The sequence below is a fragment of the Strongylocentrotus purpuratus genome, unplaced genomic scaffold (assembly GCF_000002235.5).
Source record: "Strongylocentrotus purpuratus isolate Spur 01 unplaced genomic scaffold, Spur_5.0 spur5_scaffold_4, whole genome shotgun sequence".
NCBI lineage: Eukaryota > Metazoa > Echinodermata > Echinoidea > Camarodonta > Strongylocentrotidae > Strongylocentrotus > Strongylocentrotus purpuratus.
The window spans coordinates 30854715-30926803 of record NW_022145610.1 but is presented as its reverse complement, the minus strand read 5'-3'; the positions used below and the strand labels follow the sequence as shown (position 1 = coordinate 30926803).

The 72089-nt window shown below is 37.5% G+C and overlaps 1 protein-coding gene across 2 annotated transcripts; it reads left to right on the top strand.

The window, feature by feature from the left end:
* Positions 1-25883: 25883 nt before the first annotated feature.
* LOC115929229 lies at positions 25884-54255 on the top strand. Of its 2 annotated transcripts, none has more exons than XM_030997813.1 (2): positions 25884-26996; positions 53288-54248. In XM_030997813.1, the coding sequence occupies exons 1-2, from the start codon at positions 26211-26213 to the stop codon at positions 53546-53548; spliced, it is 1047 nt and encodes a 348-aa protein (XP_030853673.1). In that variant the 5' UTR covers positions 25884-26210; the 3' UTR covers positions 53549-54248. The 2 variants fall into 2 exon arrangements, with proteins under 2 accessions (XP_030853673.1, XP_030853671.1); XM_030997811.1 differs by lacking the exon at positions 25884-26996 and adding an exon at positions 46560-47964 and having other exon boundaries at positions 53288-54255.
* Positions 54256-72089: the final 17834 nt, after the last annotated feature.

Genomic DNA, 72089 nt, shown 5'->3' with positions numbered 1-72089 from the left:
GCATCTGTAATTCATCGCTAGGGGCAACGGAGGAGGAGGAGGTGGAGGTGGGAGAGGGAAGATGGGAGGAGCAGAGGATGAAGAGAAGGAGAGGAGGAGAGGAGGAGAGGGGGGGGGGGGTGTACTGTTGATGGATGAGATGATTATAACTGGTTTTCATGGTGATGAGAAATGAGAAGGATGAAGATAAGAGGATGATCAGGGGAGTGTAGTTTCTTTCATTATGGCTCCAAAATATGGAAAATCCTCCCATCTTTTTTCTGCACTTCCATATTTCTTGGTTTAATTCTTTAAGAAGAATGTCAGACAAACCTCTTCAATAATTGCATATATCTATTCATTTTCCTAGTTTTGTTTATTTGTGTTTGTACCAGTGTCAACAAATACTTTTACTGTTGTGAGCTCTTTTAAGATTTGGTATTGTAAAAGTGTATTTATCTCACAGTGATATTGAAGTGATTCTTTGTTTTTATTAACAGAGCTCATTTTCACTTTGCCAGAACACTTCTGGAGCTTTCGAGGGATAATTCGTCACTACTCCCTCATATTTTTTTTGCTAAATTGTAGTGAACATGAGGATGGGTTTTATGGTATACAATGGAAGAAGAGGAGGATGAAAATTGATAATATGGGCTGGTAACCATGACGATGAGAAAGGGGAAGGATGGATACAGGAGGATGAAAAAAGAGGGAAGAAAAGGAATTGTAGTAAATAGGAAGATGGGCCCTATAGAATAGGAAGAAGAGGAAGAAGAAGAAAAAATATATATTACTAGCTAGTAACCATGGTGACAAGAAAGAGGAAAAATTGATGGAGGAGGCTACAAGGAAAATATTTTGTACAGATTGCATGGGTAGGGAATTGAGGGAATTTTTAGTAAAGATGATGGTGAACTTTCTACTGGAGGAAGAGGAAGATGAAAATATGATTATGAACAAGTAACCATGGTGATGGAAAGGGGAAGGATGGATGGGAAAGGATAAAAAGAAACACTTGCTCATTATGGCAGATTAGAGAGAGAAGATAAAGAGTAATAGTATAGAGGATAAGGGGCCCCCATGGTATAGGAGTAGGATGATATGAAAAGAAATAATCATGAGCTGGTAACCATGGAGATGAGAAAGGGAAAGGATAGAGGGAAGATGAAGAAGAAACATTTGCTACATTTTCCAGATGAGAGTGGTAAGAATTTTTTTCTTTTCCAGATGATGATTATGAGTAGGTAACCATGTGCTGAGAAAGGGCAAAGGTGGATGGAGGAGGATAAAGCCCCTATCTGGGATTTGCAGCCCTCCAATTTTACCTGTAACAGCAAGATGAATTCATGGAAGTATGTGCAAACTTTCGGATCAAAAGACTCAGTGGTTTTATTGTCTCTATGAGTTAAAATTGAAGCCCTCATTTTGTACAAAAGAAGTGGAGTGAATAATACACTGCCAGCCAGTTTCAAAGTTCAAAATTGAAAAGAAATGAATGACTGTAATTTTGCGAATAAATGAATATTTTGCCACCATACTTTAGGTCAGTTTTCAGTTGTGATTTTGGCCGCTTACAAATGTCGAGATTTTCACCGTGCAGGGATCTGTATGTAGGAAGGAGGAAAACAAACCTACTGATTATTTGCAGAGTAGAGAGAGCAATGAACTGACATTTAGTACAGAGCATGTGGGTTTTATGGTGTAGAATGGTGGTCTATGGTATAAGATGAGGGGTTATGTTAGAGGAGGAGGGATTTATGTTATAGGCGAAGGTGGTTGATGAACGAGGTTATTAAAAGAGGTAACCATGGCAATGGGAAAGGAGGAAGGATAGATAGAGGAGATTAAAGTAGAAAATTGTACATTGTACATTGTGTATTTGTACATTATGAACAAATGTGCAATTCCTTCATTAATTTTCAGAAAATGTCTTCTTTAAAAATCTCTCTCTGCCTCTCTCTCTCTCTCTGCCTCTTTCTCTCTCTCATCCTCTTGCACATTCTTTCTTTCTCCCTCTCTCGACCATCTGACTTATAATGTCATTGTCTATCTATCTCATGTTCTCACTCTCTGTATCTCTCTCTCTGTCTGTCTGTCTCTCTCTCTCTCTCTCTCACTCTCTCTCTCTCTCTCTCTCTCTTTCTCGCTCTCTTTCTGTCTCTCTATCTCTCTCACTCAGTCTCACCCATTCTTTGTCTACACAAATCATATTCCATTTATGGCAGATTATCAGATAAACAGTAAAAAGTATGAAGCAAATAAAAAATGAGCAAATGCATGAAGATAGAACCTCTGTGCCTCCCGACATTTCCAGAAGATGCGATCCGGAGACGGGAAGGAGATAGATGTGGAGGTTTGAGTGAACGTAAGTGAATGTGAAATGTATGTGTGTCGGTGTGCAATTAACAATCCATCACCAGCATTGCATGCATTATCCTCTCATCCTATTCTTCATGTGGTTTTGATTTGCCATTTGGAAGTCCGAAGGTTCAGAATTAATTCAGAGACGGCTGGAGGAGGAGGAGGAAGTCTGGAGGAATGAGATGGTGAAATGATGAAGATGAGAATTGATTCAGATGTTGGTAGAGAAAAGACAGATGAGGGGTGGATGACAAAACAATGGTTTAGAATACTGTTAATAGTTGGAGGAGGTAGTAGGTGAGGAAATGAGAGGGAAGAGATGATGATTATTAAAGAAAGATGAGAACAAATTGAGATGGTGGAAAAGGATGAAGGAAGGAAGGAAGGAAGGAGGTGGATGAGTGATGAAGATGAGAATTAATTCAGATGTTGGTAGGGAAAAAAGAAGGATGAGAGGAGGATGAAAGAAACACTGGTTTAGAATACTTTAGATAGTTGCAGGAGGTAGTAGGTGAGGAATGAGAGGGAAGAGATGATGATTATTAAAGAAAGATGAGAACAAATTGAGATGGTGGAAAAGGATGAAGGAAGGAAGGAAGGAAGGAGGTGGATGAGTGATGAAGATGAGAATTAATTCAGATGTTGGTAGGGAAAAAAGAAGGATGAGAGGAGGATGAAAGAAACACTGGTTTAGAATACTTTAGATAGTTGCAGGAGGTAGTAGGTGAGGAATGAGAGGGAAGAGATGATGATTATTAAAGAAAGATGAGAACAAATTGAGATGGAGGGAAGAGGATGCAAGAAGGAAGGAAGGAGCTGGATGAGTGATGGAGGTGAGAATTGATTCAGATTTGAGATGGTTGGAGGATGATAGAGAGAGGAGGAGGTATGGACCTAGTAGGTTCATGGAGGAAGCAATTGGAAAGTAGACAAGGTGGTAATTATAAGTGACAGACGGATGATGAAGGTTACAACATCATGAACTTCAGTTGTTGGAGGAGGACAGAGGAGAGGGACAATACAAATGGAATAGATATAAATGTACAGTAAAGGTGAAGATTAATTCAAAGATTTGTCATGTTAGGGGAATGATGACATTTTCAGGGAAAAGTAAGATGTGGATGCATAATGAAGATGATATTGATTAAGAGACGTGCATTGATTAGAAGAGGAATATAATGCGACAAGGAAATCCAGATAGGTTAAGAATGAAAATGAAAATGAATTCAGAGAATTCAGATGGTTGTAGGAGGATAAACGGAAGTTACAGAAAAGAGAAAAGCGACAACGATGAAGATGAGAAATGATTCTGAGACTTGTGACAGTTAGAGGAAGAAGTATTGAAGGTGTTACAGGATTAAAATGGAGATGAATAAAATGATGGAGATTAGTAATAACCCTATTCATTTGATAGAATGACATTTTCATTTATGGTTCATTTCCAAGTTGTTTCACCGACAAGATGGGGGCAGTATTCAACACATTAATATGTAGCATTGTGGGAGGAGAGCAAAAGAAATAATTAAGGAAGGTAGGATAAGGGGAGGCAGATTGGCTATATGTCATATCAATTTCAAAACAACTGATCCATTAGATAGACAATTTGGAAGCGCTATCAAATTTTCAGTTCCATTCTGGAAGTCAAGACGAGCACCACCAGTAAAGGGTGATTATTCATACAAAATGTCATAGGTTTTCAGCAACCATCCTTACACTATACAGCGCTCTATGCATGACATTCAAAATTAGGGGTCACATGACCTTCTGCGTTGACAATCATGAGGTCTTCCGGCCCTGGAGGAGATGGTGGGCGACTTTGTTGAGGCATGATCAGGGGACTTTCAGGAGTTGTGCCGTAGGCTTCGCTTCATTGTCTGTGACACCGGTAGCTTTGTTTGGATATGGAATGGTGGGAGAACGCTAATCGAGTCACAAGATCCCAACATGATATAGATGAATTGATTGCATTAGATGAGTCTCTCTTCACCCGAGCCATGTACACCATGTAACCGTTTCCATACTGCACGTAGGTGCTTGAATTGCTCTGACTGTGTTGGTTGCCAACTGGTAGCCTTCTTGATGCCATAATACTGTTCTTTGAGAAGGTCTTCTTCTTGTTTTGGCTTTGATGAAAAACTATTTATTGTTTTTTTTTGTATGAATTAATTCTATTAGATTAGTCTCTCTTGACCTAAGCTCTTAAAACCATGTGACCAATTCAATACTATAGGTAGATGATTGAATCGCTCTGACTGCTTTGGTCTTTCTTTTTGTTCAGTCTTGGAGATGAAATAACTTCTTGTGTGAATTTATTTGTCAATTCTTCAATTTCTCACACAATTGCACATAATTAGAAAATGAATTGCACACAATATTTTCTTCATAATTACAAAGACTCACAAGAAATACAATACAGAATATAATGTAGAATAACAATAATATTTCATCCTATTGTATTCCATATAACATTTTTTTAATTACGTAATATTGCATTGTAGTATTTGCCCATTTCATAAAGTTAATCATAATGCTATTATAATTGCTCTCAGCTTAAAGTCTTCAGCTATCACCCAGTAGCATAATAAGCAATTATTGGAATAATTTTACAAGTGTGCTGATAAAAATATGTACCTAATCTACTGTCAGAACAGCAATTAGCTATGGATAGTTTCAAAGTGCTCTAGGAATTAAAGACAGAGAAATCCTCAATATTTTTTACCACTTTTCATTAGTCAAGTTACAGAAAGAGCTCACATGTGCAAGAAATATACTTGACACCTTTTCAGCACAAAAGACCAGTGTACTAACATTCAAATTTATGGAGGTTTCTGTCATGGGGACCTAGTTATGAGGTATTCCATTAACCTGTTATATTAATGAATGCACTACAATACTTGGAGTCCAGTTTGCATACATTCTCTGTTTGCTATGTCGGGCAAGCCTTCAGGTTGTCAAGAACAACCATTGTTTAAAAAGTATGCATAAAATTTGAATATATGTTGATCCAGTCTATGAGCCATTTGCTACAAAAGTGAACTTTGAATATCTATACATGTGAACCTTTTCCAGAATGTGTACCTGTACACAATGAATGTTTAATTGTTAACAGGAAACAGGGGATTCGGTAATGTAAAACTTAAATTTTCTTACAGCAATTCATTTGCATTTTGTTGTTTTTACCATAAATCTTTTGGAGCATTCCAGAGATAAATGGCTCTCCGCTCCCCTGCTTTTTTTTCTCCAGAGATACATAGTGATGACTTGTTGAAGAGCTTTTCAACATAGTTCCATAAGCCATCACTTGTAGCTTACATTAGAATCTCTCATGAAACCACTTCAATTTTGCTGATTATGAAATTCCATGCTCTGTTTTTAACCTGTAAGCATTACAAGGCTGTTTCGACCATTATGTTGACACCTTTTTACGCCTGATTGGGTATGTATACATTATGGAACATACGCCTGAATTATTTTATGTCACCAGTGGGGCCGTTCTTCGAAACCGTCATAAGTCCAAGTTCGTGGACATCACATAGAAACGTGTGTTAATTGCGTTATAACACATTTTTCAATAGGATGTCCACGAACTTCGACTTATGACGGTTTCGAGTAACGGCCCCTTGATGTTCAGTACACTTAAACCTTGATATTATAAGCTTAGCATATTCTTATTATAATTTTTTTTTTTTTTTTAATTAAAAAAAAAAAAAATCTCAAAGATAATTTTAATATTTTCTTTTCTTTTAAAGGAGTCTAGAAATTATAAATTTATTGTATACCCTTCAGTTATCTGAACATACATGATTTATATGATGTAATGAAATTACATGGTTTTATTTTGTCTGTTTTGAGACCGAAGGGAGTTAACCTATGCACTTCTACATTTACTTTTATATGGAGTTAATACCCTTCTGGCTCCAAACAGACTATTTGCTCTGTCATTTTATCAGAATGAATATTTTGAGATATATATTTCATATTTAATTTATATTTCAATCATTGTAAATACTTGTAAAAGCCGTAGACCATGTCAATATCGTTTACCTTATTAGTTATGATTGAAAATTTCTCGTGGAAGGAAGGAGTAAACATCATCGGGTCATCTATGATTCATGTGCCAATTACTACGCACGACTCGCGAGTGACAAGATTCAGTCGCAAACGCACATGCGACGTTACAGGCCACGGAGCAGTGAGCGATATTGCAGATGTCAGGGCAAAAGTCGACCAAGCGCGACTGACTTCCATCATCATCCTTACCCCGCTTAGTACGAAGAACATTTCTGATGACAGTCGTTCGCGGTATTAATGGTGGTGCGCTTGCTCGCTTGGGAGTCATTAACATTGAGGCTCTAATGCCTCGGCATGATACTGTCGCCGCTTAATAACAACCATGTGAGCATATGGGACCGAGGGGAATCTACAGAGTGAAAGAGAATGTGTTTTGAGATTCAAATGGATGTTTTTCCAAGTTCCACACAGGCATTGTTTGTATATTGTTTGTATCAAGAATGGTGTAAGACCGAGGATAAGGAAATATGAAAGAGATGAAAGCAAATAGAAAGAATGAGAGGTCCTTCGGAGGAGAAGGGTAGAAAGAAAGTTAGGTGATGGAAAGACAATGTTTTGTCTTATATGCTTAAATACAAAAAGGAGAGAGTTTTTTACATCTTGATATGTCTATGTTATCTATCTTGTATATTGAAGATAATGCATAAAGTGACTTCAAAATATTGAGATATCAAAATTCTGACATTATCACAATTATTAATTATACATTTTGTTTACATTCTACCAATACAAGAAGAAGAAAAATGACAATAATGTTTAACAAGAACTCTGCTTAGATCACCAAAATCATATTGTAATAGGAAGTTGTTTTTTTAAGACAGTTTTTATTGTATTCCTTTGAGAGCTTTGTTATGAATTTTCAGAGCTCATTGGAGCTTTCCAGACCTGAACTGCTCATTGCTCCAATGCATTTTCCGCCCACTGGGTTGTACTTAGTGTTGAGAGCCAGAAGGGGAATCCCCCATTGTTGATTGATGCAAGTCAATGCCCTTCTGGCTCTGAGCGAATGATGTATTGATTTAATAATCAATTCTGGAAATGTCAAATGCGTTTTGCTTGCCGGATGTAAAGATTCCAAGAGAAATACCAGGCATGTAAAGCCCATCTGTGATGCTACATTGTTACGTGTTGTATCTCATTATGATTTATTACACCAATCATTGTACAAGGAAGTGTTTTACAATGAAACTGTCTCCCTTTTTTTATAGTTTGAATTTGATTGCCCACTGTACAGGTTGACTTTCCACAGAGCATATTTCAGTATAAGAAGCTGTTTAGGTATAAAGACAAAAATGTGGGAGTAGGGATGAGCAAGAGAGAGGGAGACAGAGAGAGGGGGTGGTGGGGGGGGGGGGGTAAATATGAGAGAGAGGAGGGGTGTTGGAGAAATTGAGAACGAGATGGGGGTGGAGAAGGTAGAGATGGAGCAAGAGGAAGGTAGGAATAGAGACAAGGGGGTGTAAGAGAATTAGACGATGGGAAAAGGAATATAGTTCAAGAAGAAAGTAAGGAGGAAAGTGGCAGCAGACAGAAATGACCAGAGAATGGAAAGTGTGATAACGGTTGAAAAGAGACACAAATTTTGAATGAAGAAGAGTATGTATGATGGGATGAGAGAGGGGGAGAGATGGAAAGAGATGGGAAGAGAGAATGAGAGATGGGAAGAGAGAATGAGAGAGAGGGAGAGAGAATGAGAGAGGGGGGGGGGGGGGGGGGAGAGAGAATGAGAGAGGGGGAGAGATGGGAAGAGAGAATGAGAGAGAGGGAGAGAGAATGAGAGAGGGGGAGAGAGAATGAGAGAGGGGGGAGAGAGAATGAGAGAGGGGGGGAGAGAGAATGAGAGAGGGGGAGAGATGGGAAGAGAGAATGAGAGAGAGGGAGAGAGAATGAGAGAGGGGGAGAGAAAATGAGAGAGGGGGAGAGAAAATGAGAGAGGGGAAGAGAGAATGAGAGAGGGGGAGAGAGAATGAGAGATGGGAAGAGAGAATGAGAGAGAGGGAGAGAGAATGAGAGAGGGGGGAGAGAGAATGAGAGAGGGGGAGAGATGGGAAGAGAGAATGAGAGAGAGGGAGAGAGAATGAGAGAGGGGGAGAGAGAATGAGAGAGGGGGAGAGATGGGAAGAGATGGGAACAGAGAATGAGAGAGGGGGAGAGAAAATGAGAGAGGGGAAGAGAGAATGAGAGAGGGGGAGAGAGAATGAGAGAGGGGTGAGAGAATGAGAGATGGGAACAGAGAATGAGAGAGAGGGAGAGAGAATGAGAGATGGGAACAGAGAATGAGAGAGGGGAAGAGAGAATGAGAGATGGGAACAGAGAATGAGAGAGGGGAAGAGAGAATGAGAGATGGGAACAGAGAATGAGAGAGGGGAAGAGAGAATGAGAGAGGGGGAGAGAGAGAGAGAGAGAGAGAGAGAGAGAGGGGGAGAGAGAAGTTGACGACAAGGGAGAGATGGGAAAGGGAAATTGGAATGCATCCTTGTGTATACAGCTGGCAGATAATGCTGCATTTGTCCGAAAGGAAATAGTGATATCCCGGAAAATGGAGGAGGCTGTTCATCTTAAGCCCTGTTGTAAAGTCCATGGAAATGTCAGTATCAGGTACACTGCACATAAGCATATACGGTGGCTGCATATAAAGTACATTACCCTTCGTACAGCTGTACAGGTGTGATAGCCAGAAAGACTTACATCCAAAGACATGTTGTAAAGGTATAGACCAGTTTTGGAATTGCCCCCCTCTCAAAAAAATGAAATGGAAGCTCTTATTACCAATTATGTGAAAGAATATGTTTTGACTAATACGTGATGATACAAATTTTGCCGGGAAATCGCCTACTAATTAATATATTTGGTAAATTATTATATCTATCCAGACCGGATAGATATAGCGCACGTGTCGCATAATCCAATATACATCTTTTTGTGTACAGTGCTTGTAACATTACCAAGACTGGGCCAAATTTTTTATCATTCTTACCAATACTTATATGCTAGATGATCAACCTTTCCTGATCGATTCCACAACGTTTCTTTCACAATGCAATCGCATGAAGAGTAAGCAACCATTCCCAGTCTAGACTAAAACACACAAAAAAAAACATGCTCCCTTTAATTAACATGTTGACATCTACTGAAGATGCCAGTAATGGGTCATCTCAGGAAAATACAACAATGTAAAATAGGAAATCATTTGAGATATTTTCAATAGTTCAGATTCATGTTACATACATTCACTGTTGCTATGCTGGGTGAGCCTCAGGAACCTGTCAGATCATTAAATATAATCTCCTTTTTTTAAGGGAGTAGAAAAAAACACAATATGACTCAAATCTGCTAATTTTGTTTGAAAAACAACATTGGCATAACATAAGGTAAGATATCCTTAGCAATTTTTTTTAAAAACAAATAATGTTGATTTTGTTACCATTAGGTCTTTAAGCCACTGGCTTTTTGTGGGCAAAAATAGATCCTCCACACTTTTCAATGTATGTGTGCAAGGGCAAACAATTTTGTTAGCTGCCCCCAAGGAGGCCGCGCATGTGCCTGCCATTGACAATACGTAGCTGTAATCATGAGCTTCTTGTGGGCACTGCTGATTTTCTCATACGATATTTATGACAGAGATAGAAGTTGAATTGAATTACCCATTGAGGTTGTACATAATGAGGCTTGAAGATCACGCAATATTGACTGTTGTGTAATAATTTGTCCTTTTTTTTCCTTCAAAATTTAATTATAAAAAAATACTTTTGAGGGCTTTACCCTGAAAATGGATGTCTCCTAGTCTGCAAATTCTTCATGACCTTTCAAAGTAAAAGGGCATAGACTCCTGTGTACCCTGTCAAATATATTCAATGACCTTTGGGAGCTCATGCATGACTGAACATTATTTAAAGAAAGGGGAAAGAAAGAGAATAGATGTTGACAAGAGAAGAGGTCCAAGTAACTTACATTCTTGTCAACCGAGAACATCTTTTCCACATCATTTCTCTTTTTCATCCTGAAAACAAAATCTTTGTATAATTTTCAAGATTGACTTTGAGCTCGATTCAGATCTTTGCTGGGTTCATGTGAGAAGGCTGTGGACCGTGGAAAGGAGTTATATATGTAAATCGATAAGTATCTCAAGATTGCAGTTCCATGTTATTTGGTTGATATTTTCAGGCATGCGTGAATGTCCTAGAGAAAAAGCACCCCATGAACTTGGAAAAGAAAACGTCTTTGGTATATCTATCCCACAATAGAGATTGGTCATGTGGCATATAAAGAGTTAACCCTTTATCTTCGGTGGTGGACAAATGAACAAACAGTGGGCTGCCACATGCAACTTTTGTCACATGTACATTATGTACGGTAAATATACTCTCAAACAATGTGGCATTCTCAGACCTTTCAAATCATAGCGAGTAAAAACTTAAATAGGGATTAAGAGCTTTGCAGTGGTTGTAGGGGGATGTTATGCTTATCCATTGATTTGTTATGCTTTAATACCACTGTACTGGAAATTGATATTTGCAAGCTTAGCGGTGGTATTCATCTGCGGAATGTTGGATCTAGCGGTTGTTTCACGTTTGAACAAGGAGCCTCTGAATGTAAAAGAAAAGAATACTTGACAGCAATAGGTACCTAGAAAAGTAGGACGCCCCGCCAGCGAAAAAGGTCTTCTTGATTTCCATCTCCTTGTCATCCTGGAAATGGGTATTGAAGAATTGCTAATGATTTGAGTGTAATCTTCATGTTTATCTTCTGTCTATTTTGGGGGTTTTGTTTCTTGTTTTTATTTGTTTGTTACTGAGCCTGAATAAATAAGCAGTTAGCATTCACAATCAATCTTCATAATTTTATCCCTCCATTATATTGTGGAGAGAAAATCAGTATAGATTACTTGTTAGATTCACCGTTCATTCATTATTCCTTTTACGGAATGAAGAGCTTTACAGTGGATCAAATTAATGGGGTTCATCATAATGAAATCGAGTCAGCAACCTTTTTATTTCTTAATTGAAGAAATAAGTCCATTACCACTGAACTGAAGTTGATGTGTTCTAGCTAGAATTCACTCAACATTTTACAGAAGCTTTGCTAGCTTCCAACAAACATTGAGTTAGTTCCCTTTTCGCTTCCAGCAATCAATATTGCAGTGAGAAAGGTCAAAGAATTTTACATTAATTTCACGCTTGAACGTGTATCTTCAATATGAGGGAGAACAAAGGCATTGATAGCGACAGAGCCTGGATAGGTACCTCGATAACTAGGACGCTCAGGCGACCTTTGCGAGTTTTCGACTCCTCCCTCCATCCCTCAGCTAACACGGGGAACAGATCTCTCCAGCCCAAACTCTATTAAGTGCAACATGATCGTTCTAGTACAACATACGCTCATGAAATTTTGTCGGTAGAGGGAAGGACAGGATCGAGGTACTGTTTGCCCCCATCTTCACAACTCAATTATTTGGGCACACGATGGCCATCTCCGTCCTCCTCAAGGACAACAGTGCATGGACTGCGAGTCTACATTTAAATTTGCATTGCCTAGAAAAGGGACAGGTCATCATGGATTCCTTGCGAAAAGCTAATTGTTTGTGTAATTGATTTAGGTTTAAAGCAGCATTTGAGTTCTGGGAGATGAAAATGCTTCCTGCTCTCTACCCCTTCTCTTTTATCTTTTTGTTTTATTTTCTCTCTCTTTTTCTCTCTCTTTACATCTTCTTTAGAGTAAGCTTTTAATCAAATTCCTCCATATTTTACATGAGAGACTCTCATTTACTCTGAAGAAATTCTCTTGATGACTTTTTTAAAACTTTGTATACAAGAAACAAATAGTGTGATCATTTGAAAGAAGATGGAATTATTGGTTTATGATTCAGGAAGGAAAAAAATGAGAAAGAAGATCAAAAGAAGATAAGTGGAGAACAGAGCGTCTGGGTGTGATAAATGGAAGGTTAAGAACAAAGAGGTTAGGTTAGTGAGCGTTTAGAAGCAAGACAGAAATAGAAGAAATTAGTTTTCTTTGAAGGGAAACAGTACCGGTATAGGAAAGGGTAGGAAGAGTGAAAAGAAAAAGATGAAAAGCAAGAAGATGAAGATGAAAGAGAAAAATAAGAAGTAATAAAAGAATTAAAAAGCTGGAGGAGAGCGAGAAAACAAAGAAATAAGGAGAGGAAGTGCGAGATGCTCTCATTTAAGGAGTTGACATGATGCGTGGGTGTGGTTGCTATAGACTGTAAAATTGAGAACTCAATTTCAAGCTATTTCTTCTGCCTCTTGTGTTCGGAAAATGTTGAATAATTCATCCAATGTGTAAGATGAATAGGAGACAGCAGAAGGGGTCATTTACTCCAAAGAAAACTATCAAGTGTGGGGTCATTCCTCAGCAAAGTACTCTGTACTTTGGGGAAAGCTAATATCGATTTATATTTCCATTGTTTATATTAACTGTGTGCCCATATCGCAGCCAAAGGGAGTGAGAAGGGGCATTTATAATAACATAAATGTATTATGAATCCTTCCATTGCTATTTCTTCTTGGCACATGGCAATGTCTCCTGCATACACATTCCCTAGGCAGTACATCATTTCATCCTCTCCCTCTCTAACTTTAAAGTTATACATTAGGCCTATGAACCACAATAAACCCCCCCTCCCCTCATTACAGGGAAAAAAATATTTAAATAATTTTGGGGGCTACTTTCAAGCTTGTTTGCATGAAAATAACAATCTTTAATTTGTTTTGCATTGAACTCTATGCAAATTTATGACTTTGGGGGGCAAATTTGCCCTAAGCCCAGTGTATTTGTTCCCCTGCCCCCACACCATACCCCTATGATCCTACACCCTTGCTACTTATCCTCCCCCAATACTCTACTATTCTAACCCCCCCCCCCCCCATTTCTTTTTGAGGGACCGTACCATGTTGTCATCAACTGATCTCTATGATTGATATGTTGTGAATTTCACAGTTTACATGTTGGCATACCTCCTGCATGTCTCCCGGCTATTACCCCTATCCTAAGAAAACACCATTACATAGCATACATGGACTTCACTACCAATTACATTATTGATGGATGTGTAATGGTTTCCTCTTTTAAGGAAGGATGCACGGTTCCATTACACTGCCGACACTCGCTAAATTCGCGCAATGCCATCTTTGTTTTGAATTTCAGGTAATCAAAGATGTATAATTTTTGTTGAATGATGCAAGTTTATGTGGCACTGAACCAATGACTGCTTGCAGTTTTAAACAAGACAAGTAAACAGTTGTTGTAATCGTCACTGGGCAAAACTTCAAACTTAATTGTCTGCATGGCATGGCTTGCTGTATTCTCCATAAACCATAAGATCACTTTATAGCTTAAAACTTTAGTTAAATTTCTTTAACCATAATATATCTCCTCACCTAAAAAGCACAAGCTTAACTCAAGATTATGATTTCTCTTTGAAACTAACTTAAAAAACTTTTTGGATTTTGTTGCTGCAGGTCCCGTTTTGCTGATATTTATGCTGAACCTTCAGATTGTTGGCATATCCAATACCATTTCCATTTGAATTTGAAATGATTTGTACTTGTACTTCCCCAATACAAGTCATTTTATCCTTCAACGCCATCGCCGGCAGCGAACGATAAAATAATGAGTCCCTCATTGATCAAATGACTTTCATGCTTTCCTATCAATTTGTCACAATGCTCATTGAAGTTCAGAAACACAAGCATAGCTTCACTCAGTGTTGAGGGTCAATTTAACTCATTGACTTCTAAATCCTCTCTTTCCCATAGGCTTTAGTACATGAGCCACCAGGCTCTCATAGGCAATGGGTAAACATTTTCATCTTAATGGAAAATGTTAGAATAACACATAAGGATACTTTAAAGGGCAAGTCCCCTCCAAAAAAAAATTGCTTTTAATAGATGCAGAAAAACATAACAATTTTGTATTGGTTGGTCTGATTTTTCGGCTTCTATTGAAAGTAAGTTATTTTTGGCGTGGACTTGCTTTTAAAATGCTGTGAAAATTGAAATGTTGAAAGCAAACTTCTCAAATGTTTTTAAAAGAGAAATGTAATCATTTAAAAAATCATTCTCAATGACAGTATACAACTATACGTAGAAACAAAATCATCAATCCTGAAGAAATATATTCATTTCACTGACTGCTTTAATGACATTGATATCAATGGAACATTGGAGGGAATGGATAGTATTAAAGTAATTGATTGTCATTTCAATTCAACCTAGATTAATATTAGGGGAAATATATGTTTGCATTGGTGATCATCGTATGTTGGATTGACAAGTCATGTAATCTTTGTAGAGCCAGAAGGTGGTTGATTAATGACCTGTACATGGAGTTAATGCCCTTCTAGCTCTTAGCTGATGGTATAATTACATTAGACTGTAATCAAGCAAATATCTTACCTTCAAACATGATGATAATTAAGTTTTGAAGATTAATTATAGCGATGACTTGTTATTATTCCTTCATTGGGCATATGGACATGGTGTTTTCAAGTTTTCAGCACCCAATTTTTCTTTGCATGTACATGCCCAGCTTATATCTCTCTCTCTCTCTCTTTCTTTCTCCCACGCTCTCTCTCTCTTCTCTCCCATTCTCTCTTCTCTCCCATTCTTTTTCTCTTTTCTCTTTAGTTCCTTGTTTTTGAGGTCTTAATTTTTACCCATTTTTTCTCCATTTCTCTCTCTCTCTCTCTCTCTCTCTCTCTCTCTCTCTCTCTCTCTCTCTCTCATTCTCTATTCCCCCCCCTTTATCCCTCTCTCTCCCTCTCTCCCCCTCTCTCTCCCTCTCTCTCTCTCTCTCTCTCTCTCTCTCTCTCTCTCGGTATCTCTTTCACATCACTCTCATGGCTTAACATACTTTTCCATATCCTCCCGCTATATCACTCTCTCTGTGCCTTTCACTCTTTTCACTGTTGGTGGCAGCAGACATTTTTCCCTCCAAGGCACATTGCTGATCGAGAAAAATAAAAACTTCCTATTAAATAATCTGCCTGCTTTCGGTGACCCAGTTTGACTTCCAATTGGTAATATCCAGATGTCAAGTGCCTGAATAGCGCATACTGACAGAAAACAGGTTAGGTTCAAGTTGGCTGTAGGAATTAAAGCAGAGTTACTGCACTACTTGTAGCTTCTTGCGCCCTCTATATACCAAACAATGCCTAATTGGTACCCATTGGTCCCCCATGATCCCCTTTTTCTTATGTTAATTGAGAGCTGATTTGACGAGATAACCACCTGTCCGTGACCACGCAGGCAGGTCCAATCCCTCCTGGCCAAACTAGTGCAGACAGGCTTTAAGAGGTTCTTTTGTCCTTCACAAGAAGTACAAATTTGAATGTATAGCAGCTTATGTTTTAGTCAAGAGGAGTTACATGATGGAAGGCTTGTGTTGTACAGCAAGTACCCTTTAAAACTGGAATTTCTCACAATGGGCTTTTTTGTCTTAAAGATGAAGTTGAGTTCTGGTCATGCGATTGCATTGTGAAAGAAACGGTGTGGAACCGACCAGAAAAGATTGATCATCTAGCATACAAGAATTTGTGTGTATTGCAAGGTTCTGGAATCATCAAAATGATAAGAAATGTGGCCAAGTCTTGGTAAAGTTACAAACACTTGCACAGAAAGATGTATATGGGACTACACGAACACGTGGCGTAAAAAGCCGGCCCCCGATTTTTACGATGTTACATGCATATTTAGAATATGAAGGCATTTGAAGAGCCATGCTTTTCAGGGAACATGTCTTAACTGATGTTCTTCCACACTTGCATAAATAGAATGAGTAATGCTCACAAATAATTTTTCACCTCTTCCCAGAACTCAACCTTCTCTTTAAAGGTATTACAAAGTTTTGGTATGGGCTCATAAATTTGGTTCAAATTAACATATTGGAAGCATATGCGTTCCTACAATATACATTAATCTTTGTCGCGGTTGAAATCGAGTCTAAAGTTATGAAATTATAAATAATAAACTCTTTATGTTGTATAGCCTCCTCTCAAGGTCAAGATATTAATTTAGCTATGAAACAATGTCTCTTGACTAAAATCGACCGATTAGCTATTCTCGTTTGGAAATTATATATCACAACTACATATTCTGAGATTTTCATTGTCGCAGCTACCATTGTACGGCCATAGGCGCTATTTGAAATTTATCAAAATTTACCGGGAGCACCGGTAAATTTTCATATTCAATTTTTTTCGAAAACAGAAGTGTTTTAGGGGCTAATTTTTTTAGTGTTTATAATGCATCCAAAGGGGCATCCAAATACATCAAAATTGTAAAGATTCACTATCCACCCAATTTTCAAAATTTCCCAAAACTTTGTATTACCTTTAAAAGGAAATTTTAAATTAAAGGGCAATTAGGTTGCCATAAAGCAATAGTCTAAGGAGCAAAATTTGCATAGTTCACTATGTTTGTGGAGTACTTATAAACCATAAGGATTTTCTAGATTTCAAATTTAGGGGTCATGCGGACAAATCACTTCATAATCATTCTGAAACAATTTTTTTTTAGGGCTTCAATATTACACCATATCACAGACACTGATATCATGTAGGGCCATGCATCTCAGATTTTAATTGTTAAACGATGCCTTTAAAACAAACTGTTGATGATTTTTTAACAAAATGAATTTCACAGTAAATAGGATATGAATTAAATTTGATCGGCATACTTGCCTAATACATACTTGTTTACAGTCAGAAGCAGGGTCAATTTATTGAGTTTATATCCCACCAGAACTTACGGATTAGGAAACTGGAATAAATATTGTTGTTGCTCCCTTGAGGGGGAGAGGGAGGAGAGGGGGAGGAAAGGGGAAGACGGGAGGGGGAAAAGGAAGTAATATATTTTGTCCAATTTTGACCATTTTCTATTTTGACCTCTGTCATGGGGGTAGCAATTACGAAACGTCAAATTAACTTTTACTCGTTCCACCAAGAAGTCAAATTATGCAGGTCAGGATAAATCAGAACATCTTATGGATAGTAGAGATTTTTGACTGAGTCAAGAAGGCGTCAGATTTATTGTAGATCTTTTAAGATTAAGAAATGCTGACGGATATTGATATCCAATTATACGCTGATCTTCTTGTATTAAGGTGATCAATTCCTTTATGGTAATATCTTCAGAAAGTCAGTGTCCAGCACAAATCTTTCCTAATGGCTTTTTATGACATCATTAAACCCAGATGAAAAGCTGCAAACTGACATTTCTTTATCAGATATTTCTCTGTTTCTTCCACAAACCAAGTACTGAATTATATCATTCCATTTTTTTCTTCTTATGATTCTTTGTATTTATTGAATTGTTTTGTTCAATTTTTAGTGTTTTGTTACTAAATTAATATTTTTTATTTTTATTTTATTTGTTTAGTTTTTTGTTTTGTTTGTTTATTTTATTTGTTTTTCAAGTGTGTTAGACATTCTTACAATAAATAAACCATCTGAATCTTTGAAGAATGGGAAATTCATTTTTTTCTGTGTTATGTCACCATACTGGTTTTTCTATAAATAAACCATCTCAATCTTTTAAGAATGGGAAATTCTATTTTTTCTGTGTTATGCCACCATAATGGTTTTTTCTATTGTTTGTTTGAATGTGTTTTTGTTAGCCGAGTCGCCAAGAATAATGAAGCATGCCAGTATTTGGCATCACCTTTGCCTTTTAGTTGTGATGAAAATAGCCATTAAAAGAGAATATAAAAAAAACATAGATTTATAATTATTATCAAGTTCCTCTTAGTCTTACTGAAAAATGTTTAATGCCCGATTTAAAACAGGTATATATATATATATATAACAATTTTAAAAAATAGCATTTGAAATCTTGATTATTTCTTTTAAGTAGCAATAATTTTGAAACTCAGGGGCTTAGAATGGGTTATATATATTACCCTTAAAATGTTGTTTTCAAAACCTTTTAGGAGAACAACAGATATGAAAGGAACATTTGGATCATTTCCAAATTGTGATCAATTTGACGAGCAATGAGCAATTTGACCTTGCCAATTTGATATGTTCCGATTCTCCCAAACAAACACTGATTTCCGAGTGTCCCTTCTCGGCCAATTGGCTCAAGAGGTCCTTTCCTAATGATAACATTCACATATGTTTAATTTTCATTTTTCTGACGGATGGGATGTTTTTCTGCCGGGACGTGGAGGAGGGATGACAAAGGATTACAAAGGGCTTAAGAGATCCTAGTTGTGAGTGGCTGGATGTGATTAAGTTTCAACCCTAATTGCCATTTAAAATCTCAAGTGGAGTACTGGATGAATTAAGCTAATTAGTTAGAATTCCCAGATTTTAGGACTAGAACAATTGAGCATATTTCTCCTCTTATTGAATGATGGTACATCTAAAGTTCCATTGGATGTATTGTCAGTTTCTAGCAAAATGATTATCAAAGTGGGTTGAAAACATTGTCCTCCACTCATCGGTTGAACCTTTATGTCTACAGAACAAAAGCAAATGCATGTCAAATGTTGGCATCAAACTTCTTTCAAGATTAGTACTATATTTTTTACAAATTTAGTGAAGAATTAACATGTAATTTAGTGTTTATTTTTATTCTTGGCTTTTGGGGCTATTTTGTCCACATTTTGATTTGATTTTTTGTTAAATGCCACATAGTATAGTTACAATTTTTGACTGTGTAACCATTTTGAATGTCATGCTTCATATTTTAAGATTTTCTTGAAGTTAAAAAACAAACAAGAGATGTCATGTTAATCGGGCAAAGCATTAATCAATACATGTATATTCAAGTACCAGACATTTTAAATTCCAGATAGATTTTATTTGTTGTTTGGGCAAATCTACCTAACATGAGTACAAACAGAGAACCTTCTTACGATTACATATTTAGTTTCTTTATAGAACATGAGAATATAATTCCCATCTTGTGTCTCTTATGCTGCTATGTGGTGGATATAAATAAGGTTTATCCATCTGCACATCCATGTAGTGCACATAATGTTGAGTTCCCAGTGAAATTAAGGGTTGTTGGGTGAACAGGACCTATCTAAAGGACATACATTACAGATCTTACATTTGATTCTAAATTAAACATCGGCAGTCATGTGATTTAAGGGGCCAACCTTCATAACATAAACAGATTACATTTCCCAGTTTCCTCTCTATGATGATCAAACAAGGCCAGACTAGACACAATCTTGAGAGATTTTCGAGCATCAGACACGAGCAGAACGATTCTCTTTTCTATCAAGCGAGGGAGACAGGATATTCATCATCAGAGCTTGAGAAGCGGATCTCATTATCTCGTAGGAAGGAAGTCTCGCAAACGATGTGAATGTTTCCGAAAGGAGATACGTACATCTCAGACTCCCCTTCAAAGCCAAACAGCACGGGGGGCTGGGTGACTCAGGATCATTCAAAACGTAAAGCCGGGGTTTTCATTTCGAGCGTAGGGGTATTTTGAGGTTTTGTTTATGTTTCTTCACATGATTAAGCTTCATTCACACTGGTACAATTTATCGTGAAGCTGTATGATAAAGTATTTTAGGTTTTTATGTTGTTCGTGAAACATTGTATCATAAGATGGAGTTTTAGCATTGTTTGAATAAAAAAAAGTGATAAAGATTCAGCGTGTGAATATCTTATCATTATGTGTAGATATAATAATAGTAATAATATTACATTTAAAAAACACATTTTCATTAGATACAAAGCGCATAAATATAACAAACAAAAGCTGTATAATTGGGCAGGGCGTATCTTGAGCATTAGCTCACAGGTTTGGCCGGCCACTTTTATTTTGTATACTCCAGGGCCCCGTCTTACAAAGAGTTTAAATCGTTTTTAAGACGGGCCCCAGTAATGTTTTGTTGTAAGATATGCTGAAGATAAAGCTGAACGTATAGTATGAACTGACCTCCCCAAATCTAGTTTCTTTATGCGACATTCCTGTCTGTCATTCTGTGATATTATCATCTTGTGTGAATACCCCTTTCACAATACATTGATTCAATCCCCCTGTCCACACACAACTTTTTCCGTGATTAGGCGTGATTAGTTATACCGTTTCGCGATAGTTTTACGATGAAATTGTGTGTGTGGACACTCACTAACGATACGTCGTATAACGAAACATAGTCTAACGAAACGCAGGTTTGGGCATCGTTTCGAACTAGAACTCAATAAAAGAATCACGCCTAATCACGCCTAATCACAGAAGGTGTTGTGTGTAGACGTTACTAGTGTAACTAGTGTAACTAACTGGGCGGGGCTTGACGTGACCTCGTGCAAAAGGAGACCTGACCTCTCATTTCCGCTTCCATTTCATGACCGCAGTAGCAAACTGCGCACCTATACGACATTTCGCTGTAGAGTTTCAGGATTACTTTCTTCTGTGTGTGGACATCCTGGAATTTATAAGATGATTATTTATATGACGTTTCTTGTGTGTGGACACTTTGAAATTTATACGATGATTCTTTATACGACGTTTCGTTATAGAGTTTCGGGATAATTTTGTTTGTGTGTGGACACGCTGTATATGGGATATATCTTTGACATTGAGCCAGATGTTTTGAGATTTTGTATTTGTTTCTCCTTGTGATCTCGTACATCCTATGATACTGTTTTGTGGGGGTGGAAAAATTAAGCTAATTGTATTGTCGCTGGAGCTTCCCTTCTTGTGTCTCTCATGCTGCTACATGTATGTGGTATATATAAATAGAATTTATACAATTAAAGGCAAAGCAAAAAAAAAGACAGGTGGATTGTATAGTTTGATAAGAGGTGATTAAGGAAAGATAAAAATAAAGAAGTGAACAGATGTAATGAGTCTATAAGAGAGACTCATAGAGAGAGGTTGAAAGAGAAAGACAAAGACTGAGGGAGAGAGAGAGACAGAGAGAGAGAGAGGAAAAGGGGAGATGAGAGGGGAGACAAAGAAATTTTAATTTTTGATTAAATGTTTTTGTTTAAAGTGCAACAGATGATGACAGAGTGACAGAGAGAGAGAGAGAGAGGAGAGGAATGGGAGAGACAAAAAGGGAGAGAGAGGAGGTTGAGAGAACGCTCTTGCGGGAGTGAGAGAGAGAGAGAGAGAGAGAGAGAGAGGTGATAAAGGCAGAAAGATATAATGATGTAGGGGGATCATGAACAGAGAGAGAGAGAGAGAGAGAGAAGGGGATGTACAAGAGAGAAATGAAATAACAGTGGAGATATGAAAGATGTAATTCATGCACTAATTTGTATAAAAAGAGAGATAGAAGGTGGGACAGGAGGTGAAGAACAACAAAATGGAGAACAACTTTCACATCCTGAAATTAAGTAATAGGGGTGTTGTGGTCTAGTGGACAAGTTCCTTTACTGTGGATAATAATGTTCAGGGTTCAAACCCCAGCCACATAAAGTGTACGATTGAGTGATGATGGATGTTCATTTTTACCCTTGAAAGATGTAAAAAATCTTCCAAACCGACTTGATGTTTTGAAAACAGACTAGGTTATGAAAACATCCTGACAAAGGTTGTGCCCACTCTCGCACCACTTGACTCAAATATCGTCCTTAATATGAATATGAAAACATACTTACATCATTGGATCTATTACATAGCCCCTTCTTAGCATGATGTGATTATGAATAATAACATTACATTCAGGCTGGGTTCAGTATGTGGCTTGGCCTTGTGAAGAGAATATTGATTTTCTTGCTTGGAAAGCTCTTTTCAAGGTTTCTTTGCAAGATGAATTCCAATAGGAATGGTCTTATTTTTAGAGATTCTATGGACTTTGAGGATATTATTTCTGAGGAATCTGATGTTTCTGATAGTGTATGGGGTGGAAAGGTATGTACATGTATTAATTCATCAAATATAAGAAAAATTATTAAAAGGAAATATAAAATATGCTGAACAGATTTTTGAGTGATCATGGAGAGGTGAAGAATGATAATAAAACAGGAATGTGATGATGTTGTCAAATATATTATATAGCATCTTTGATCACTTTCACTGATGGACAATTCTCACGTTTTGGTACATAATTTGATTGTAATCATATTTGCTGTTCACTGACACTTGTTGATAGCAAGTAAGGCATTCACATTTTGCTGAAGATATGAGAGAGATATACAAGGCTTTTCTTGCTTTAGGCTGATTAGGCTCCTATACAGTGCCTTATAAAATTATACCTTGCTTATACATAGGACACTTTCATCAAGTGTTGAAGGTCAATTTACATGTGTGTAACATTTAAAAACAATATTTATTATAAAAGATTATATTTACGTGAAGGTAGGATTGATTGATTGATTGATTGATTTTTATTCGACAAGCTTCCAACATACAACAATATACAATAATAACAGATAAAAAAAAAGTCAGCTTGAACAGGATAACCCACGAAAGCTCGAGAGCTTATTTCCAGTGGGGTCCCTTACAGACATGTATAAAATTAATAAGTTAAAATAGTAATATTTACAGACAGATAAGAAAATTAAAAGAACTACTTATTAAAGATAATAATAATAATAACAACATTAAACTGATGATAGAAATGATATTAAGTACAAGAAGAAAAAGAAGAAGGAGAAGAAGAAAAAGAGGAGAAGGAAGAAGAGGAAAATAATGATGAATTTGTAGAATTTCTATAACGTACGAAAACATAAGTATATACAACATGAAAAAGTATGAACCGACAGAAGAATAAAAATTTCAATCATATAACATGTCATTCACTTCTCTTCTCTGACTGTCAAGTATTAGGTATTCCTTTAATTTCCTCTTAAAATGATCATAGTTTCCTATTTCTTTTACACCATTGGGAAGGGAATTCCAATGTTTTATGGCATTGTAATAAAACGAATTTCCAATACTACCTACTCTTTCAGGTAAGTTAAAGTTGAATCGTCTATTTCTTGTATTATAATCATGTACGTCAGTAACAAGATCGAAGTTGGATGACTTTATTATTTATATGAGATCTTGATTACTTGCTCTACTGTTCTTAATCGATACATAATAAAGAGATGTCCAGAGAAGTTGACATATATTATACGCAGCTTGCGTGTCTGTAAATAGATCTCTAATCTTCTTCATTATAATGAGAAATACTTTTTGCAAGAGGAAACTCAAATTTGCTTTCAAAGTATTATCATGAAATTACGATCAAAACAAATAAGCTTTGTGGTTTAACCATACATGTATACAGTAGCAGGTTCTAGGAAACTGTTACTTCTGAATCTTCAGAATGTGAGCCGTAATTGAAAGTGATAGTGGTGGTTATTTCACCTGACAGCTAAGAAAGCAACAAATGCTTGTTAGTAAGCAACCAGAAGACAGACGGCTTAAGGTCCTCTCCAAGGGACCTGGTAATGAGGATTAATCCCTTACCAAAGGGCACTAGCGCATCGACTTGGTTTTGAACCCGGGTCACCGGATAACAAGACCACTGCTCTACCGACTGAGCTAACGCACCTATTTTGATAGCGAACATATAACTGTGAAGGTCAAAGCTTCATTAATTATCAATGCATGCCAGGGGGCAAGTGGTTAATATGGATTTAACCTTTACATAATGGACATAGTAACCTGCAGTGTTGCTCTGGTAAAAGCAGTGACAAAAATATACAGCATTCGGGGTGAGATTTTGACTTTTACACATTACATAACTCAAAGAAAATGAAATTTGTCCATTTGGAAATGTGTTTTTTCACTGGTATAAGTTTACAAATCAAATTACAAAAAGAAATAATCCTAATTGTTGACAGTTACGATACAGAATAGAATTGTACTAGCTTTAGGTGGGTAGGTTACAAGAAATCAATTTTATACGAAGAGGATGCCGACTGAGCGAGAGAGTAGAAGAGGACCTAAGATGGGCAGAGGGGGTGGGTTGAGCAGAAGAGGGAGATAGGTAGAGAGAGAGAGAGAGAGAGAGAGAGTGAGTCAAAATTTTCGAGATGAATACAATGTTGTTTAGCTGCGTGTACTGACGCATTAATCTTTCATGTTCAATTACTCAAAGTTAACGTTAGATTGTAGTTGAGAAGAAACAGGAAAATAAAAAATTACAGCCATTGGAGGTTGTATGGCACGCGCTCCTTCAGCAATTGCTCTGCAGTCAAGTTCCTATAACTGAATTCATAACTTCAAACCTTCAACCCTGGCAGCACTGTTCCTAACCCTATTCATAACAACAACAAAAATATTGCAACCGTAGTCGTAGTCCTAACCATCTATACCTTTGAGGAAATAATGAATTCATGACTTCAAACCTTCAACCCAGCACTGTTCCTAACCCTACCAAATCTTAACCAGTCATAACCCTAGTCCATACCTTTAATGAAATAAAGCCAGAAGCAGTATTTTTGCCAGAAGAAAAGGTTGCATCAACAATACTATTTTTTTTCAAACCTCCAAAAGAGTTTTTAAAAACTAAAGGAAAGCTATGGTAAAGAAAGAGCGATGTTTTTAAACTAAAACTATATAAAATCAGTGTTACGATTTTTCGCCTTTGCAATGAGAAATTCAAATGGAACTGCCATGGACAATAAAGTGTTTTTTTGTTATTGTTACTCTGGGTAGATACATGTACATTAACTTTTTCAAAGATGCTCTGTTGACAGGATTTAGGATATTTTCCTCATAATGTTGGATGATATGATCGAGGCTTCATGATGAAAGCTTACTCAGTAGAAATGTCAAATAACCTTGATGTCTTTTATTAATAAAACGGTTCTCATCTTTAATTGATGACGCCTGTTTTTCCTTCCCTGTTGTCCTTTATCATTTCCTATGATTTTAGATCCTCATCTATCTCAACTTTTTGTCTGTCAAATGTAGTAACTTCCAAGGCAGGTAGTCATGTGAATCAAATATTCTGCTTCGCTAATTTTTATGTTCCAATCAGAAGTGAGAAAGTCAGATTTGATTTAAATTTTGGGAAGTTGGTGTTGGTCAATGCCACAGTTTTTTTTATCATTATGATTCCCCCGTCCCCCTTCAATCAGGTAGTAAATAACAGCATTTTTTAATTGACATCTGTGGCAAAGAAATATTTCTCTGAAAAATATTTGTTTGCAAGCAGCGTTCATCAAAGATAGAAGAAAGCATATTTTTTTATTCTAATAAAGTAAAGGTGAAATCGATATTTTAGACAGGTTTTATATTTGTGATAAAATAAGTCCCTATTTAAAAGTAAGTATAGTTAAAAAAAGATTACCCTGAATGCTAAATTATTAGAAAAAAAATCATATCTTACTTATTGTGTACTGTGTAGTCACATAAAGTAAGTATCACTTAAAAGTAAAGCCCTGAACACTTCAGTTATAAAAATATGATTTGTGGTTAATAATTCTTTTCAGAGACTTTCCTACTGTAAAACATTCTCTATTAAAGTACATGTATTTATTTATTTTTTTTTTTTACTTGACTTTCGATTCCTTCCATTCCATTTAGTTTCATTCTTTTTCAGTGTAAAACTAAGCAATGTTAAAATGATTCAAAATAAGGAAGTCTTATCTGAGAAGCTGTTGTTTTGCATGCAGATGAAAGTGGTTGAAATTAGTCTGCTGCCCACTTTTGTTGGTAAATTGAATAACTCTCTTTCCCCTTCCCCACTGCCTTTGTCTGTCTCTTACTTTTCTAGTCATTAAACTGTTATTAACTGTGTTTGAGCAGAGTGAGTGTAAGGGGACCTCCCATTTCACACTCTTACTCATTCTCACTCACGCCTTCTCCCACTCTCTAACTCTCTCTCTCTCTCTCTCTTCCATCCCCTCCCTGGCTAATATCCTTAACACGTGTATGCCTTCTCCCTCCCGACAGGTCCTTAACAACAACAGTCCAGCTTCGGGAAGCACCGAGCCGGACAGCCTCCTCCAATTCTCACCACCATGCAGGATGGTCGAGAGCGTCAACAACAACCATTCCATTGAGGAGAAGGACGACATGTTAACTTTTTCCATGGTCACCGACATCGCAGGCAAAGCCATGCCGACAACGACAACGACAACGACAACGGACGTAAAGATGTTGCCTCTTATCCCAGATGGTTTTGTCGATGGAGAGCACTACAATGAAGTGAATATTGGACTACAAGAGACGATGTTTGAAGGGAGCGTCGAGCATAAGAACAATTCAAACCACTCCCAGCAGGACTTTTTCTGTCAGTTCGACACGTCACCGACGATCCTCGACGGCGTGGACGATGACGATCACGAAGAGCAGCGGCTCAGCTCAACCCACTCGTCACCGACACTCTCTCACCATGAGTGCATCCAAATCGACTCAAAGACATACAGCGCCCCGAATTCGCCTCATGGGAAGCCGCCCTTTTCACGGCACCCAAAGAAAAAGCTTGTAAGGAGGCAGTCTTCCCCACCGACCAGTTCCGCAAACGCAGAGACGGAAGAAGACCCGGAAGACAACCAAACTGCATCACCGGACTCGCCGAGCACCAGGACCAAATTTAGGAGGAGCTTTTTCAAGCGGTTTTCTGCGGGAAACAAAGAGGAATTACAAGGCAAATCAAGAGCGCTGTCGGTGAGGGAGAGGAAAGTTCAAAAGAAGCCACAACCAGAGACCAAAAAGGTAGGTCTAATTCTATTCTTTGATTAGGTGTTAATTAAGGATTGTTAATGAGTGATGAGTTGCTTCTGTGTGTAACAAGCATGACAAAGGTGGGCCTGAAGGAAAGTAATCTTTGTTGTTGTTATAAATATCCACATCTATCTTTGCCCCCCCCCCCCAGGTATTAAAATGGTTTCTTTTTCAACATCTCAAAGGTTCCTCCTAATTTTGTCAAACAATCATTCTAATCCATGATGTATCCAGCGGGCAAGTGAATTTGATGAAAGTGAAATATGAAATTGAGTTGCAAGGGATAAGTTGTACAGAATAGAGGAGATGGGTGTTGTTTGGAAAATGTTGAATGAATTTGATAAAGTGATGTTGCTTGTTGTACGATGGTTGAGAGCGTCAATTTTTACATTGATGTTGTGCACTGGATATTATTTTCGGTATAACTTCAATGCTAGATTTGATCATGAGTTGATCTCTCTCAGAGGCTGTTTTTGTGAAAAAGGGAATAAAGAAGTATTTGTTTAAAGAAAATGGTTTAAGTGGTCTAACAGAGATCTGGAAATGTACTTAACAATTACAGACTGCCTTGGGTGAAAATGTGTCATATTCACCATTTTAACTAGTTTATGTTAATATTCCATATGACAAAGAAATAAGTGTATTTATAGATGCATGTTCTGTACCTAGATCAAAGAAACATTGTGACATGAAATTTATGCTGACGACATTTTGTGTTGGCTTTATTCCATCAAAGAAGTAGAATTAGGTTTAAAGTCGTTGTTGGGTTTTTGGGTTTGGGTTAGGTATTAGTGCTAGGTCCAAGTTTAGAGTTATGAATTCAGTTAGTGTAAGAAATTAATTGTTGAGTAAATATATTGTGAGTGCATGTGTCGCAGACCAGAAATCATGCTGTTGATTCTGTCTATCCAAACAGACCTGCCTCATTGCTCATGCTTAACCAAGGCAAATTAGTAAAGCCGGAATTTCCAAATGCTGAGAGAGGTGGAAAGCCAAAACAAAGAAAGTTAGAGGTTGGAAGTGAGAGAGAGCAGGAGAGAGCAAGTAGGAGGAGGGGGAGGAGGAGGGGAGGGGAGAAAAATGAGAGATATGCAGAGATGGACAGAGAGAGAGAGAGGGAGAGAGAGAGAGAGAGAGAGAGAGAGAGAGATATTACAATACTGTCTATTTGAATCCCCATATATTGTTAAATATAGTGCCTCGAATCTTAGCACATTAGCACTCCATATTAACAGGATGTTTGATAAGATTCAGGTTTAAAACATCTGCATGGGCACAGGGAGAGAGAGGAAATGGGAGAGGGGAGGGGAGAGAGAGGTGGAGAAGGGAGTGGGCCGGGAGAGCAAGGGAAGGGGTAAAAGGGAGGAAGAAAAGGAGGGGGAGAAAGGGAAGAGGGAGGTGGGGAGTGTCTCTTTTCTGTTAATATCTTCCCTCCCTCTCTCTCTTTCTCTGTCTCTCAGTCTCTTTTTTGAACCAACCTGCTTCATGATATGTACACTCAGCAATGGCATCTCTCTCTCTCTCTCTCTCTCTCTCTCCCTCTCTCCCTCTCTCCCTCCCTCCCTCCCTCCCTCCCTCCCCCTCCCTCCCTCCTTCCCCCTTTCTCTCTGAGAGAAAGAGAGAGAGAGAGAGACAAGGAAAAAAATACACAGGGGCTCGGGCGAATTAGCCCCCGAAATGCCCAAAAGAGCCCCCGAAAGTCATAAAAGAGCCCCCTAAAATTTGCTTGAGTTCAATGCAAAACAAATTAAAGAGTGTTATTTTCATGCAAGCAAGCTTGAAAAGTAGCCCCCGAAATGATTTAGATTTTTTTTTTCCCTGGAGAGAGAGAGAGAGAGTTGGAGAGTGAGAGGTAAAAAAAAACACAGACAATTGTCCTTGCAAAGTGCTTATTTCACAAAGCAGGATATGTCATTTCCAAGAGTTCAAAATTATAAAGAAAAGATACTGCTTCAGGATCAAAACACTTCCTGTTTGAACTTTGAAGGAAGTCCTCATTTCTGTTCAATGGCTGAAGCGAAAGAAAAGAAATAACTTATCCCATCTATTAACTTTAGACTTCAAGTAGTCAAAAGATCCTCAACAAATGCCAATTCTGATTAGGCTCATTTTTCTCCTCTGGGAACATTGTGATCCTCATGTGCGGATGCAGAGAGTTATTGGTCCGCCATTTACAAGGAAAAAGGAGACAGACTGGCCAATCCATGAAAGACATTATCACGCAACTATGCGCTCCAATTTCCGACTGCCCCCACCAGTGGAAAACAATACTCTCAAATTAGATCAACAATATTTACTATGCGCAATGTTCAGTGATGTATGATGTTTGTTTTGATAATTGTCTCGACTGCAGTAATGAGGTAATGATCACAGCTTTCAGACTCTATTTGTAATCTATGATGGGCATATTATTATTGTTATGGAAGTGAAATTTTGTTAAAATAACAGCTGCCAAAATAACTCATAATTTGAGATGAAATGATAATAAATGATTCAATATAGCAGAATGTTGATGTATGATAACTAGAGAATTATCTAAATTCTAGGATATTGACTTTGTTACTTGTAATCAGGACTTTTTCTTATTGACTCGTATTAGTATAATACACATGTGTTTGTCATTAATTATAAGAATGGTCCGAGGATAATTAAGTAGTTCCTTGATTATCATTTCATGTTTGTTACCCCCCCCCCCCCCCCTCCCTCCCCTTCACCCAACCCCCTGTTGGTTGCTGGCAACTTTCTTTGATAAAATAATTATCAGGAAGTTCAGATTAAAGAGGGGAAGAGGCGCAAGGATAAATGACTTTCCACGTCCCTGTTTGACATGAATGTAAATTGCTGATTTTTAGTTATCAGATATTAATCTTAAATGTCAGTTTCACACTGCATGAAGTTTCCCGATATTTTCTCCAATATTTCATGCCACAAAATAAATGTGAAAATAGGAACTTTAGTTTCTTTACCATTGCAGAAATTGAGCCTGTGTTCTAATTCTAATTGAATTAAAACGTCTTTGATACCATAATGCTATCTGCTGAGAGGCAGAAGGGTATCAATTAATTTCATTTAATACTCAGGAGTTAATCCCCTTCTGGCTTTCAGCACAAAATTAATGTCAGAAAAAATATGATACTAAGTTATGATATGAGCCTTTTATAACATTAATGCTTTACATCTGGATAATAGTGAAGGTAAAAAAAGAAGTTTAAACAAGTAAATATTCCAAAAGATGTGGAACTGACAGAGTGAATAACATTCTAGCATCTGGATATTTTGTATTCTGTGACAAATTTGGTCAGAAATGGAGGTTAATCTTTCTAGCAGTGCATTCAGGATCAAAGGGTCTATTCTATCACTGGTGTGAACAACCTCTGACTCTCTCTCTACCTCCCCTTCTCTCTCCTCTCTCCTTTTCTCCTTCTCTCCTTCTCTCTCTCCTTCTCACTCCTCTCTCTCCTTCTCTCTCCTTCTCTCTCCTTCTCTCTCCTTCTCTCTCCTCTCTCCTTCTCTCTCCTTTCTCCTTCTCTCCTTCTCTCTCCTTCTCTCTCCTATCTCCCCTCTCTCTCCCCCTCTCTCTCTCTCTCTTTCCTCTCTCTCTCTGTTTTCTTATATTCCTCCCAATCTCTATAATTTTCTCTTCAATGAAATAAGTACCCAGTTCTTTTTCAATGTCACATCATGTTTTGTTGTTGATCAAAAGATTATACAAGACTTCATTGCTGACCTTCATAAAACTTTATTCTATAACTTTTATTACTCTATCGCTCTGTTATTCTGTCATTTTATGTGATATTCTCTCTTCAATAAACAATAAGTGTCCAGTATGTTGAGGTCACACATATCATATTTTTATTGTTTGATAATAAACAGATCAATATCCTGGTGGTTGCTATTCTATATTCTTGATATGGAGTATTCCAATTGTCATTTCAAATCAGCCATCAAGATTCAAGGTTGAATTGCAATACAAAGACCTCTTAATCCCACAGACTTTTATTCATTTTAAAGGTACCGGTAATACAAAGTTTGGTGGGGTCATGAATTTGGTTCACTAAGGCTGCGTTCATGCTTAAATTTTGAAGGCAGAATGAGCGATCTGAAACGCTCATCGTAAACGCTCATCGTGATCGCAGTTCCACGATGTAGTGTTCATGCTTACTTCTCTGGCTCCCCCAGGCAATTCTCAGTGTGTGGCCTTAATTGGTATTCCAGCTGGATTCGCAAACCTTCACTGTGCATGCTACGTAGACCCACTAGAGGTCAGTGCGTTGACCCCATTTAAACGCGTTTACAAATTGTAAACGCATCTTTTTGTGAGTTTACGATCGGCGATCGTGATCGCCGTTTTTCGGTGATTCTACAAAAGTGAGCTAAGACGCAACCGTGTTTTAAACTAAACGCGTAACAGATGCCTGATTCTGGCCGTCAAAATCAAGCATGAACGCGCCCAAAATGAACATATTTGAAGCATATGCAGTCTTACAATATTCAATGATTTAGTGATGAAATTGTAAATAATAAACTCTTTATGTTGTATAGCATCCTCTCAAGACTAATATTATTTTAGCTTCAAAACAATGTTTCTTGGCTGAAATCGACCGATTTGCTATTCCTGTCTGGAAACTATATATCAGAACTGCAAATTCTGAGATTTTCATGGTCGCAGCGACCATGGAATGGCCTAAGGCGCTATTTGAAATATTTGAAATTTACTGGGAGCACTGGTAAATTTTTGATCATCCAATTTCTCGAAAGGAGAAGTGTTTTAGGGGCTGAATTTTCTAGTGCTTATACATCCACAGGGGCATCAAAATATATCAAAATTTAAAGAATTACTATCCATCCAATTTTTAAAACTTCCCAAAACTTTGCATTACCTTTAAGAGTTTTACAATTCATCACAGTTAAAAAAGTTGTAAATCTCAGTAACAGCAATGTGTGAATGACCCTAATAATATTTCCTGTATTATTTGTATGATACATCCCATCATCATATCATTGCGACTATAGAATTACGTAGTTGGCACTCGGTTAATGAACACACCCCTTCTTCTGAACTTTAATTAAACTGGAGACGAGAAGGGGCAAGAGTGGTCCCTTAGAAGGAAGTCATTCATTATCTGTTTCATGTTAATGATCTGTTAATTACCCTGGTCAATGAAATTTGGTGGATAATACGAGATACCGTAAGTCCCATTTACACATCTCAAACACCATTTTGGAAAACCATCAAGTTTGCTCACACCAATTTTTTTTTTTTAGTAGTGCAAAAGCGTGACTTGTTGTTTCCCTGCATACCTTAGCACAAAATGAGGAGAGTCACAAAAGCAAAATCGGGTTTCTTGGCAAAGTTTGATTTTACACTGCAAAAAAAAAATTTGGTGAAAAATTTGTAGGTGTTAAAAAAAAAACACACTCCAGAGCCCCATTTCACAACGTCTGTTTTCAATGAAAAATGACAAAAATCAGTGACAAATCTGCTGATAACCAATCAGAAGCAAGGATTTCACTAGCTTATAACAAAAACTGTCATTTAATTGTCACTGATGAAAAGTTTTGTAAAATGGGGCCCAGTGGTAGATCTTTTTTAATTTCAATTTTCTCGCCAGAATGTGAGAAAAATCGATGATTTTGGGTTGCAGTTTATTAGTGCATCTAAATGTATTTTGTTGATATTAGTGATATTGGGCAGTGCCTTTTTTCACTGAGAGATTAGTCATATTTAAGTAGGTTGATTGGGAACTAATATCCCCTGATCTAGACTCCAATGGGAGCGGGTAAATGTTTAATCTGCTCAGGTAGGTGATTCAAATCAATGTCACCAGAACGAAAACGCAAACAGAAAATCCAATTTCCTGGTACATGGTCTCTTTACTACTTGCAAATACCTCTTGGAACTCCTAACTCTGTAGGGAGTTAGTTTCAATCTAGAAAAGGTTAACTCATACCCATTCAGACTAGCTACATTCATCGTATAGCTTCACAAAAACTGTATGATGATGAGTAATTAGTCTGAATGTTGCATTTACAAAGCTTGTAAAGAAACATTACAGAGCAAAATGGATGTTCAAGCATTGTTTTCAAGGAATCGATAAAGAATCATGGTCCACTTCGGATGCAAAGGTAATATTTGAAAACCATAACTGGGCATGGATCATCATGACTGTGTGCATAGTCGGTAGAGCAGTGGTCTCGTAATCCGGTGACCCGGGTTCGAAACCAAGGCGATGCTAGTGCCCTAATTTGGTAAGGCATTAATCCTCATTACCAGGTCCCTCGGAGAGGACCTAAAGCTGTCGGCCGTCTGGTTGCTTACTTACAAGCATTTATGCTTTCTTAGCAGTCAGGTAAAATAACCACCACCACAATATACAATAATGATTGGCCAGCTGTCAGGGCAACCGATTTCTTCATAACTAGTTTTCATTATATGATGTTCCTTTATAAGATGTTTATTTATATGATTTTTCTTTAGAGGATGTGTATTAAGTATGAAAACCGTTCATGTGTGTGTGTACGCCCTTTTGATTCTTATACGAGTCTCGGTTTCCTAAAACCTCCTCTTCGTGTAAACAGGCCTTTAAAGAGTCACGTCTCGAGTTGTCATTTAATTTATAACCTATTTGTACAGAGGTTGTGCCTCGCCACACCGCCACAGACAGTTGACTAATTGTTTCGTTTGTTGTGATAATTGAGTTCGTTTGAAAACAAATGGTCATAGGGAAATGAATGGCACAAACAGATGACGAAATGAAACATGTTAAGTAAAAACCACAAGTAATGAACTCCAAATGAATATCTTCCTGGAAATGGGGCAGTTCAGTTGTCAATGAAAGGTATTGGATTATTGTATTGTCTTGCTAATACTGAAGTAGTTGGAATTTGCTGCATAATGCAACGACTTCTTTCAATATATTGCCACTGCGTCAGAACTTCTCTCACGGCTGCAGACAACTGATTGTTGTCACAGTCTGGTAAACATTTGTAAGAAGAATTACTCTTCAGAGAAAAAAACTTATAGGGTCATATCTAGCATTGTCTGATGAGGGGGGGGGCGCTAAAAATACTTCCCTTATTTGGGAAATTCTTCTGACCAGTCAGACAAAAGTCGGATAATTACCGGGTAGGTAGAATTGAAAGAGGAGTAATTATTTCTCGTGGGGGAGTGGGTACGGTGTATGGCCTCCTTGGACTCAGGTCTGCTTGCATGTTTGATAAAACTTTGAATTCACAATTACGTATTAAAAACCTCCTTGATTTGTTATATCTTTGTGTTTTAGAATTATAAAATTCATGGTTCCAATCAACTCTTACATAAATATTACCTTCAAATGTATCAGGTTGATTACTTTTTGATGAAAGCCATTTTGTAACACCAAAACAGTGTGATTCTTATTAAAAGTTGACAAGATTTTAATGGTTAAAAAAAAAAGCCATTTTCCGAAGATGAAACAGTGTGATTCTTAAAATTGACAAGATTTTCTTTTTCAAAGATTCTCCCTGTTTTCCCTGTCCAGTGTTAAAGCTTCAAATCCTTGATGCTCTGGTATTATTGTCTAAAGCCCATTGCAAATCAGGCGCAGGGCGGCAGGGCGTTAGAACCCATCAGGATCTTAGAAATTGTCTTAATTACCTTGTAATGGGATCTCACTCGTCACACCTTCTGTATGTCGTTTTAAAGGTGATGGTGAGAACTGGTCATGCAAATAATCACCAAAACAAAATTACAGGTTGTGACAAATAAACGTTGTCATGTTTTTTCTGATTTGTACGTCATTTTGAAATATATGTAGGAATTATCATGTATTACAAAGCTGGAAATTTGGATCTTTAAAAAAAATGACAGATTTTACTGCATCTTGCTGCAAGTCACAAACTGAAAAAAAAGGACACAGGTAGGGATATCTGGGACTGCATATATGTGGTATTAAAATTTGTTTCTAAAGTTTAAAATGTTTCCCATACTATCTGAAATACAAAGTTTTGAAGAGCAATTTATTTTTCTGAAAAATTGCCACTGTGACATCTTTCCCGAAAGCTCATACTTGTTTACCTTCAAATTCACCAGAGCATGCATAACCTTCTCTTTACTGACCCTCATCTGTGTTTGATAAGACACTGTAGGAAAAAGGTCTGCAAAACCAATTAAAAGTTAAGTAAACACCGGCTCAAAAGAATTGTGTTTAATATCCACTAACAAAGTTACATGTTTGAGGGCCAGAACAATAGGATGAAAGGATGAGGTTGCATTTTAAGCACTGCTAGAGGATGATGAATTATTGTTATAGGATGGAATTGTTTTGGATTGTCTGCATTAAAAACAAAGTTCAAAAAACACTTCCATAAATTTCTGGTATGAATTTTTCACTTTATAATTTGAAGTTTACGTGTAATGCTACAGTCACACGGCCATGTTACGGACCTGCGGATGCTTACGTATATTTCATCCGCAGCAAAATTTTGAGATTTTCAAAATTCCGCTGCGGATCTGGGTATGTCTGCGGATCCTGCGGATTGAATTACGGATGGATACGGATGCTTACGGATGATACGGATCCTTGCGGATGCTTACGGACTTTTATCCGTAAGCATCCGCAGCTACCGTAAGTGGCCGTGTGACTGTGCCATAAAGCTTTAAACCTGACCATTGCATGGGAATCATTTTCCAGTGATAAGTCTTTTTTGAGGGTGATAAAAAGAGGGTACAAACCAGCAGACGAAAGATTCAATCAATTAATCAATTAGCTTTAAGAACAAACAAAAACATAGATCAATTAATTAATTTAAAGACTATTTAATCAGGAAATGACACAAGAAGGGGAGAGAAAAAACACCAATGTGTATGCAAGAGAAATGGGAAGTGAATAGTAGAAATTTGCTTTGATTTTAATCTAAAATGACAGAAATGTGAACAAGTCATAATCTTAAAATTGAATAATACAAAGCAAAACAAACAATCTTTACCAAGGAAAAAAAAGAAAGAAAGATAAAAGAAAGGGATTCTGTCATGTCTACATCTTGTTCTGAAGGGACATGAAACAAAGTAGAGGTTCTTAAACATGAGTTTGTTCATCTTTGTTGGTTGTTTGCTTCAAGATCGATATTGACATTTGGAATATGCTGCATTATGCAACAACTTCTTTCCACACGTTACCCTTGCTTCACGAACTATCCTCCTGGATCATGCAACCCTGGACAACCAATACTGGGCAGTGCAGAGAATTCAAACTTAATAGAGGGTATTCACACCAGAGATAATTTATACAACATTCATCTAAGAAACATTGTATAAAAAACCTGTGTGATGATAGAGGCATACACATTGAATCTATTAATCTTATGCGAACATGACCCCTAGCAGGTATGAAAAAATAAACTGGAGGGTAGTTTCAGTACCTTTTTGTATGTCCCAGAAAGATGATGTTCAGATTATTTTCTGCATCATTGTCGTGTTCGCACATTTTGATGGTGACGGACAAGGATACTGAAACTACTTCAAATGATTTTTCTTTGATAGGATAGTTTGTCCAAGGATCTAATCTATCAGAAATATGCTCAGCCGCTCTTTGCCATAGTAAATGTTGCATTTTTTCTTTAGCTGTACAGTGATTTTTTTCTTGTCTGAAAGGGGGGGGGGCTAGTATCTATATACGGAAGACTGAGATGGGTGGAGGATGAAAATTGACATTCAGAGGAAATGTTGGAGAAAACGATATCGGGCCATAACTTGTGATTGTGTGGGGGGATGAGAAACTTATGGCTTCAAACAGAAAGTGGAAGGAAATTTTGTAATGAATTGAAACTTGAATTTTATTATAGAAATGTGAATACATCTGTTAAAAGTTATCCCAACCCAAGCTGAGTGACCCCATCCTGTGTTAAGTTTTAACTTATTATTCTGGCTTATATTGATTGTGATTTAGCTACTTCAAAGTACTTATAACTGCCCCTTCCCCCACCCCCACCCATTTTCTCTCTCTTTCTCTTTCTTTCTCTCTCTCCTCTCCTCTCCTCTCCTCTCCCTTCCTCTCCCTTCCTCTCCCTTCCTCTTTTCTCTCTTGCTCTGTCTGTCTCTCTTTCTATTTATTTATTTCCATTTTTCTTTTTCCTCCCTTTCTATCCATCTATTCATTTCCCCCTCTCTCTCTCTTCCTCCCTCTTGCTCTCTACCTCTGCATATATCTTTTATCTTTCTATTTCCCCCTCTCTCTCTCCTCTTTCCTTTTGTGTTCCTTTCATTTCCTCTCTACCCCCCCCCCCCCCTCCCCCCCCCCCTCTCTCTCTCTATCTCTACCCCCTCTCTATTTCCTTTTTCTGTGGTTTATATATTTCTGGGACCTGATTCATTCATGTATGTAAACCAAAATTCAATCGCTCTGTCCCATCTGAACTTAGTTCGCAAGAACTATTGACATAACTCTTGAACAAATTTTCTTTGTTTGCCTTTCATTGTGTTGTCTCTTTCATGCATTCAGGTACATAAAGCTACTCTTTCTCTCTCTCTCTCTCTATCTCTCCCTTCTTTGTCAGCTCTGATATTTAGAGGGTCTAAATAGCTCCTCCTCAGCTCTGTCCCGCTGACAAAAACCAGGAAATGCAGAAATATATATTTCACTACCGGCATATAATGCCATACAGCCCATGTTAATTCCCTGAAACTTTGGATTGTATGTTTTTAGTCCTTATTCCCTTGGCTTCAGTGAAGCAGATTTCTTTCATATCATGATAAGCGGTAATTCTTGGACGAGCAGTGGTTCACTAGGATCTTTCACTATTATTTTGGAAGGAGTTTTTAATATCTATGTTTTGAAGGGAAGTTCTTATCATTTGAATGGAGGAGCAACGTATGTCTCTTTGATGTGTATCGATAAAACTTCCAGCATTTTCATCACAAATTTTGTTTGGAATCCAGAATAGGTTGGAAATTTGTGGACGCTCTATGGCTCAGTGGTAGAGTACTCGTCTCGTAACCGGGAGGTCCCAGGTTTGAAACCATGCGCCAGGCTAAAGTGCCCTTTAGTAAGGCATTAATCCTCAATACCAAGTCCCTTGGAGAGGACTTAAAGCTGCCGGTCCCCCTGGTTGCTTACTTACAAGCACGCACATTCTTTCTTAGCAGTCGGGCAAAACAAACCAACCAACCAACTTCTGTTTTGACGTCTGTTATGTTGTGGTGAACCTCTTCATACCATTTAGGAATATCAGGACATTTTTCAGTTTCATGTGTGTTTCATTTATGTGGATATGGACTCTTATGGAGTGCAGTTTAAAAGGCATACTGTGTTTCTATTGTGCCAATGTCTGGACTGGAGACTACACTATTTTTGTATCAAAGGATGATCACGATGGTGTTTTGTTTGATAGGGAATGTGATGTTATTATATTGAAGCGGAATGCAGTGCAGTCTAAAAGGGTGATCTATGATATAATGTAGTTCAAAGTGCAACAATTCCCTTGCCAATTCGTCAGTCAGTAATGAGGTCTTGACAGAAGACTATGCTTAATCTGTACACAACTAAAGTCAAGTTGATATAGTTATTGATCAAATTTCAAAGGTTGTGAAACCATTGAAAAAAGAGACCGCATGAAAACTGATGAGTATTATGATGTTTTGATAAAAAACTGATTGGTTGTCTTTGATGAGTGTTGTTATTCAAGAAAGAATCGTTGACATTGTTCTCTTTAATAGTAGAATTCAAAACATTGGTAGACTTGACTTTGATTTGATTTTTATGCATTACAATCCATCATAATCGACTGGATGTGCAACTTTGTACTGAACCCACATCTCTGTATTCTCGTAATACCTTTTACTGTTATATAGGCCTCGTTGATACATCACAGAGCGGTTTTGTGAATTTGTCATCCACCTTTCAAATTAGTAAATCTTTTTTCTTTCTGTTTGGTAAATTGCCGATGCACAAATTTGATTGTCTGCCTTCTCTTAGTATAATGCAGCACAGGAAATCAAGTCACTGGCTTACTCATTCTTTATCGGCCACTTGGTGGCGCTAATCAGATCAGGAAACGAGAGCAGAACGTTACAATTTTCCACAGTAGTTGAAAAAAGAGCAGATGTGGGAGGGGGTAGGGGTGAAGAAGGGGATGAGTGGGAGTAGGGGGTCATGCTCTACTTAAATCACCTCATCACAAAGCAAGAGAATTTGCATTTGCATTGCCTAATTTGAATGTTTATGATAATGAATATGATATGCTGTCCATCCTCTCCTCTCCTCAAATTTAAATGTGCTATTTAATCTTTTGGTATTAAGTAGAAGTGCCCTTACTGTTTGGATCATCAAGATAAAATGAAATTAATATGGCTTGAAATATTGTCTTTTAAAAAATTACAAAAAGAAACCTATAGACATTAAGGAAATGTTTTCAGAAAATATAGGTATATACATAAGAGAGAAATAGCCCTTTCAGATACATAATAATCAATTGTAATCCTGTCTGAAACATGTTAATAATATATTTAGTACCAAGCAGTTTAAGCCATATTTCTTTACAATTGATAAGTTACATACTTCCTGGACGAAACTTGACTCCAAATATATCTCTAGATGATCTGAAGAAAAATGATGAGGGGGTGGATGAAACAACTCCTCCCACCCCTCCCATACTCCTCTTCACTGTGTATAAGCTTTATAGTGTATTTCTGATTTTCCACCTATATATTGATTATCACTCTGTGTTGTTTAGATAGTGGTATGACTAGACTAATGAAGTCCATGCATCATCCAATATAACTGTCATCCTTTTGATTGACAGTCTAGGGAAACCCCACTTCCTATTTTGAGTTTAAGTTCACTTCATCTCGCATCAAATTCTGATTTAAAGGGGAGCTTCTAGCACATATTTTTGTCAATATTCTAGAAATGTGCTTCAACAATCATACTTTACTTGTTATATAAGTTTCACCACAGAAAACCCCAATTTAAACCTGAATCACAAGGAATGCAAAGAACTTTCTTTTAAATTAGTACCATAAAGCTAGTAACCCTATTTTAGCGATATACAGTTTTTGCAATTTGTAAATGAGCCTGATTTTCATGGCAAGAAACCTTCACAAACTGCAAAAATTCAGTGTCTGTTTTTCTAAATATATTTTTTTTAATTAGTTTGTAGCATAAAACTTATTGATATCTGAACCAATTGTGAAATTCTTAATCACTTCATGTACATTATTTTTTTCTTCAGGTATTACAGTTTATTTTAGATGAAAATTCTGTATCTTGAGCAACAAAACTGCCTATTCAGGGCAGGGAAAAAATTAATTAAAACATTTTGGGGGCTACTTTTCAAGCTTGCTTGCATGAAAGTAACACTCTTTTGGGCATTTCGGGGGCTAATTCGTCCCGAGCCCCCGTGTATTTTTTTCTCTGATTCAGGGTTACATTTTCACCTTTGTACAGTAAGGGAGTTTCCCTTGCTGAATTCATCCCTTTGTTACAAATAGCTGGATAGTTTTTCTTTAGAAAGCAGAATTTCAATTCCTTCTGCAAAATAAACATTACACTTTGAAGCAAGAAAAGAAGGACAAACATCCACAAAGAAAAACAAGTGTTTCTGAAGCTGTTAGAATCTTTGTCAAATATGCAGCTTGAGTTTACAGATGCATAAAAAAGTTTGTAGTCAAACTGTCATGTAGTAAACCAAAGTGTTTCTTTCATTGTGAATCAATAACCACACGATCGCCTCAGAATTTGAAGAACGTGAGAGAATGAAACAAGGGCAGAGAGAGAGAGAGAGAGAGAGAGAGTTAAATAGAACATGGCTTTAAGAAAAATGTACTAAACTTTTCTTTGTCACAAGACTCTTGCTGTCAAATATGTAGAGGATATACAAGCTTAGATGTTAGGTGTGAATTGGGCCATCTTTTCAATTATTATTTGAAAGCTAAACATTGCCTTTACCGCGAATAAAATCACAAATGCTTCAAATTCTTAGGGGCTTAGCAAGAGAGTGTGACATGGACCTCATTTTAAGCTGTAAAGAAATTGTAATGTTAACTTCACTTTGAATGGACAAAGTTTCCATGAACTTATGCAAGCAAAGTAGGATAGTATGAAATGGGCAGATTTTTACAGGTAACATTGACAAAAACATTTATTTTACTGTGAATATACCAGAGACGCCAAGTTCAAAGATCGGCAATGCGTGACATTTTCATGACTCGGCGCGCACGAGGGTATAACACACGTATAGGTATGGCGTTTTTTTTAAAATCTAGCACGCGCCGTGCGTGAGAGCCGTTTTCAGACCCTCAAAATGCGTGATGTCGCGCCTAATGCGTGACACTTGGTAGCTCTGATATACACACAACTAACCCAGACTTTCGGAATTAAAAATTAGATCATGAAAGGGGGAGCCTTATCAGTTGAAATAAAACAAAATGTTTTCTTCCAGTGTGAAATATAAAAGACAGTTTCCTCTGAGTTTAAGAGCTTAGAAAAAGAATGTGAAATGGCACTCTTGGTTTCTCAGGTTTTTGAGAGATTAGAATTGAGATGTGAAAGGACCTCTCACAGACACTCTCAAAATAAAATGATTCAGAGTTTAAGAGCTTATGAGTCTGATGTGAAGTGGTTAGCCCTTTTCAATTCTTATTCTCTGGATAGAAACACAATGACTATTCAAGCATTCAAGATCAAGTCTTCTATGCTTGGTGATTTTACACTTGTAATAAGTAGGAAATGGAAACCCATGAAGTTCGTTTTTATTATCAGGGTAGTCAAGCTTACAGTCAGATGCTGTTGGATCTTAAAGGGACCCATTCTCTCGTTAAAGAAAAAGGAAAAAAAGGATTTGGGAAAATATTCTCAACATGTGAATACAGTTTAATACAAAGAGAATCCCTAGTATAACCCCCAGCTTTTTCTCTTATATCAAATTTACTGGTATATGTATATAATTTATGTAATGACTAGAAATACATACCGGTAATCATCTTACCTATTAACATGCACATCAATTTACAAGTGCACACCTGCTTAAATAGCATGTGTCTACAGTATACCATCAATTTATAGTTAATCACTCATTGTTGGTTGCCTTGTGGGCAGTGTATATCTATGACCTAAGGATGACTTGTTCAGGCATTATTTCTAACTATCCTAGTCCGTTGAAGAGGACTTCTAGCTGTACCTCCTTTAAAACTTTAATATGAGCGTATACTTTCTAACATAATACTTTTTGCCTGAAAAATAACAATTTTTTGGCCTGATATTTCCAAGCACTAATCATTAATCTGTGCTCTGATAAATTAATCACATGGTTAAAATGCATAATGATCTATTATTAGTTAATCATTCACGCCTAGGCAGAATGTATCCATGACCTAAGGATGACTTGCAGCTATTGTTGAAGCCGATAGGATCTTCAGGTGTACTTGATAACCATGTGAGGACTGATGCACCATACCCCTCACACGTAGGTGTCACAGGGGGCTTTCTCACTAATAGCATGTCAGAAAGTTAGCTTGACAATGACTACCATGCTCTTTAGCCTTTTTTAGGGTGTATCATAGGAATAACTCTTCTGATTAAAGCCAGAAGGTGTAGAAGTGGCTTTTTTATTTGATAGCATACCTCACACCACCACAAAGCGACTTCACATTGACTCCCAACCATGGACCTACTACAACTGATTTTCATATTTTATTTTTGGGCTAACGAAGTATGTTTGGTGGTCTGTCATTGGTCTTGTGTTGGTTTCGTTTGGGTCTTTTTTCTAATACTAGGGTATTAAATAGGAGTTATAGAACTGTTTCATTGACAATCACTTTGATGCTTCGTAGATCAAATGTTTTAAGGGTAAAGATGGGAAAATCATCTGCTAAGAGCCAGTAGAGCACAGGGTAATAGCAGTTTTTAAAGTTATAGCTTGATTCCCTCTGGTGCTCTAAAGACCACATTTTATGACAAGTTTATATTGGAAGGAAAAAAAATGTCTGCTAAGAGCCCAGAAGGGCATGATATATCCTTTTAACATAGAAATATTACCCTTCTGGCTTTCGATGACAAAATGGTTATGTTACTTGTGTCTATCAATCCTTCAAGTTACACTTCTCTTGATGAAAAGGTGCCAGGTACGAACTCTGAAATAACAAACAGCATTTCCTTGTTCTTTAGATAAACACTGAAACCTTTTAATGTTTTCATACTGCAAACATCAGTCCTTTGGTATTTTTCATTTCTACCATAAATTTGTGTTAGTTTGTGGGGAAAACGTTGGTTTTGAATGATCTTTGTTGTAAAGGGCATTTCAAGTGAATGCATCTCCCTTTGTCTGCTATTTCAATAATTTCTTTGACTGAAGACAATAAGCGGAACAGAATTTTCCAAGGTGATTTGGAGTTGGTGGAAATGGGACCGGTAGGCTGTAATTCCCTTGTCCTACTGAGTAATACAGGGATGAGCTCCTATCTCCTCTGATCTGTCTTCCCCCTCTCCGTCTCTCGCTCTTGTATCTCACCCCCTTGTCTCTCCACCGTGTCGAAAGTCATCGCAGCTGTCTGGATTAACACATTAAAAACACAGGGCTTCCACCGTCCCATAGCGGTGAAGCACATAGCTTGCCATACCTCGACACAAGTTCAACTTGGGAGCTATTCATATCTCCACCTCATGGAATCGTTTGTGACGCACCTGAGGTGAATTTTGAATTTATTTAGGTTACGTTTGGAACAATCCATGGCAGTATGTCCACCTAGAGGCATTCTGGAATCGTTTGTGAAACATCTGAGGTGAATCCCAGATTTATAGGATTTATTTTGAATCATCTGTGGCAGTTTGTCGATCCACCAAAATACTTGCTGGAGTCATTTGTGGGCCATCTGAAAGACATCAATTACATGTTATTAAGGTCACCTTGACAGTGAGGTCTGGCAGTTTGTCCTGAAAGACATTTCCGGAATCGCTTGTGAGGCGTCCAAATTGCATTACAGATTTCTTGATGTTGCTTTTACAATGCTCTGTGGCAGTTTTTCCGCAAAGGGATTATCTGGAATAGTTTTCAATTGCTTTTAGAGGATACAAAATCTGTCATCATTCTCGCTTGGACTGCTCTAGTTTCTCTAAGATTCTGCTGGTGCCCATTGACCAATGCTGGTTGTCAATTTTGAATATGAAGTCCATTGGGTACAAGTTTTAAATCTTAGCATTTGCTGTTGTATTTTACAGTGTGGTCGAGGTTTGTCTCACTTGAGTTTGCTTTATCAGGGATTCTTTTCATTATGCCCTTGTTCAAACTAGTGATATAATCAATTTCTAAAGTGGAGAAATTTCTGGGCCACAATGCTCATGAGGATCTATTTGTGGAATCATTTGGAATTGTCATAACCGAGAACAAAATATCGTTTTGCTTGTTGAAGTAAACCTGCGTACTACTGAGCTAATTTCTTTTCAAATGTTTAATTTTATTGGAGTGGTTTGGTGTTATAGTAATACCACTGTCATAGACATGCTGGTATACAGCAGAACAAGTCTGAATGGAAGTCGTTTCTGCTGAGTAATTGTTAGACTACATGTTTGTTATATTCCTCATGCATATTCTCTGTAGGGTTTGAATATTTGTACATTGTTATGAGTTTTGACAGTATTGATCACAAAAGAGGGAAGTTCCAGCGGGTAATATGTGAATTCTACAGGAAGATAAAGCATATCTTTTTCTTCATATTCTAAAGTACGAATTCAGTGACAAAACATGCAAGCCTTGAATCATTGGACCGTACGTTGAAGCTATTGCGTCACGTAAAGAAAAAAATGATTTGGATTATGTTTCTATTTTTATATTTTTCCGTGGAGGGAATTTAAAGTTAAATAATTTAAAACAAAACCCAGGAAATGCCATGCATCAGTGATATACCGATGATGCTTGATTCGCGCTACGCTAATGAATAAAGCAATCAAGTGACAATTTTACTTGTCTTGCAAAACGATATCTTCACTTGGCTTACCTAGAAGAAAGAAATGCATTGAGGCAGTTTGTGGCAGTAGAAATAGATTAATACGCCAAGAGTTCCTGATGATTGTGGTTTTATTATTGCTGTAATTTCTTCTAACAGATTTGGCTGCTAAAGCCTAGCTGCTATCTTATATTTTGTTTTTATTAAGGTGTATTTTCATCCTTCTCGTTCTTAAGTTGTTCAAGTCCCATTTTTTGTGATTCAGAAGGGCATTTCGAAAGGTTGCTTTAAGTGTTTTGAGAGTGTTCAAGGCTAAAATGTTTTCTTTTTTGTTGTTGTTGAGAGTAAAGGATATCTCAGCTTCAAGCTTTGTCAATGTTAGTATTTGAGAATGACAACATGGTTCAGTCCGAATATTTATGATAGAAGCCTTTTTGACTCTCAAGTCTCAATAGAGGAACATGATCATGTCATCTTCCATGTTTCTGAATTGTTACTTTCATCATCAATGTGCAGCAAAGGATATTCTCAGTAGCTCTCGTCCAATCTTGTTCTTAAGATGAACTAATCAATTGCTTCATCAGGATTATTCTTGCTTGAAAATTTTGGTAGTTAGATGGTAGTGTTTTCCCGAGGAGTTCCTGTTTCTGAGATTGATATTGAATCAATTGTTTCATTTTGTGCGGGAGGATCTTGATTGTTTTATTGTAGTACTTGCATATGAGTACCTTACAGTTACCTGTACAGATGGAGCTTGGGAAGTTCGTCTTTGGTCGGGTATCTCTGCTTAGCTGCTGATAGTTCAGACTCCTTATTCTTTGGGATAAGTTGTTCTTCATTATTATCCTGAGATTAATTAATCAATTGCTTCATCAAGATAAGTCATACAGGAAGGATTTTGAATGTTGGATGGTAATGCTTTGCAGAGGAGTTATTTTGTCGCAAATCAGAGGCAGAGCAAGTTCTTGGGAATTACATCTTTTGTCAGATATCGCTGCTGAAATTGTTCTAGTATCCTTTTCGATAAGCTGTCCTTCATTGTAATTTATTGGAAATTAAGTCCTGAAGTGATGCAATTCTCTAACCAATGATATACATTAGCACTCGTTTCCTTGTATGTTACAGCTGAATGATGTTTAACTGAATGATGCAGAACCTTGGAGGCCATGCAGCTGTTTAGGCCTGCAGGAAAGTATAATGATGATTCAACGGTGACAAGAGGTGTAGCTCTTCCTGCACTGACTGGTCAAGATAACATTCTCATCATTCTTTCCAAAGTCCATTCATTTTGGAGTATCTCTTTGTATTGAAAGCATGCTCTGGATTTTTCTCCATTTGCATACCCATAGGATTTGTTTAAAATTGAAGCAGTAGTTGTGACATCACTTTTGTTTGTTGCTTCAGATGAGATGCGGAGGTGAATGGCTGTTTCAGACATTGTCGAGTACATTATGGTGAGAAGACAGGCCTGCCTGGAAACAAAATGACAACTCAGTGCACTAACTATTGATGGATTATTTTTTACTATTACACTTCAGAAGCTCTTCATAAAGTTCTCAGTTGTAATTCTTCATCCCAGGACGGATCGCTGCTCCTGTAGCTTTTTGTAAGCCTGTAAAATAAAGTGACATTAGAATGCACAGATTATTGTGAAGAGTCTACAGAAGGAACTTGTCAGCCATGGCTCACAGGAAGAGCTACACATTTAGCCCTGGGCCAAAGGAGAAGCAACCATCGTTCAGTGATGAAGGAACATTCAGGTTTCATCCAGAGGAAAGTGAAGCGAGTCCTGCATTGCCTGGTGGAGGACAGATTCCAGGGAGCCCCGGAGGAGATGAGTTTGTGTTTGTACAGGGCCATGACGATGTTTTCCAAGAGCTCCAGGACTCTGGATCGAAAACGGCGACAGATGACATGACTAGATCACCCTTGAAGGAATCTACAATGCAGACAAACGGTAATAATGCCTGCAACGTGGAAAGCTATTATTTCTTTGACGACATTGTCACAAGTAAGCCTGAAAAAGCAATGAAGGACAGAAACAACTTCAAAGACATCTTTAAGAAGGTACTGAGTGATATTAGGTCAGGGAAATCACCGAAAGCTGCTCGTACCAAAGCAGTGAGGCAAGACGGCACCACGGAAGGAAATAAGTCAGATGGGGGCAAGTCAAAGATTCCTGGGAGACAGGAAAAGAGCCCATGTATCGGTCAGTTAGGTCATATTTCCGGATCAGGATCAGGTGCAATTGGGAAACAGGATATAGAAACCTGTTCACAAATGGATAATACTGAAACTGAAAGCATGCTAGAAGAGGATTGTTTGTCCAATTCTTCTGAAACACAAAGTATAGTTCGACCTGTGACACCTGGAAATATGTCTCAAGGATATTTAGAATTAAGCAATGACCACTTTGGAAATGCAGCTGACTGTTCTTGTCAAGTTAGTCCTACAAAGTTAAAAGACTCTTCTGAAAATGATGGAAGCTCAAGTGATCAATCAAAGTTTTCACTTTGTGCCAATGATAGCTCTAATAACAACCTTTGCAATAGCTCTAAGACCTTCATAGACACTGACTGGATATTTGGGACATTTCCATCTGACCAGAAGCAGTCCTATCAATCTAACAATTCTCACAATGAAGATCCTCAAGAGCCGGTTACAGGCCAAAGCGACAGAACAGCATCGACTGTTCATTCTGTTCAAGATGACATAGCCGGTGATAGTTCATGTAGTGCAATAGACGGTGCAAAAAATTGTGTTCAAGTGCCGGAGAGCAAAAGTTGTTACAGTGCAATATCAATAGAGGGTGAGGCTGACCTTAGTAAAGATACTGATGAAAACAATGAGTACTCTAATGATGATCTTGGGGACAACGTTGGAGGGAAAGAAACTGGTGCCATCTCTGACATCAAAGTTAGTTTATGTGAGGATGTTGCCGGTGAGAAAAAACCAAAGTCAGGTTGTGAGCTGGTGGTGGATCGGGTCCAATTCTCTCACGTGGTTTGGACTGTCATGCGGTTCCTGAGTGACGCAGCCCTAGAGGTAAGTAAGCACCTTGTCTAGGGGTGCGTTCAAGCGACTCTTTTTTCACCCTAGAAACAAGGTTTTCAAAGATGTTTAGTTTAAAACACGGTTGCATTCAAGCGATTTCAAGGGAATATCCGTCGGTCGTAAAAATAAATGTGTTTAAAAACGCAAACATGTAATGCTGGAAAAAATGGGTTTTGTAGAATCACGGTCGCCAAAAGTCGCTTGAACGAACTGAGATCTCAATCATGATTCTATAACGTCATTATCGTGGTCTGCTTCCGGTTTGGCCGACAGTCGACCCTAAACACAGACAGAAAGAACGCGCAAAGTTGACCTATACTTCCTGGGTCAAACTGCACAGTGTGATGAGCAGTGGGTGGGCTTGAAATGAGCGAGAATCTGCGTTGATGAAAAATCGCTTGAATGCTCTCCCGCAGTAACCATGTTTTTAACGTCGTTTAGATTTGTGATTCATGTTTGTGATTCTAGCTTCAAAAAATCGCTTGAACGCACCTAAAGTGGGTGTGTCCATGGTGGAGAGGGGTGGATGACTTTTCAATTACTAGTATAGATACCTGTATGAAACCTAGTGCAGGACTCCACACTAAGATTTCCCCTGTACCCTAACCCTTAAAGGTACTATGTCCCATTTGCAGGCCCAAAAAATGAAAATGTTAAATTCCAATGGCATTTGAAAGATAAAACTAATTTAGAACTCCCCTTAAAGTGGGAAAATAACAACTACCGGTATTAGTTGTCAAATCGACTTAGGAGATATAGAGCCAATAAGTAATAGTCTTGATTTTCAGACCATTGTACCACATGGTCATACGTTTTATGCTGCGCAAAGATTTAAACAAGAAATGGGTTATTGATGTAGACAAATGCTCATGTACCCTTTACAACTCTTTTCATGTATGTTATTACCAAAGAAGAAAAAAGCCAGTCAGTCACTCAATAGTGTCTGACAGTGAAGTCTAGCAAGTAAACGGGTTTCCTTGCATGATTTGAATATTGGGACACTGCTAAGGTTAAAATTTCACAGATAGGACAAACATGACATATTCATAATTCCTGCAAAGTTCTACAGAATTTGAGGTTGGCTGCAAAAGGGACATAGTACCTTTAAGGGTTAAGGTTAGGGTTCAGGGCTGAGGTTCAGAAATTGGTGCCGTACAACTTGGGGGTAGTAGAGTACTATTTTCTGTCTCTGTGTGTGCACTAGGCCACTTAATAGTTTATCGTTGATATTTTTAGGATCTAGAGAGAAAATAGAACTTGCTATATCTCCTCTTCATGCATATAATCCATTATAAAATTTATTAATCATTCTTCACATTTATTTAAGGGAAAAAGGCCTTCAATTTGGTATATTATTTAGGGTTAAGATGCTTGAAGTAGTTGCCATAATTAAAATATTTTTCTAATGCTTGAATAGAAGGTTTTAAACTACTCAGCTTGTTTCAATACTGTATATTGAGAACGTGTTACATACAGTATGAAATGTTTCCTAATTGTGCGGTTGTTCAAACCTACAAAAGCATCATGTGACAAAAGAATTGATTCATAACTGACACAACCCTGTATTTTTACAATCTGTGAATTTTTGTTGTTGTAATGGTTGTTTTTACAATTTGCAAAAATGTTATGTTCCATAAGTTTCTGACTCAAAGAATTATGATATCTCCTTTTTGCAAGAAAATTATTTGTCAAGAAAAATACATGTTATAATGGTAGTGCTTTAATTGAGAAGGGTAAAAACATATTTGTGGTATTAATAGTTCTGTGGAAGAATAAATGTTCTAGACTTTGAAACGGAGTAATACTCATCTTTTTTTGAGTAGAGACATTCAACAAAATTTGAAAAACTATATGGTTTCTCGCCAATAGAGGGAGATATGCAGCAATGAGATTGAATCTTGATTGAGGATCGCAGATTGATTGGAGCAATTGGGCACAGTCTGAATTTCTGAAACCTGTAAAGAAATTTCTCACTCTCTCTCTCTCCATTTCTCTCGTTCTCTATCCTTTTTTTTCTCTCTCTCCCCCTCTTCCTCTCCCTGTCTCATTCAGTCTCTCCTCTCTCCCTCCAACCTGTCCTTCTCTTTCTTTCTCTCCCCATCCAATAATTATTCCAAATTGTTACTTAATTTGTCCGACTTTATTTGTTTTACTTTGTAAAATCAAATTGAGGCTATATGTAGAGGGATGAAAATATTTACATTTTTATGAAGTATGAGAAACAGCACTTGTTGGATTTTACGACCTGACGTAGTTATTCATAGATTTAGCGTAAGTCTCCAATTAAGTTGTCCATCGTTGATGGCAAAGCAGTGGCCTACTTCTCCCAACCCTTCTTACATGTAATGCAAGGTTATGACATACTAATTATGAATTTGTCCTAATATTTATTATCACAAATTGCAAATGGGATTTTGATTTTAATAACCTAATTACCTTAGAAAGACATACCCTTCATTTACGATAATGGAATGCAGATAAGATCCTCGTTTCTTTATGCAGTGTTTTAGAGAAATCTTAGCGAAATATGGGCAACTTTTACTTTGAGTGTATCTGAATACAAGGATCATCTTATAGTGCTTTTGGGGTAATTCTAAAAATAAGATGGTTGTTATGAATTGCAAACAAGATTTGAAGAATAATAACTCCATTAATAAGAGATGATTTACATACGACTATATAGTTCAGATTTTTCAATTCAATAAAAGTTTATTCGAACATGTTTCGCAATACAAAGACTGAATTATGCATGTTGTACAAAGGTTAAAATACATTGTAAATAGAAATTGCAATTATGAATAAGAAATATTGAATTAAATACCAAATTATATAAAATACTTTGCACTGATAAAACTGTAGGTAATGTAATGCGACGGTACTTGAAGATTCTTTACAAAAAACATTGTTGCTGTTGTGAAATTCAAACAAGATGTGTTTGTTAATAACTCCATTACTAATAGATGTTTTATGTTATTTATAACTGAGTACAATCCAGTAGTAGTCGGTTTCCTTTCATACTCATCGACTTCAAAGAATTCAGTGATATAATCGACAAAAATATCTTTGAGTGTTTCTTTATTTATGACAAGATTCATGGAAAACTACATAAAGATGAATTCTAAAAATAAGATTACAATTATGAGTTGCTGGAGAGATTTAATATTTAATTACCTAGATGCTTCTGTCCACTGAAAGATGCTTCAGATGTGAACAATTATTTGAGTTTAGGTTTTCCATTCCATGAAAATCTATTATTTCAGTACAAAAAAGATAAACATAATACATGTAGGAGGTACTTGTAGGTTTATTCAAAATATGATTGTAATTAGAAAATTAAAAACAAGATTTACAATAACCCTCATATTTCTGAGAAGCTATTTCAAGTTTTTTAGAGCGATGATAATAAGACTTCGATATGTTTTAATTTCCTCTTGTTTTTCTTCATTACGTCCCTCATTTATCAGTTTAAAGACGCTGAAATAGGCATGATTATGTTTCCCCTTTTGGGATTTTCTTTCAATTGATTTCTATAATCTTCAATTCTCTTTTTAATTCTTACTCTATTTTCATCCCTCTGACCCCCCCCCCCCTCCCTGAAAAAAAATCTATGTATTTATTTCTCTCTCATCTCCCCCCCCCCTCCTTCTCTCTCTCTCTATCTCTCTCTTTCTCCCTCGTTCTGACTCTTTCACCTCTTCTTCATCTCCCTGTCTCTCTTAAACGCCCATCTCTCATTCGCTACCCCCTTCTCTACCCCTTCTCTCTCTCTCTCTCTCTCTCTCTCTCTCTCTCTCCCTCCCTCCCTCCCTCCCTCTCTCTCTCTCTCTCCCTCTCTCTCTCTCTCTCTCTCTCTCTCTCCCTCCCCTCTCCCTCCCTCCCCTCTCCCTCCCTCCCCTCTCCCTCCCTCCCCTCTCCCTCCCTCCCCTCTCCCTCCCGCTCTTTATCAATCGATTAATAACATCACCTTCTATCCAGTCTTGTGTAAACGGGCCCCAAATCAAGTGCTCTTGAGTCCTGACCTTTATCTGTATGCAAGGCTCCTCACACTTGACCAAGAATGCTTCTTTCTGGATCACTTCCTTTACCTTACAAGATCCATTAAAGGCCCACCCCAAAAAGAAGATTCACTGGGAATTAAAGCCCCACTGCACTACTTATAGCTACTTGCGCCCTCTATATAGCAAACAATGCCTAAGCGGTGCCCGTTGGTCCCCCATGAACCCTTTTTCTTATGTTAATTGAGAGCTGAGTTGATGAGATAGCCACCTGTCATTGACCACGCTGTGTAGTCTAACCCCTCCTTGCTAAACTAGTACAGCCAGCCTTTAAAAGGAGATGTTATAGTTTATAAGCTTACATACCGAATGGAGATGTTAGTGGGAAGAGCTAGTCTATGAGGTGCATGTTGATGGTTACGTGTTGGTGATGAGGATGATAGTTATGATAGTGATGATGGTGATGATGGTGATGATGGTGATGATGGTGATGATGGTGAAGATAGTGATGATGGTGATGAAGATGATGATGGTGATGATGGTGATGATGATGATGAGGATGATGATGATGATGATGATGATGATGATGATGATGACAATGACGGTGGAGATGGTGATGGTGACATTGATTGTGATAGTGGGGATGATGACAGTAATGGTAATTTGGGTGTTGTGAGGTTGGTGATTTGAATCCACCAATCATACATCAATGGATTATACATTGTGCATTTGGTATTCCAAACAAAAGTAATTCCTCATTTTTCTGTTAATAGTCAAAACTTCAGAAAGGCTTTAAGTTATTTATGCTGGCTCTCCATAGAGAGAATGAAGATTGTGATGATCAATGAACATGGATTGTATAGGAGCAGTAAATGGTATTGATTAATGTATTGTATTGCCATGGCAACCATAAAGGAGACAGGTGGTGGTGGTAATTTCTTCAAGTTGGAGAGGTAAATGTGGAGGATGATGAAATTGGGTAGCTATAAAAGTAAAAACAAGCACTGTACTGTTACCTGGTAGCAAGCCAATTTTGATAATGATGATGATGATGAAGATAATGATGGCAATAATGATGGTGATAATGACGTTGATGATAAATACGTGCTAATGAGGATAATATCAATGTTGATGAATGATTATGGGGATGATGACGATGATATGATATGATGATGATGAAGAGATGATTTATCTGTCAGGCCCTGTATGATACATGTTAAATTCAGATAAATTTATTCTCATTTAGAAATCTTACTCTATGAAAATGTTTGGTTTTAAAGGCAATGTGATGGAACCGCTGTTTTTCTGTCCCTCTGCAGAAAGCAAGACGGACATTCTCGGTTGGCGACGACCAGTTGATGCGGATACGCCAGCAGCAACCGGCCGGCGCCAAATCCACCAACTCCAACTCGAACATCTTTGCCTCGGTGAAGGAAGAAGACGAGGCGACATCTGCCCCCCCTCCTCCCTCCTCCCCCTCGTTGCCAGGGCAACCTGCAGCCAATCAGGAGAGTGCCTTTGAGGATGTATTCACGCCCAACTCGCTGACGGAAACGCAGAAGAAAGCTCGCAACATGTAAGTCATTGACTTGTTTATACATTGTATTGTGTTTATAGTACCGTGGTTTAGTAATTCATTCCCTTGACTTTCATACAAGAGGTTGAGGTTTTGAACCTTTTCATCTACAGTTGTCTCTTTTGACCCAGGTCATCTTCAGTTGTCTCTTTTGACCCAGGTCATCTACAGTTGTCTCTTTTGACCTAGGTCATCTACAGTTGTCTCTTTTGACCCAGGTCATCTTCAGTTGTCTCTTTCGACCCAGGTCATCTACAGTTGTCTCTTTTGACCCAGGTCATCTACAGTTGTCTCTTTTGACCCAGGTCATCTTCAGTTGTCTCTTTTGACCCAGGTCATCTACAGTTGTCTCTTTTGACCCAGGTCATCTTCAGTTGTCTCTTTCGACCCAGGTCATCTACAGTTGTCTCTTTTGACCCAGGTATCTTAGAGTGGACCTGCCTCATCTGCTTAGTGTTAGGGCATCAGTCTCCAAGGATTAATCCATTGACACTCTTGTGCATTGGTAACAGGTTGTTGAAGCTAAAGCCAGGGTAATATTTTTGAAAGCATTTTCAGAAGTGCTAAGGGATATTATCGTTACTGTTGTTCTATCTTTCAAAAATTAAACTGTAAATTCTCAAGCCATGTAGTAAAAAATAAATGTACTGACTGGTTCAAGAATTGCATTGAAGCTTGTGAAAGCATGAGTCCCCTCTTCGAGATTTGATATATATATATATATATACCAAATATGCTATTTTTTCCACTGTTTTTGGTTTTACACATGCAGTGAGGAAAAAATTGTTTCTTGACCATTATAGTTTCATAAAGGCACTATGAATCACGTCTCTGAGGTTTGGTCAATTTCATAGATGCCTTTTTTATGTTTCACTTTTATCCCAGAGAAAAATTCACATCCCCCTTTGTAACGGGGTCATACATGTGGGACCTAAAAAGATCATATCATTGATACGTTCATCAAATATTTATGAAAGCACACAAAGACTCAATTGCGTTATCAAATTTCATTTTCAAATGAACGCACAAAAACTTGTAAGCCATCGCAGATACCATTCTAATTGACGCAAAAGCCTATTGATTTAGGGCAAGTGCGCTTGAAATTTTGATGATTTTCTACCTGCTGTTGCCAGGCTCTCCTGGAAACGTATTGATTATTTTGTAAAGAATAGGCAGAGTATATACTCTCTCTTTTATTTTTTCCACGTAGATTGTTATCTCTTAATAAGAGAGCAGGGGAGCTATCCAGGCTTCTGCTTGTCGAAAGTCCTCCAAAATATCGCGTTACTGATTATTGTGCAGAGAAATGACATCAGTATAATTATGTAGGTTCATTTACACTGGGCTCCAAACATGATTTTACTAGCACCGCCATGTTACAATTGGAGTTTCTGAGCTAAACAAATTTCACAACAACTTTGTGATGTTAGACTTAGAAATTACATCAGTATACTTAGGTGCACTTAAAACATTGCCCTAATAATAATAAAAATAATAATGGTGGCTTCTTATATAGCGCACATGTCTGTCACATTGTGACGCTCCTGGCGCTGCCCCGAATAACATTGTGACTTGACTAACATTTGGCTGTTGGGCTTGAATAGCTGATGTTGCTAAGCAACTTTTAGCACAACATCATTATTTTTTATTGAGACATTTCATCAGTATCTGTAAGTCCTTTAACACTATGGTCTGAACATTGTGACTTAATGGACATTGTGACTTGGCAAAACATCACAGTGTTAAAGTCGCATAGGAGCATCTTGCGCACCTTCCTCCAGAATAGTTTGGACACAGAAATATCATCAGCATACGTAGGTTCATTTACACTTTCACCATAGCATTTGTGTGTTTTTTATGACAATTATCATCATTATACATACCGTATTTGCCGGCGTAAAGGCTGCACCACCGTATAGGCCGCACCCCCAACTTTGACATTTCGTAGAGGAAAAAAAAAAACTACAACAAAAAACAAAAACAAAAAAAAGAGAAAAAAAAAACGGACCAAACAAAATGATCGTAATTTTCTTGTAGAACACTCTTTTTTTTTTACAAACTATACCAAATTCATCAATATTCTTATAAATCAACAAGAAGTTAACCTCAAAAATGATCATAATTTAGCAGATCTTCATCGACTTTTAAGCTAGTACTGTATCGTACGCAGATTTGGTATCCTACAATACCCCTTCCTCGATGTGCGGTGTAATCCGAAATAGCATTTTTCGACCTGCGTAGTTGCGTTGCGCGGCAGCTAGCTCCGTAAGTAACGGCCTGTTCCTTTGTTTACTTTTTGGCGATGCAATGGTATGGACTTAGATCTAGATCTATCGGCAGATTTATTAGAAAAATAAGTTTTTTCGTCTTCATGTCAACTATGCAACATAAACTTGTCGGTAAGTTGTGTGGAGTTATTCTAGAATTGTCCTGTACCGTTGTCTAGTCATGCTACCGTTCCGATAGTCCCATACGTGCAAATGGACGTGATGTTTTGACCGCTGAATTTTGTTGTTGTTGCGTATACGCCGCACCCCGACTTTTTGATATTTTCTCACCCGAAAATACTGCGGCCTTTACGCCGGAAAATACGGTAAGCCCATTTACTTTATGGCCTACTTACCTTGCATTTCTACAATGTTCATGTAATGTTACAGTTCAAGTTGCTTAGCATATCATGCTAATAGAAATTGCTGAGTAATTTTCACTACAAACTTGTGATTTTTGGACCAAGATTTGTCAGCAGTATTCACAGATCCATTTACACTCCAATCCAAACAACACAATTCTGTCATGTTACTGTCTAACAGATGTTGCAGTTTCTCACAATATCATGATGTTTGGACTGAGAGAAGTCATCTGTATATTTACATAATTACAATAGGTCATCAGCATAGCGTACGTTCAATGTACACCATAGTCCAAACATTGTGATTTTTCTGAATATCGCAATGTTATAGTTTAAAGAGCTTAGCAGATGTTGCTAATCAAATTTCAATCTAACAAATATCATCAGCAAATGTGAGTCCATTTACACCAAGGTTTAAATATCACAATTTTACTAAGATGATGATGTAACAGTGGAAGCTGCTTAGTAAATAGCAGTTGGCAAGCAACTTTGTGTACAAAATAATTTTGCAATATTTTTTTGCAATATTTTGTTATAACCCATTTCAATCCTCAGCTCTGCCCGATGGGGTCCGGTGCTCTCCAGGGTCATTGTCCAAACATCACAATTTAACTTACATTGCAATTTTACAGTTTTACAATTTTTCAGGTTCGATCTTTAGCGATTTGCTGTTGCTAAGCAACTTCTACCACAACTTTGCGCTGTTTTGATCGTCGTGTGAATGGGCCCAGTACATGATGGTTGAGAAGAACCCTAGATGGGGTTCTCTATTTCTGCTAATGAATGACCTAAAGGGGTCTTCTTTTTCCTTCTAATCCTTATCTCTGGCCTGGTTTTTCATTTTTCAATTTCAGAATGATGTGACTTGCTATGCATAAAGGGGGAATATGTCACACAAATGCTAAAAGGCTTCTTATGATAGTTCAGTTGTTCATCAATCAATTTATAATGTAATGAATTCTTAGAATTTACTTCTGCAAACATGCGTTATATGTCACACACAACATATTTTAGCTGAAGAATTAATTTTTTTTCCTCTCAAAGGACAAAGAATTTAATTTGTTGGTAAAAATATCTATATTTTCAGTGCTTATGAAACAATGTTGTACAATTAGACATATATTCAAATTTTCTCTTTTAGAATCAAAACAACCTCGGAATAAAAAGAATCCATTACAAAATGTCATACTATACAGACAACAGATAGTACTCTTTTTAACACAGAACAATATTTGTATATATGTATATATGTTTATCTAATCTGCATGCTTAGAAACATTGTATTAAGCGCATTATAAATGTAATGTATTATTATTATTATTATTATGTATCATAATAAGTTCATACCCAATTCAAGAAAACAATATAAAAATACAACAGTTGTTTACTCAATTTATCTGTCACCTATTTCTGTATATGAGGTCACAGAAAATCCACCACCTTTTCTCCTTCAAAAATGAATAAAACTGAAAAATGTACAGTATGTTTTTGTGTGTATTCCACCAAAATAACTCCTTCTTTGGACATTTGACCTATTTGCGCAAGCCAGGTCACAATTTCTTTTCTTCTTCTCGAGCTGTAATCTGATGCCTGTATTCCAAGGAGCTTATACTTTCTATTGTATATTACTCCATTTGGCCCACCTTTCTCGATCATATTTTTTTCCTTTATATAAAACAAGATGGCTGCTGCGATGTTTTCTTTTCACCTTGGAGAATAGGGCAAGCATTGATTCTAATGGGGCAAAGAAAACATGGAGGCAAGTGTGATGGAGAGAGAGAGAGAGAGAGAGAGAGAGAGAGAGGGGAGAGAATAGTGAGAAAGTGAGAGAAAGGGAGAGGGGGAAGGAAGGAAGGAAAAAGAGAATTGTGAGAATGAGAGAGAGAGAGGGGGAGGAAAGGGAAGAGAGAATAGTGAGAAAGAGAGCGAGAGGGGGGGGGGGGGAGGAGGAGGGGGAGGGGAGGAATGAGAGGACAAGATAGAGAGAGACATTGATTCACATAGTGAGAGACGGACAGAGAGACAGGGACAGAGACATGCATTGAGGGGCAAAGCCAACATAAGAAATAAACCAAGCAAGCAAGAGATATAAAGAGAAAATGGAGGGGGGGGGGGGTAAAGTTTTTAAAGCAATAAATTATGTTCATGGCACCAAAGGAAAATCTCTAAAAGCAAGGTCTATTGTATTCCTTTTCTTTCCTCTTGATCATTCTCGCAGGAAAAATTGTGGAGAAGCCTGGAAGGGGTTTGCATACATTAACAAAATATTTAAAAAATAACACCATAGTGTGAAGGCTCTTCTTTCTTGACTTATTTGCATTTGCCCTTCTAACTTTTTACCATTTTGTCCTCATAAAGAATATAAAAGCATGAATAGAGATCTTTTTATTAACTCTTCGTCAATTGACTTCTTCTCTTGACCTTACTCTCCCTTCAAATGAAAAAGACAGAGGATCAATCTTTGGGAGCATCTGTAGACATCTTTTTGAAGAAAAAAAAGTAGGAAGAGAATACAGTTTAAAAAGAAGAGGAAAAAAAGAGTGGTCGCTCTGACTGGGATTTACGTCTTGTTTGCAGAACGTAATACGATAAACTGTCGCAGAAAGGTCACCCGTGACATTGCTGCGAATAAATCATCCCTGCGCTGACAAGAATTTGCATGTTGCGTACTAGAAATTTCCTCCAGCAGAACAGAGTTAGCTGGAGCTTCAGGAATCAAAGCAGTGAGATGATGTCTGCAGTTTTTTTCTTCAGGTTCGTTTGTTCAAGGGGCACAAAAGAAGTGCATGAATGGAGGTTTTAAGAGAAAATGGAGTTCTTGGAGTTCTTGTAAAGGTTAATGCAGTGAGATGATGTCTTTTTATTTCTTCTGGTTCATTTGTTCCGGGGGCACAAAAGAAGTGCATAATTAAGGGGTTTAAAGAAAAGGCTGAGTTCTTGTAAAGGTTGAAAAAATGATATGTGAGCTTTCTCATAATGTTTATGCTCTTGTGGACAAATATCGTAGTAGCCATATTTTTAAACATTCGTTCTTGAATTACTACTAGTTCCATAATACAACTGGTAATATTCAGAGACTTCATGAAAATGTTGCTGCCACATACAAGTTATGTGTAGTCATGCATGCCCAGGACTTCGCTTTCCAATTGGTGCATTGAGGTGGCTCCAAGTTTACAACCAGGTATCCAAATCTCCTGAGAAAGTTTTTGATAATCTTTTCTATTTCGTTGTGTCTCTTAATCTACATAGGTATCTGGCACTCTGTGATACCAACAATTCATAATCTAGGAACTTATTTTTAATTTTAAGCTTGGCTAGCCTTTTCATCCACAAAATCTTGGATACACTTGTTGAATTTGGGTTGTTGTAACTACCCTCATCACTTTTAAGAGTTTTTACATTTTAAAATACTTTTAGGAATTGGCCAATAGAAAAACAGTTAACCAAACCTTTTTTTGGAATTTTGAGTTCTGTTTTGGCTGTTTGACCCATATAATTCCTGTAACTTCATATCTGCTATGATTGGCCGACAAGACAGACTCATGGGACACCATTCTATACCTTTGTTTGTTTGCTAGCTTCTGCTGTTGTTTTTGTTCTTATACTGGATTTGAAGAGTTGCGTTTGGAGGGGGGGGGGGGGGGTTAAAGAAGAAAGATGAAGACAAATATTTACTGGTTATAGCGACCCTTCAATTTTATCAGTGCCTATTTAAACCAAAAACCCTCGCATAACCTTTCCTTTCAAGATGATTCCACATCTCCCTAGCGCTAGATTCCCTTGCCAACGGTATATCTTCCATGCCTAAATTATGGCGTCATGGGTAATTCATGAACCTTGCCAGATTTCATCTCTGAAGTGGGCTTTTCCTAAATGTCACTCAAATTTTAACAAGCCATATCGGATAGCATCCGCTCCCCCGACGGTTTCTTGCGTAACGCAATAGTTGTCTGTCCCGAAGCGGCGTTTAATGAATGGTGCACCTTTGGGGTTAAATCGTCCGTTTATTATCTCTTGTCACCGTTTATTAATCAGCTTGCTTTTAAATCCCTAATTACCTTAACGGGGAATTAGGACTCCCGGGATCACGCACTAACCAAAGGGTTTTTTCCCTCTCAAAACTTCATCTTGATTTTGTCTTCATCAGCTGAAAGACGGACATCATTTTGTCGTTCCTGACCCAGAAAAAGGAAGACTTTGTGAAATAACCGGAAGTAAACAACGGATGTCTGGTTGCCAATTTGGCATTAGTGATCAATATAGGAATATGAATTATAGTAATTAGTTGTCATAATGAGATTGGCACTAGAATATGCCATATCATATATGGTGCCCTATATTACGATTGATGCTTCTTTGCCTAAGCCTATGCCGCCTTGCTCAGCAGTCTGAGAGGGTGGACAAAATTGCAAACACGTAACTGACAGTTGGATTTATACTACAACATAATTATCTTGAATCTATATCCTGGGGCAGTCATTTAAATAATTTGTTCTTTCTTAGTTTTTTAATGTTCCACAAAATCACATTAGCTTGGTATTGCTACATCTTGCTATCTGTCGACTAAAATCACAGATATTGGATGACAGATGGGGTGCGTTCTGTTTTTGGGGAGAGGGGTCCATAAATTTACCTCAGCTCAACTGAAAAATCATTTTCATATTCTACATTGTTCTACATAAAGAACTACAAGAAGAATGAATGTTGTCCCATATGGGTTAAACTTTCAGAAACATTTCCATATAATCTTTATCCTCATGAAACCAATAGAAAGAAACCCTTTTTTCTAATCAAGGTAGATATTCGATTCCAAATTTACAGAAAAATTTCTTTATTCACAATTCAGATGAAACACCCAGTTATCTTTTTTTTTTAAATCATGATTTATGTTTCATGTTTCCAGAGGTTATATAAGTGTGCGTGAAACATAAATCCTATCCAGCTTGAAAAGGACATTCAATATCCCGTGTGACATGTTTCGTATCTCTCATGCATGTAAAGCATCCCCTAACATGGACACCAAAATGGATTCTCCATTCTCTGCAGATAGTTCATCTTTTGCCACTCAGAAACAGCGTTTCTATAGATACATATTAACCTCACTATCCGAACATGATTTGCGGGATGTCGCGTTTATCAACTCGTCAAGATTCGAAATAAAGGCCTTGTCTCTGCGCAAAGCAGTTGTTCCGTTTGACCCGGGAAGCAGAGAGCTGCTCGGAGGTCAACTATAGTGCAAAGCACATGCAGTGCGCTATTTTTTCGAACAGGGATTTAGCCTGGGAAGGTCTGATCGTGTGTTTCAAAACAGCATTGCGTTTATCATCTCTCAGAAACGTGCATCTGGCTCATTCTTATATTCAAAATGCACTTTTGGGGGGCGTTTCAATATTCCCATATCTAAAGATGTCTGAAAACAGGCTTGCGTTTATCACCATGCAAATTTGCCTGAAACACATTTGACAACGCCGATTCTAGGCCAGAAAAGAGATAATAAACGCACCTAAGTTATCTGCATGAAGACTATATTTTGATTTCAATATCGCAGATTACATACTATGCAGATAGTTTACATACCATATGCTCTCCAATGACCTATAGAATCCTATTCAAACATTGGTGAGGTTTTCCCCTCGAGGCATCTCTTGTTTTTCTCAAGTTTGAATTGTGATTACCAGAGGAGCCATGCAGCATCATATGTACGTGGAATAAAAGAAGACCAAAAGAGAATTGATTATTTGCGACAATCTCAAGTATCTAGGGCAGATGTAGGGAATCTGTGTTTATAATACTGATTAGTTTGGCATACTGTATATTACATACACAGGTTATTTTTCAGTTGGTGCTTTTTATTTTTATTCTAATTCAAGTTCAAGTTTATTTGTCTTTCTTCCAACATGAGTGTAATATAATTGAGCAAATTTATAACATGTAGAGTATATAAAAGGGACACTTATGAGGATCAAGTTCATAAAATGCATTACACTTTTATATACCGGTATATTTGAATATTCATGCTGAATAGAAAGAATCTTGTGAATATCATGAACATCATCTGTTACATTCAAACTCTCCTCTCTCTTTCTGTCTATTTTTATTGCTCACTCCCCCCCCCCCCCTCCCCCTCTTCTTTAAATACCCTCTTGTTGACTTATCACATGAGTTGATGTCTTTTTTTTTTCTTTTCCCAATGTTACCTTTTCTGAAGTAACCTTATTAACAAATTCTCATCTACACCCCTCCCCTTCGTCCCTAACCCTAACAAAAATGCAAACCCCATAGTTAAAAAATGCCTGACTATTAACATAATGCATACATGTGCATGTAAAAATGGAAAGCCCATATTTTGCCATATTGCATATATATCTTACTCCCATCACAGCACAGGCACAATTAGAGGTCTCCAATTGATATAACTGCGATACATTTGCGAGATTGCTTTTCTTTGATCAATTTCTCCTTGATCTCTTTTCTCTTTCCCTCCCCCTCTCTTTCTCTCTCTCCTGCTCTCCCTTTCTCTCCTTTGAGAGAAGGAGGACTGCTATAATTACATCCAACTGTGTCTCTGTAGTCGAGCGTGTAGAGATTGCGACAATATTGACAGAACTGTAGCAGCTACACACAGAGTTGAATGCAATCCCATATATACGAGAGCAATTCTCTCCGTCTCTCTTCCTCTCTCTCTCTCTCTCTCTCTTTCTCCATCTCTCTCTCCCTTGCACTCAGGGGCATGCATGATTAGGTTTTAAGGCCGGTGATGTGTAAGTGTGAGTGAAAGCATATTCGTCGGCCGAGCTGCTTTTGCACTGCTGTCTGCCTTCCCCTCGTTTCTTTTTCCCCGTTTTTGTCCGTCTTTATTTTCTTTTCTATTTTCCGTTTAACTCCTGCATCGGCCTTGAAAGCGTAGAGGTGGCCGTGCCGTCTCTCACGTACAGTATCCCTGTATCGACTCCTCATCATCTTCATCCTACCTAGCTCATCTTTTTCAAAACCAGAAATAAATTTGTGTGTGATTTGAATGCCTGATCGAATCCTGCACGCAAGTGTGGATATAAGAGGAATCCTTCGACAGTGAGGACTTTTCTGTGTTTGCGTCTTTCTCTTATCCCGTCGTCGTGGAGAAGAAGTGGGGGATAACTGAGGGGAAAAAAATTGAGGAAGGGGAAAAAAAGACACCAAGTGACCGTGCATTCTCTAAATTGCGTGTGAGTTGTAGCCGGGCCAGGAATCCTCTAGTGTTATCGCTATGTGTGTGTGAGTGTGTGTTGTAGCTCACTGTAACTCTGGTGTATTTTGGCTGTGCTACGGGTCGAAGGAGAAAAGAAGGGGGAAAAAGGAGAGTGTTGCAAGCCCGGCAGGACTCCATAGAGGCTAAAACCGTGCAGTTTTTCTTCTCAGTTTCAAGCTTCCCCGTCCTGTGAATTTTCATCTACCATGTACTACAGCTATACAAGTATGATGGTAAGTGACCACAGTTTGTCATTTGTATTTTTCTTGTAAGCATCAGGTATCCTATGTGTTTTTGCTGTTTAGTGGTATTGCAATCTATGTGTGTTGATTCTGTATATTTTATGAAGTGGTCGTGAGTTTCAATCCGTGCACCTATCTGTATGTATGAGGGTCAGAGGCAGGGAGAGAGAGACAGAGAGAGACAGAGAGAGATAGAGAGAGACAGAGAGACAGAGAAGGGGATATACACCCATAGACATGCAGGGAGAGAGATGCAGATAGAAACAGAAGGTGAAGAAATGACAGACACTCATAGATAGGAAGAGAGAAACAGACAGAGATAGATGGGACAGATAGAGAGAAAAGAGAGAGAGAGGGGGGATTGTGTATGTTAAATGGATGAAATATTTGCTGATCTGAATAATTATAATATGTCATCTTCTTTTTTAATATCACAGTCTCCACTGTATATCCATCTCCTATACATATGCTGTTCTTCCGCTTCAGATTGTGTGTACTAATATGCAATATAGAAGATGAATCTCTGTATTATTGTATAGGACCAACTTGCCATTATAACCCCATGTATGCTCAACAGCGCCTAAAATCACACTTGAGAAATATGTGTATTCATATATATTCATACGATTATTCTTATTAATGCTGTTTTATTCATATACAGGTAAGGTCATTCATAGAAAGGATATATTGTATATAGAAACACATTCAATAACATCTAGCTTAAAATACCATTCCTGATCGGATCATATTTAATGACTGTAGAGCGAGAGAGGTATATAAATAGAAGTAATAAAAATGTGAACAAGGAAACATAAAATTATATGTTGCTGAGACGTACTGTACAACATCAACATGTTTCCAGGGACCTTGATCTTTATCTTTGTATGAAAAGATGCCCTTTCCTCAATATCACCTTTCGATGTTTTACCACCTAGTTTGTACACAAAGAATTCAATTATTATTGCAATTACTATAGTTACAGAGTTATTTATAAATTAATTTATTTGTTCAGGTTGGATTGAGGGATCGTAGGGACATCAAATGTGACAGATGTGAGATGATGGAGGGTGAGGGAGAGAGAAAGCGAGAGAGAGAGAGAGAGAGAGAGAAAGAGAGAGAAAGAAAGAAAGAGAGAGAGAGAGAATTTTTACTACAGCTATAGAACTATTTTATGAAATGCCATGAGGTTTTTTCCTGTTGGGCTGGGGGATATAGAGAGATAGGATTCGACAGGACATGGGATATAATTATAATGTAGAAAAGAGAGAGAGAGAGAGAGAGAGAGAGAGAGAGAGAGAGAGAACAAAAAATAAATGTAATTATAACAGCACAGTTTTGTGATAAAATGTCAAACACTTTTTTCCACATTTGGGTAGGGGATATATAGATAAAAATTGACAGGGTATATTAGATATATACGTCTACTGTTGAGAGCCAGAAGGGTGTTAACTCTGTGCTGAAGGACCCTCCTGGCTCTAATGTAAGCAGAAAACATGATGTTCACAGAGAGAGAGAGAGAGAGAGAGAGAGAGAGAGAGAGCACATTGTTGAAATGCATAATAATAATCAAGAACAAGAAATGTACCTAGGAATAGATTGGAGAAAGATGAAAGCACAGAGTGATGACATATAAAGCACATGAATAAAGATACATCCGAGGAGAGGGGAGGGGAGGGGAGGGGAGAGGGGAGGGGAGGGGAGGGGAGGGAGGGGAGGGGAGGGGAGGGGAGGGAGGGGAGGAGGGGAGGGGAGGGGAGGGGAGGGGAGGGGAGGGGAGGGGAGGGGAGGGGAGGGGAGGGGAGAGAAGAGAAATAAAAAGAGAATAGTAATAGGATAGGATAGAACGTGGACTTCGTAAATTCTAAATGAGAGAAAGGCAATCACTAATGGTTTAGCACAGATCTAGGACAGAAGTCACAGAACGGATTATATTCAAGAATTTTTAAGAGAGACCCTACCCAAGAAGCTAGCCGGAGATCATAATACAGAGAGAGAGAGAGAAAGAGAGAGAGAGAGATACTGATTAATGGTTTAGTGTAGTGTTATAGCTAGCAGAAGAATATCACAGCGAGAGAGAGAGAGAGAGAGCTAGGAGAACCTCCAAAAGGGAGCAGGCTTGAGCTCAGAGAGAGAGAGAAAGAAAGAGAGAGCAGAACCCACAAAGATGCAGGCCATGATGAGTTCAGAGATAGAGAGAGAAAGAGAGGACAGAAAAAGAGTCTCATCAGGGGATTGGATTACCCAAAGAAGAGAATTATGCATGCCATAATTTATCATGTTGGCGCGTTACAGAGGCTCCCTCTTCAAGTTAAGAGCTCCTGCAGTGACGGGATGGAATACCCGCTTCCTCTCTCTCTTCCCGGCATTTGCGTTTATTCATTACCATCCATCCATACAGCGACAACCTGGTTTTAACAACGCACAAGCATACCACCACTGCACATGGTCATTAGCGACGATGGTGGACGATCGGTGGAAGGGGGGGGGGGCTCTGTTGGTGGTGATAATGGATAGATTGTTTATGGGTTCTTTTCCGTTACTGCCCGTGCGTTCCGTCTTCGTCGAAGACACCATGCTCATTTATAACGGGGAGTGCGGAAGCCGGAATGAGCGAGGTGGCACGGGAGATTGAAGATGCACTCTTGAGAAGGCATACATATTTACAGGCACGTGGACTTCCGCATGTCGGTGTAAGAATTAGAGCAATAAAGAGAAGAAAGGAAACAAGAACACATTACAAAATAACACTCAGATTTCAAAATAATTGGTCAACTTGAAACAGCTTGAAAGATTTGCTTGTGCAGAGGAGAGGCAAGAACACCTTCCAAAACAAATATCATGTTCTAAAATAATTGCACAACTTGAAAATAGATTAGTTTGTTCAAGACATGACAAGGTTGAATTTAATTTACGACACATCCCTGGGAAATAATTGAATTTTTAATTTGCATTTCAGGATATTCATTTGAAATTGAGTTATGGTAGAAGATGAAAATGTCATCTGCGACATGTATATCTTTTGGGGATGCTGTGTATGGGAAATTTAGTTTCAAAATGTAGATACATGTATTATGTATATAAACAAGTAAATATATATAATTTTTTATTTTTGTTTCCAATTATTTGAATAAAAGTATAATTCCAGTTGAGAAAAATCAGTGCGATAAATCAACAAACGATACAAATCTAAGTACATTGGCTGCTATGCTGTAGCGATAGTACCTTGTCCCACATATGCTTTTTTGTGCTGGTGCTTCGCTGTCAATGTGGTTTTGTCAGTATACTTCTATAATTTTGTTACAATTTTACTGGTCCAAACCCCATTATTTGCTATGGAGCATGGTACACAATGCACACTTAGTTTTAGATGAGAATTCTTGATATGTTATGTCACAACCACAAGATAAAATTTGATGCTATTAAAAACAATTGATTTAATTGGTCTTTGCAATCCAAAATTTGTTTTGAAACAGCTTGTACAACATCTGATGTTAAAAGACGTTCTACTAACAAGTCCACCAACCTATGATTAAAATTGTGAATCATTCTCAATTGCACAGTTGGCTTTTTTATGTTCCAAGGGGATTAAGTCAATTTACAAACAAAAAAGCAAACATTGTGTTACACGAGAACATATTGACTTTGCCAATACATGTACACTAGATACATATGACTCATAAAAAATGCATGACAACGAATGGAAACCCTGTACTGATTATTTCTTCTCTTCTCTTCTTCTCCTTTGTTCTTCTCCTTTTTTCTTCTCCTTTCTTCTTCTCCTTTTTTCTTCTCCATAATATATGAATATCTGCTATAATTAATAATAGGCATGCAGTGTGTGTGTTTGGCACTTGGGGGGGGGGGGGGGGGGTGGGTGTACATTTGGTTATTATTGTAACATGATACCTGTCACGTTTGCCCCCCCCCCCCCCCCCCCCCAAAAAAAAAAAAAAAAAAAAAAAAAGTAATAATGAAATTATGTTTGATTTAGGGAAAGATAACCAACAAAGAAGAAGACACATTTGTCAATTTCATTAAGGATTACCCAGTAATATCACGTAAATAAGTTTGTTTAATTAATACCCAGGGTTCATTACAGCATTTTGAGCTTTGCATACATAATCTAGTGAATGTCAATATAGTACCCTGGTATGCTCGATAAAGAATTCAATCAAGTATTCATTTCAAATCCATCTACAGTATCGTTAAGGCCACAAAATCCTCTCTACCAGATTTTTTTTATTATTTCTTGTTGATAGATGGCAAGAAACCAATTATTGATTGTAAAGTGCTGCAAAGTCTTGTCCTCTTCATCATGTGGAATATTAAGAAATACAGGAACTATGATTTGAGTGCCTAGCTGACCGAACATATGACCCCCTCTCTTCCACAGCAATGTCTACTATTAATTGCATGTATTTCTCTGCATCTAGACCATTGACACAAATCCATATATATGCAAAGCTCATTTTCATTATGCAACATAATTGTCTTGTCCTTGCCACATTCCATAAAATGGTCTTGTTGCCAAAAGGCTTTTTTTTTTTGCTGGTTCAATTGTTAATATTTTCTTGAGTACTTTCCTGACAAGGTTGCCAATCCTATAAGTGTATTTTCACGGTTACTGAATGAAGGATAGTGGATACTACACAATAGCTTAAGAAAGATGGATAGTATAGAAGCAGACAATGGCTGACAAGGGTGATAGGATTTAATGTATCCCTCATGTATACCGGGTAGTTTTTTTTTTTTTGCTTTGCGATTGTACAGAGCATGAAAAAGGGAGAGTTTCAAAATAAATTTGAGAGCGTGAGAAAATTTACTATTTGGTGTGGTATAGTACATTCCGGAATCTACTTTTTCTACAGATCACCAATATTTCTGCGATCGATATCTAAGTTTCTTTAATTTTTGGAGTGCGACAAGCGCCGAGCTAAATCCCCAGCTTGAAGTTTCTTAAGCAAGTATGGTGTGCATAGCCATCGGAATTCCGACAGCTGAAAAAAAAACATAGTTCGAAAAATCGGCTGCCAACTATCCCCGTATTCACCTGTTAAAAGTGGAATAATTGTTGAAATTTAAGGAAGGAATGAAAGCAAAAACACAAAGAAACAGACCAGGTACGGACTTTCTGTGTCTCAGGATTTTTGTAAGGAAATAAAAGCCGATTTTGATGATGATCTTGTGGATAAAAAGCCCTATAGACCTCCTTCTCTCGCAGTTCTACGCTTGAGCTAGGAATCAAAACGGTTAGTACTACAGCAAGAAAACAATGCAGGCGTTGTAATAGTTTCTTAATGGTGAGATGATCATGAGGGATATAAAACAGTTATACAATGTCCTTCTTGGCTTTAGCAAACTATGAGCATTCAGAGGCATAAATAGATAATTCATCCTCATGCTACCAGTCATGCTACAAAGTTTTCAAACTTCTTTAGAAAATTAAAAAACAAATTTCAATTTTCAAGAAAACCAACAAGCTTTACTGTGCCCAAAATATTATCTGCAATATCAAGATAATTTAGGGGTTGAGCCTACATACAGCAATATAACTGTAAGCCCATGTCAAACTTATGTGTAAACACTATTATGAACTTGACAAAAATATGGTTCTTAAAAAGGCATACAGAAATATTATTATTGAGAACTAGTGAATTAGACTGGGCAGATGATCACATTTTTATGCTTGTCTTTCTGTTTATTTGTGCTAGAAATCAAAGTATCTGAGATTCTAAGCATATTTTCCCACAAGATCGATTGCCTTTCTAAATAAGGCCTCTAGATTTTCTCAAATTGACCTTGTTAAAAAAAAGACTATATGACTACCGTAATTTGTATGAATTAGGTGGTATATTCTTTCTTTTTTTCCCCCAGATGTATTATAACAAAGAATTACAAAAATAAACTATTTATAGTATGCACACATGGATAAAGCAGTAGACCTATTCCTGTGAAATAAGCAATTTAATGTAAAGTGTTCTTGTTTCTGTATTTCCTCTACAAACCTTGTCGCTCTCCATTGGTAAACAAACCAATGCTTGAAGATCTGCACATGAAAGAGGACAAAGATGAATTCATCGATTTCTCACTCTCTAATGGAAATGATTGCCAAGGGTGATGGTTTTAAGTAGTTGAGGAGATAGAGCGGGAGGGTGAGAGAGAGAGAGGGGGAGAGGGAGAAGGGGAGATGTCTATTTAAAATGGTGCTCAATTAAGTGCTACTGAAAAATCTGTAATAATGGAAACACTCAAACAGAGAGATGATAGAAATATAAGAGAGAGAGAAATTATGATGATGATGATGGTGATGACATTTATGAGAGATAGCGGTAATAGAAATGTATGACAGAGAGAGAGAGAGAGAGAGATGGTAAAAATGTATGATAGTGTAGCATTACAACTGATCATTTTATCCATTTTATATAACTAAACAAAGAAGAAGAAAGAAAGATTGAAAGGAATCGACAGAGACAAGTAGAGAGAGAGAGAGAGATAATAAAGGAGCTTTTTAGATGAATAGATATTGGAATGGACAGAGTGATCGCTAATCCAGGGAAGAGAAATGGAGATAGAGATTGGTAGAAGAGGAGGAATTGAGAGTGAGAGATTCAGGTTAAGGGTATGAGAAGAGACAGAGAGACCCAAATGTTAAGAGTGATGTAAGATTTATCTTAATGTCATCGTGATTATTCCTTTTTTACCTAGAAAAGCTCTTATCTGCATCCATGCATTGCAAATTTTTTGCCTCAAATAGCAATCTATGGTGGTGGTGGTTATTTTTTCTGACTGCCAATCTTGGTACATTTTAAGCCTAATATTAATTTCAGACCATTTTATAGAACGGTTTCAATATTGGCTCATGTCAACCTTTATAAGGGGTCATCAATAAAATACTCTACAAACTACTTATAATATATTAGTTATTTGTTTTAAAGAAGAAATGCAGTTGCCTGTAGTAGCCTACATGTACATGAATACAGACTTGATTGTACAATATTCAGACATAAGTGGAGAAAGCCATGTCAATATGATATTTCCATTAGTTTCCCTTGAAGTGTAGAATATGTCAGTCTGTGTTTCTATATTGGGACCGAAGTTTCTTAGAAATTTGACTTCTGATACTTACATATCGAGTTGAAGGCCGTTGCGCCCTAGTCTGATCATTGGTGTGTCATTCGTTTCCATGGTTATGCAATACTTTTCTTACATGGTGTTTTATGCATCATCATTCAGCAATTAATGCTATGGCATCAGTACTGTCTCTCCATGTACAACTCCTTCTATGTTTCGAAAAGGAAATATTGAGTAGTGGTAGTTGTTATGCAAGCTAGGCTCCGCACTATATTTTCTGTCGGGGTCCAGACTCAAATTTAGGGCTTAAAGGCATTGAGCCCTCTATGTAGAAAATCTGAAATTTTTGAGGTCTGTTCCTAGATTTTGAGTGCCCCTGTGTGAATCATTTTGCAGATGTCTTGAACAATAACATTTCAAATCAATATTGCGAGAATTTATTTCCATCAATACCATGACTTGATTACTTCAACTCAATTACCTCTAAAAACGAATGTAAGCATTTTTGAAAATTTAAAGTAAGTCTGAATCAATATTGTGAGAATTTATTTCCATCGATACCATAACTCGATTACCTCTTAGACCAATGAAAGCATGTCTTGAACATTCATATAAGTTTCAATCCATATTGTGATAATTTATTTCCATCGATACCAGAACTCGATTACCTTTAAAACGAACGTAAGCCAATCGTCCTATTGAGCATTCAGACGTCTCAATGCATATCAAGTTGGCACAATCATGCATGCAGAAAAATTTAATATCAGAATCGAAATTATCAAAGGTCATTGGAGTACTATATCAGTTGCGTTGTAATTGGAATAGCGGGACTATAGGGATTGAAATGGCCGTAGTACAATAGGCAAATAAACAGCCTGGTATTTCTAGTGTCCTTTGGGCTATCCACTATCCAGCAATGACTTATTATACACAAGTCTGAAAGTCAATACCCCCTAAGCTGCTGGAGATAAAAGAGTATCTATAGTTTTTCAGCTCTTTCTTTCCCCGTTTAGCCTCCCCACTCTCTCTTTTTCTCTCTCTTGTAATATTATTTGTTTTTAAAAAGCAATATTTTTTCTGTCCCTCTTCCTCTGTCTCATCTTCTTTAATTTTTTCTTTCTCTTTCATTTTCTTCTCTCTTTCTATCATTTTCTTCTCTTTTTCTTGCATTTTCTTCTCTCTTTCTTTCATTTTTCTTTTCTCTTTCTATTATTCCCCTTCTCTCTTTCTATTATTCCCCTTCTCTCTTTCTATTATTCCCCTTCTCTCTATTATTCCCCTTCTCTCTTTCTATTATTCCCCTTCTCTCTTTCTATTATTCCCCTTCTCTCTATTATTCCCCTTCTCTCTTTCTATTATTCCCCTTCTCTCTATT

Coding starts and splice junctions, on each gene's coding strand:
- LOC115929229 (XM_030997811.1), top strand. CDS start 46,600: ATGGCTCACAGGAAGAGCTACACATTTAGCCCTGGGCCAAAGGAGAAG. Junction 47,965..53,287: donor TGAGTGACGCAGCCCTAGAG/GTAAGTAAGCAC, acceptor GTCCCTCTGCAG/AAAGCAAGACGGACATTCTC.